The 72089-nt window shown below is 34.3% G+C and overlaps 5 protein-coding genes across 6 annotated transcripts; all 5 read right to left on the bottom strand.

Annotated features, from left to right (window-relative positions):
• Positions 1-391: 391 nt before the first annotated feature.
• Positions 392-1516, bottom strand: LOC139852551 (putative F-box protein At1g47790). Its single transcript, XM_071841881.1, has one exon. The coding sequence runs from the start codon at positions 1514-1516 to the stop codon at positions 392-394; it is 1125 nt and encodes a 374-aa protein (XP_071697982.1).
• A 39940-nt stretch (positions 1517-41456) lies between these two features.
• Positions 41457-42140, bottom strand: LOC139852459 (uncharacterized). Its single transcript, XM_071841791.1, has one exon. It carries the CDS (start codon positions 42138-42140, stop codon positions 41457-41459), a length of 684 nt encoding a protein of 227 aa, XP_071697892.1.
• A 2232-nt stretch (positions 42141-44372) lies between these two features.
• On the bottom strand, positions 44373-45545 carry LOC139852381 (putative F-box protein At1g32420). Its single transcript, XM_071841690.1, has one exon. It carries the CDS (start codon positions 45543-45545, stop codon positions 44373-44375), a length of 1173 nt encoding a protein of 390 aa, XP_071697791.1.
• A 7899-nt stretch (positions 45546-53444) lies between these two features.
• LOC139858137 (putative F-box protein At1g47730) lies at positions 53445-56996 on the bottom strand. 2 transcript variants are annotated; one of them, XM_071846999.1, is made up of 3 exons: positions 56895-56996; positions 55600-56699; positions 53445-53655 (listed from the first exon to the last, which is right to left on the bottom strand). In XM_071846999.1, exon 2 carries the CDS (start codon positions 56618-56620, stop codon positions 55688-55690), a length of 933 nt encoding a protein of 310 aa, XP_071703100.1. In that variant the 5' UTR covers positions 56621-56699; positions 56895-56996; the 3' UTR covers positions 53445-53655; positions 55600-55687. The 2 variants fall into 2 exon arrangements, with proteins under 2 accessions (XP_071703100.1, XP_071703094.1); XM_071846993.1 differs by having other exon boundaries at positions 55600-56963.
• Positions 56997-59718: 2722 nt separating this feature from the next.
• Positions 59719-66238, bottom strand: LOC139852306 (uncharacterized). The gene is made up of 4 exons (XM_071841604.1): positions 66134-66238; positions 64512-65695; positions 59899-59986; positions 59719-59817 (listed from the first exon to the last, which is right to left on the bottom strand). The coding sequence occupies exons 1-4, from the start codon at positions 66236-66238 to the stop codon at positions 59719-59721; spliced, it is 1476 nt and encodes a 491-aa protein (XP_071697705.1).
• Between the last annotated feature and the right edge of the window lie 5851 nt (positions 66239-72089).

Genomic DNA, 72089 nt, shown 5'->3' with positions numbered 1-72089 from the left:
TACCTTGACCTAATAAAACAACGACGTCTAAGACTATTCGAGACTAATCTGAATACTTCAAAATCCCGCGACTTGGACTAGTCTGAGGACTTTTACAACCATTACAAAAGTTACGCAAGTCTACTAACTATGCAAGTCAATTAACATAACATTACGATACTAGAAAAACACCATCAAGAACAAAACATATAAACTTAAAATCTGCAAGTTTCACAATTTGAATCTGAATAGATAGGAATTATGCTTATGCATCAGCACACTCAGAAACAAAGAAAAAAGCATAAAACTATACTACTAAAGAACCCAATTAATCTTTATTTATCATTCGAATAGAAAATTCACCTGACGATTATCTTCTTCCAAAGTTTACTTGAATATAGATACTGCAATCTCATCGATCAAGCAAAAGAAGCGTATCATGGTAGTTATGAACATCAAATTTTAACTCTGTTCTGTCAAGCCTAGTTATCTTAGTGCTGCGTTTTGATTTCGGTTCATAAACATAAAGTCCATCCGGCCTCCAAGCATCTTCATCTCCCTCTCCCTCTTCAGTTACAATTATAGGCATGCCACTCTTAGTGAATCCCCTAACCCCGTACGGTATCAGATTTGGTTCCTCAATGTTGTATAGCTTTTTAACGATCATTTGTGACTCAACGTTATCCATCATCCATACTTCACAGGCTGCTCTCAACGTTACCGAATCTACTTTATATATAAGAACCACAAGAGAGTCATTTAGCTTAGAGATATCATATAATTCACGAGGTGCTACAAACTTTGGAATTTCAATCACCTTAAATTCTTCACTTGTCAAATCAAACTTAACAATCAGACAATTTCCCCGTTTCGCAGCAACAGCAGCCGAGTCAACAGCAACCCAATAGATAAACTTATCCGTAACAACTACTCCAGTATCCTCATGAAATTCAAGTGTTCCACGTGGCAATTTATTGTTAGAAATCTCCCTCCAACTACCTGAACTTAATGTGTAAATTTCTACAACCCATTTTTTATTACCAGTGGTAATTCTAACAAGTTTGGGGTCAAGAGTAACAGGACAAACACCAAAATATACTTTAAAGAGACAACTTGGAGGAACTTCAATACCAACTGATTTTCTAATTAATGGATTCCATAGAGCGTAGACACCAACATGTTTACCGTTATCACTGATGTACATACATTCCAAACAGATCAAGCCATGGGAGCTACCGATTATTCTGATAATATGAACTTCAGCAGGTGCTTTTGGAAGCAGAGGAACAACAGTTTGACCAGACGATAAAGTGTCACCATCATCAACAAAGGACCTATACTTAGAGAATGCAGTTATCAGGTGCGATGTAAGAAAAACATACCTTTGAATATGATCGATGCCGTAACTAGCAACAAACTTTGGGCTGTCGATCAATGACTTCCATGATTTTGAGACGGATCTGAATCGGAGTACAGATTTGACATCAACTCTTTCTATGATTTCGCTCTGGATATCAATAGGGATTAGGTCAGACATTGATCGTTTTTAGGATTTGAAGATAGGAATGAATTGGTTACGGAATATTAGGGTTTGTATTTTGCTCCGTTTATATCAGAAGATTCTTACTAGAAACCTCGGTTGCAATAGGAGCCCTAGAATTTCATATTGTAAGCCCATTATAGGCCCAATTTTCGTATCCACATAACATAAACGTGAGGTGATCCACGATGCCCACTTTTTCTGCTAAACTAACTTTATGGAAAAATTCTCTCAATCCCCATATTTTGAAAAAATGTGGGGTTAGTTGTCATTGGTCCTTAAACTTTTTTTTTTTTTTTAAATAGTTAGACCTTAATTAGTGTAGAGCCAAAATCACCATCATCACGCCCCCATCACGTTACTATGGGGCGTGATGGAGATAAAAAACCTCAGGCGTGATGAGTCCATCACATGGGGGTGATGAGGTTTTAAGCCAATCAGATTTTTTTTCTTTTTATTTTATAAGACCATTTGTAGTGGTAGTTCGTGTTGTGAGTTCGTGTTGTGCACTTTTTGCACTTTTTTGGTGATTAGGACGTGTTGTGTTGTTGAGTGAAGTAGTGGTGGTGTTGGATATTGGTGTTGGTTAGGAGTATTGTGGTGATGTGTTAAAATATAATTGGGTAAGTATTAAAAAGAAATAAAAATAATATATTTAAAATAATAAAAATATCAAAAAATCCAAACAACGTACGTTGAGGATCTCGTTGAATCCTCCCCAACGCCGGCAACAAGCAACCCTAAAACGTAGGGATACCAAGGTTTGTTGGCTTTTTTGGGGTGACATGTAGGATCCAACCCCGTTGTTGGATGTCCGATACAAACGGCCTAAATACCTCATTTATTATACAAAAGTGGGACCAAATACTCCATCACATAACCATCACCACATCCCACTACAAACTCCATCACGCCATCACCCTATCACTTTTGTCACATCACCACTATATCCCACAAAAACTTCAAAAAAACCCTATCACCACTAAATAAGGTCTTAGTCCCTGTGGTTCACAAAATCAATAGGAACTACTCTAACTATTACTATATTGATAAATAAATTCACTAGAGTTTCAACTCATAAAAGATAAATAAAACATCATATTATTAAAGTACAAGCATATAACCAAAAAATTTGCTATTATCACTGATACTAGTGAAATGACCCGTAAAATTACGGGTTTGTTTAAACGAAATAATTTATTGACATGTTTTAGGTATTAAGTGAATGTAAATGCTAAAGTCATTTATTTTAATGACCCGTTTGACTAAGAAACTTGTCGTTGTTTTTACAAATATATAGAGACATGTATTTTCGCATACATATGTAACGTAATTAATTTCGTAAAAGAATCCAAATTTGAATTTTAATAATATAATAATTATAATTATAATTATTATATAAAAAGTAAATAATAATAATAATAAAGTTCGATCAAAGTTGAGTGTTTATATTTTTTAATAATAATAATGATTATTATTAGTAATAATAAATACCTTTTAATTTTTTTTAGAAAACTAAAATACAATTATTATATAAAAGTTGTACAATATGCTTTAAAATTTGGGTGTTCTGTAGAAGATTTTATAATTTATGAGAGATTAATATTTTCTTTTATAAAAGATTTCGTATTATTTTTTAATTAATTAATATAAAATTATGACATCATCAATGTGAAAATTAATGGGTAATTAGCTTAATGATTACATCATCATTTTAGAGCTTTATATGACTATATAGATAGATTGTTGTAGTTAACTGACGTAATTAATATTTAACTCAAGCAGTCAAGCTCGGGTATCTTGCATGAGTTGCATGCATTCACAATTCATATGATACAATTAATAGCCTGGTGGTTCGATCCTGATATTCTCGATTTAAAGTTCAAACATTAGAAACATATTTTGAGGTGGCTAAAATGCCATAAAAAATTATCCAAAAAATTCACGGGATAACCCGTTAAACGAGACTGACCAATATTGCAGGTATAGGTTGACTTTATTTCATTTTGATTAGTGAAAGTTCTTTCATTTATTACAGGATCGCACATCTCACGGTGCTTACACCTCTCGCCTGTTAAAGTTGTGTTCAAAAACATATTCCGAGAAGCCACGTAAACCTTAGTAAAAATACAAATGGATTTAGAACCTTGAGGTCTTCCTGCGGGTGACCCAGGTTCGAATCCCGTCAAGGATTTTACCTTCCCTCGCAATATTTAAGTATGAGATTTCCTACTTAGTATTTGAGTTGATGGGTTTCCTCTGGAAGGTGTTTAGTGGAGATGATCGAGTGGGTGGCGTAAAAAACATTACATTTTACAAGCACAAATATATATAATCAGAAAACTTGCCTTTATGCGTAATATACCTACATTATTAATTTTCAATACTTGAGGAAGGAAGGAATATATTAGGACATGTCATATTTAAAATATTTTTTAGCATGAATAATGAATATGAATAATAAGCTATAAAGCAAACACTAATACTGTACTTTTCAAATATCCAAACATAACATGTTTAACTTGAAATTTCGAACAGATCGACCATCCAAATTAAGAATGGAATTATTTAATATTTATTTCATGCGATGAAAAAATAACCAAATTATCAACTAGCAATTTAAATATATCAAAATACGTACCACATAAAGAAGAGAAAATGAGTGTGGTTTGCTGTATTAAGAGGAATAGCATAAATTATCAACTGCATTGATTAATTAAAATGCAGTGCCAGACCAAACAAACGACAATCTCATCATGTACAAGTTTCTCTCAGGTAAGCTTTTTATTTGTTAATTGGCTCATGACAGGTGGACATCCACGTCATATAAACCTTGATGTTGCCAGCAATTTACTCACTATATTATCTATATATTCAATTAGAGAAATTTGAACACTAACAGTCAAAATTGATCACTAACAATTTTCACTTTAAAAAACCCCATGTTTGAATTGATAAATAGTTTAGTTGTGGCTTATAACAAAAATACATTATACATTATGGCTAATTGGTTTGATGGTGCTTTTACAATCACTTACACGCGGGTTCAAGCCCTGGCTTGGGCTGCGATCTAATTCTTTCTTAACTAATACCAATTTGATTAGATGTATATTATTAGTTCCAAGTATTTAACAAAATTCAATTCTTGATAGAGTGTTCACGTGTGCTACATACTTAGAGAGGTTGTGGGTTCGAAGCTTGGTGGACAATTTCTTTTTTTCTTTTTTTTTTAAAATCTTAAACACCGATTTATTAAATCATAAACAAATAGTGTCGCATTTAAAACACAAAAACATTGAAGGAATGATGATTAGGCGCCTCGCATACAGTGGCGGAGGGACATATAAGGTTATGTGGTCAAATGACACCATCGAAAAAAAGGCTAAGGTAGTATATTATATATAATTTATAGGTATAATTTGTAGTTTCTTGTGAATTGACCCCAACACCACATTCCCATCCATCCCAGATTCCCAGTTTAATTAAAACCCCACTCAACAAAATTTAATACACTACTTTTCATTTGGTAATTGGATTGAAAAACACAGCCCAATTGTTTATTAGTGTATGTAGCCCAATTGTTATTTTAATACGGAGTAATACAAATCGTTGGTGACTTGGTTTTACGGAAGTTTGCAAAACAAAGTAACAATTTGCCTGGACTTTATTAACTTTATTCATATTATTATATTCATTAATTCATATAATAATACTAATACTTTTCTCAAGTTCGATCATCGTCAGCGAAGGAGCCGTCCATTCTCAATCAAGTTTAAAATTTCAATTTTCAATTCAGGTAATAATATATCTGTTACATATTTTTTTTTTCTTTTTTGGTATCTAAAATTTTAGGGTTTATTATTTTTTTAGGTTTTATGCTTAATTTACTTTCAATGTATTTTACGGTTTATTTTTTTTTTAGGTTTTATGCTTAATTTACTTTCAATGTTTGATAATCCTAGTTTACTTCATTACTTGATACTATCATCATATCATGAATTGTTTATGTTACTTATTTGTACGTTGCATTTAATGTTGATTATACAGAGATGCAAGACACACTAGAAAATTTTGTAAAAAGAAAATCATATAATGAAGAAGAACCTTCAAGCGCAAATGTTTTCAATAAAATTTCAAGATCTAACTCTATTCCTTCAATGCCAAAAGAAATTGATATAACTGATCTTCTTTAGGATCCCGCGGATAGAAAAAAATATTAAACTATGACCTTAATCAAAAAGATGAAATCTGAGACTTTATTTGCAAAGAGGACCTTGTCAACCACGTGGTCATTCATGTCCAACAAAAAAAGTAGGGCCCACTAATAGGCGTTTTGTCCTAGCTTGGTTTGATCAATTTTGTTGATTAGATTATAGTGTAAAGTCGGATAAGGCATATTGTTTGTGGTGTTATTTGTGTAGAGATCAAGTAGACAAACATTGTGGCAGTGATTTTTATTTTTGTCTTGATCGTAGTTTGTCAATTATTTTAGTGACTTGATATATTTCGTTGTTATTTTATGACACCATCTACTTATAATCCTGGCTCCGCCACTGCTCGTGTGATGGCCCGTCAAAATCCCTATTGACGCAGCACATCATTCATCGGTCCCATTGCGAGGCTTGCCCTCTATATGATACGTTTTACAAACATTGTATTCATTTCAAAAGACGCGCTTTCTATATAAGAAATTTTTAAAATCTGTATACATTTTTAAAGCATGTACATAAATGTTTTCGACCTGTGGTGATTTCTACATATAGACAATCCCAATAAATGATAGTTCATAATAATACATCAGTTGACTAAACAGTCAAAATATAATACATATTAATGTTTGAATGCAAAGTTTTCTTGAAAAATATGACATGTAAGACTCCATGCACATAGCAGTTAAACAGCGGAAGCTTCTCTAATACCTGAGAATAAACATGCTTAAAAGTATCAACCAAAAAGGTTGGTGAGTTCATAGTTTTATCATAGACGATGAGTTTCAATAGTTTTAATAGACCACAAGATTTCAATTTCATAAATATTCGTACACTCGCAAGTGTATAAAAGCATTCTATAAGTTGTGGACACCCGGTAACAAGCCTTAACGTTCATGTTTTACCCTCTGAAGTACACCGGATCAGGTGCGTTTAAAATAACCTCGAAGTACTAAAGCATCCCATAGTCAGGATGGGGTTTGTCAGGCCCAATAGATCTATCTTTAGGATTCGCGCCTACCAGTCATACACCAGTAGTTATAGTTACCAAGCTAAGGAGATATTTCTGGTTTAAACCCACGTAGAATTAGTTTTAGTACTTGGGCCTATTTCGTAAAACAGTTATAAAATACGCATGTATTCTCAGTCCAAAAATATATAATTGTGACGACCCCGTCATAACACTTAACGGATCCGTCAGTTGGTCCCATAGCTTGATCGGACTTAAATGAATTAAATAAACAAAGTTGCATTCTTTTATTTCAAAATGTTGCCCAAAAGGAAACAAACCCAATTAAGTAGTTTAAAATCAACCAACCATAGTAATGAACCAAAAGTTGACACAAAACATTGCCAACAAACCCACAATTTAAATTATCTAAAATAGAATGCAAACTTAAGTTTCATAAATAGTTTCATAAAATCTGCCCAAATGCATGCAGACTCTTCTAACGACAGCGGAAGCATCAAATAACTCAAGTACCTGTGAAAACATGCAAGTAAACTGTCAACACAAAGGTTGAGTGAATTATAGGTTTAAATAAATAAGTAAACTTTAGACCACAAGATTTAAAAATGTTAGAAAACATTAAACATTATTCCATTATCAATGAGCCACCTGGTAACCACTTAACCCTTTATTTACCCTTGCCAAACACAATAAAAATATACACTTGGACAGTGTATCTACAACAAATTACGAAGTACTAAACATTCCGACTATAAATTGCTAGCGCGACTAGCTCGAAATAGGGTTGTCAAACCCGATAGATCTATCCATAGGATTCGCGTTCACCGGTAGAAACCAATGATTACAGTTACCAGACTAGGGAATATTTTTGTCCAACTCACAATGAATAATTAAATTTAACTATTACTTGTGTCTAACCGTAAATAAAAATCTGCATGTAATCACATCCCAAAAATATACTTTCAAAAGTATGTAAAAACGGGACTATAACTCACCTTAAATAGCAACTGAAGAAATCTCACAAACAAGCGAACAGCAAGTAAAGTAAAGTGATCAAGAAAGATCACAACGCCGACCTATAAATAAAGCAGGTCGAAATAAATAACTAACTTAGGTCAAGTCTTAGTATGATAGCTATTGTACATGTTGCAAGTAGGCATAGAACATTACTCAGCAAGCATCGGTTTGATTGGAACAGCATAAGGACACACACTTTCCATTTTTAGAAAGTTTCTATTTTTAGCAGGTTTCCATTTTTGGAAAGTTTTCTATTTTAGGAAAGTTTCTATTTTTGGAAAGTTTCCAAATTTAGAAACTTCTATTTTTAGAAAGTTTTGAAGTTAGGAAAGTTTCCTTATTTAGAAAGTCAACAGAAGTCAACTGAAAGTCAAAGTCAACCGAAAGTCAACTCAAAAGTCAACCTTGGTCAAACATAGTCAACATTAATTTTAAAAGTGTAAGTTATAATAATAACATAGGTTATAATGTTTATTAAGGTCAAAAGTGTATAATAATGTCTTAACACAAGTTTAATTAAATAAAATGAATTATTAAAGTTAATATAAGTTGAAATGTTATAATTAGTATAACATAAGTATTTAATTGATTAATTAAATATCAATCATAATATAAATATTATTAATTTATAATAAATTTTAAATCATATCATAAGTATTATTAATTAATAATGAATTATTAATCATATCATAAGTTTCTAATTAAAATTATTAAATCATAAGTATTTAATAATTAAATCATAATTAAATAATAATTAAGTCTTATAATAATTAAATAATTATTTAATCTTTATTATAAGTCTTATAATAATTTCTCAAAAATAAAATTTAATACTTATCATAAGTATTTCCATTCATAATTAAAGTATTATTAATCATAAGTTTAATTAAAATGTTAATTAAATCATAATTAATAATTAAATGATATAATAAATATTTATATCATAAGTTTTAAATAATAATAATTACTTCTTTTATCTAAAGTAATTTATTAATAATGAAATCCATAATTTTTATCATAAGTTTAATCATTAACCATAAGTTTTAAGTTTAAAAGTTCATCGGGTCGTATCTTGAGCCCCGGGTGTCGGTTTCGGGCAAGCCACATATGCAACTTCACCTACTCAAACCACCTGACACAATTATGAACTCAAGAACACTCCAATAACAGTCCCTAGGTCGTGGATATCAGCCATGACAACATTTGGGAATTCAATTTACTCAAAACAGTAATTCGGGCACAACGGGTGAACCGTGGCTCGGATTTAGGTGACCCGAACATGAAAATTCGTCCCACCATCAGTCCTAACCAAATGACACACCCTAAAGACACCAATGATGGTCACAAAGTCGGACCCAACCTTGTTCATGCCAAGAACACCTTTCAATCTTTAACAAAAATCAAACTAAGCATATCTAGGGCTCCGGGAATCGAAACGACATGAATCCGGAGTCTAAAATTAATGTCTTGATGAGAGGAACTCATTTGTATACTTTATTTTAACATTAATATCAGTTACAAAGTCAGAAAACACGAATCAAACTGCTGTCCAAATTTTACAAACCGAAAACATATGCAAACGAGTAATTCTACGCATCCAAACAACATTACAACAACTAATATACATCATACTAATAATATAAACACAAAATACAGAAGTATGAATAAAAATTAAAAGTTCCAGGGTTAGGGTTTATACCCTAATCGAGAATCAAAGAATATAGATGTGTAGAGGAGATCGTGTAGAACGCGTTGGTGTTAATTGTTTCTTGATCCAAGCAATAATTTTGATGAAGATGGTGATGATGGTTGGTGTTGGCGACGGCAAGAGAGGGAGAGGGAGAGAGGGGAGCTCAAAATTAGAATTAGGTTTTAGGGAAATAAAATAAAATATGGAACAAAATAAATGGGAAAAAGGAAACAAAAGGGGGATACCCCCTCCCCTTGGTTTCGGCCGAATGGGAGGTGGGGAGTGGGCCTCACTAGACCGTCTTGCTAAAAGCTCAAGTCCTTGTGGCCCGAAAGCCCGAACGAATCCCGAAACGCGAAAACACACTTACGCGATTAAAAATCCGGAAAGATAACAAACGCGCGACGAAAAATAAATATAAATACACCTAATAATAATATGACCTTAAAATATCATATTTAAAATATTTAAGATTTAAAAATCCCGAAAGCTCGACCGTTGGTTTAAAAACCGAAAAGATTCGCCGGATGGAAATCCGCGAGACGTAGAAACGTATAAATTAAAATATGAATACATATATTCACATAACACATAATAATTATTATATATATATTATTACAAAAATAATAATATAGGTTATAGAAATGACGTGGCACACTAACAGTTAACGGTCGTTAAATAATTAACGGAAAAAGATAACGGAAAAAGTAGGGTCGTGACAGTACCTCCCCGTTACGGAAATTTCGTCCCGAAATTTAAGCAGGCGCAGGGGTTGACTCGGAATCTGAGAACAAATGCGGGTACTTCTGCTTCATTTGGTCTTCACGCTCCCAAGTGAACTCGGGACTGCGTCTAGCGTTCCATCGGACCCGAACAATAGGAATTCTGCTCTGTTTAAGAGTCTTAACCTCTCGGTCCATGATCTCAACTGGCTCCTCAATAAAATGCAATTGCTTGTCAACTTGAAGTTCCTCCAAAGGAATAGTCTGATCAAATTCAGCCAAACACTTCTTTAAGTTTGAAATATGGAAAACATCGTGAACAGCACTGAGTTCTTGTGGCAACTTCAAACGATAAGCCACCGGTCCAACTCTTTCAATGATCACAAACGGTCCCACGAAACGAGGACTTAACTTCCCTCTTTTACCAAAACGAATAACACCCTTCCAAGGCGAAACCTTTAACATAACACGATCACCAACTTGAAATTCAACATCTTTCCTTCCTTTGTCGGCATAACTCTTTTGCCGACTTCTAGCAGTTCTCAACCTTTCTTTAATTCGCACAATCTTCTCAGTAGTCTCGTGAATAATCTCTGGACCTGTAAGTTGAGCATCCCCAACATCATTCCAACAAATAAGAGATCTACATTTCCTACCGTACAAAGCTTCAAACGGTGCGGCTTTAATACTTGCATGGTAGCTGTTGTTATAAGAAAACTCAGCTAACGGCAAATACTTATCCCACCCATTTCCAAAATCAATCACACAAGCTCGCAACATATCTTCTAATGTCTGAATGGTCCTCTCACTTTGACCATCCGTTTGAGGATGATAAGCGGTGCTCATATCCAATCTAGTGCCCAAGGCTTCTTGCAACGATTGCCAAAATCTCGATACAAATCGACTATCTCTGTCGGAAATTATAGAAACGGGAACACCATGCCTCGAAACAATCTCTTTCAAATACAAACGGGTGAGTTTCTCCATGGAATCGGTTTCCCTAATCGGCAAAAAGTGAGCCGACTTAGTGAGTCGATCTACAATCACCCAAATCGCATCATAACCACCCGAAACTCTTGGTAACTTAGTGATAAAATCCATAGTGATACCTTCCCACTTCCACTCGGGAATTTCTGGTTGTACCAACAATCCGGACGGTTTTTGATGTTCAGCTTTGACCTTAGAACAGGTCAAACACTTAGACACATACTTAGCTATGTCACCCTTCAAATTATGCCACCAATACAACTCCTTAAGATCCTGATACATCTTTCCTGAACCAGGATGAATCGAGTATCTAGACTTATGAGCTTCATCTAGAATTAACTGTCGAAGACCTCCAAATTTCGGAACCCAAAGACGTCCCGCAAAGTACCTAGTACCATCAGCTCGAACTTCAAACTTCTTAGCTACCTTGGCTACATTCTCTTTCACGAAATTCTCCTCCTTTAAGGCTTCTTGTTGTGCCTCAAGAATCTGCCTAACGAGGTTTGATCTAACTGTCATATTCAAAGCTCTAACCCTTCGAGGTTCAGCCCTTTCTTTATGACTCAAAGCATCAGCCACAACATTGGCTTTACCCGGATGATACAAAAGGTCACAATCATAATCATTCAACGTCTCAATCCATCTTCGTTGTCTCATGTTCAAATGTTTTTGATCGAGAATATGTTGAAGACTCTTATGATCGGTGTACACAGTACTCTTAACACCTAAAAGATAGTGTCTCCAAATCTTCAGTGCAAAAATAACAGCTCCCAACTCTAAATCATGAGTTGTATAGTTCTGTTCGTGAACCTTCAACTGACGTGACGCATACGCAATAACCTTCTTTCGTTGCATCAAAACGCAACCATAGCCTTGTCGTGATGCATCGCAATAAACAACAAAATCATCATTACCCTCCGGTAGGGACAATATCGGAGCGGTAGTCAACTTCTTCTTCAAAATCTGAAAAGCATTCTCCTGTTCATCCTTCCACTCATACTTTTTCCCCTTATGTGTTAAAGCAGTCAGAGGTTTCGCTATACGAGAGAAATCCTGGATGAACCTTCGATAGTAACCTGCCAATCCTAAGAACTGACGAATTTGAGTAGGAGTTTTCGGAGTTTCCCACTTTTCAATCGCCTCAATTTTAGCAGGATCAACTTGTATTCCTTGTTTGCTAACAATGTGACCAAGGAACTGAACTTCTCTTAACCAAAAAGCATACTTAGAGAACTTAGCGTACAACTCTTCTTCCTTTAACAAATCAAGCACTAACCTCAAGTGTTCTTCGTGCTCTTCATCACTCTTAGAATAGATAAGGATGTCGTCGATGAAAACAATAACGAACTTGTCCAGATAGGGTCTACACACACGGTTCATGAGGTCCATGAACACAGCAGGTGCATTTGTCAATCCGAACGGCATAACAAGAAATTCAAAGTGACCGTAACGGGTGCGAAAAGCAGTTTTTGAAACATCAGATTCTTTAACACGCAACTGATGATAGCCAGAACGAAGATCAATTTTTGAATAAACAGAAGAACCCTGAAGCTGATCGAACAGATCATCAATTCTCGGAAGAGGATAACGATTTTTAACAGTGAGCTTATTCAGTTCACGATAATCAATGCATAAACGAAAAGAACCATCCTTCTTCTTAACAAACTGAACAGGAGCTCCCCAAGGGGACGAACTAGGACGAATAAAACCTTTGTCTAACAACTCACGGAGTTGACTTGACAATTCTTGAAGTTCAGAAGGCGCAAGACGATAAGGAGCACGTGCTACAGGAGCAGCGCCGGGAACAAGATCAATCTGAAATTCTACCGCGCGTTGCGGCGGAAGGCCAGGTAAGTCATCGGGAAACACCTCGGGAAAATCCCTAACAATATGAACGTCATCAACGTTCTTTACTTCCTTACTAGGATCAACAACATGAGCAAGGATAGCATGACAGCCTTTGCGGAGATGTTTTCGAACTTTCATACAGCTAATAAGGTTTAACTGTGTGCATTTCTTATCTCCAAAGACCATCAGTGGCTCTCCAATCACATCAGTAATTCGAATAGCCTTATCATAACACACGATCTCAGCACGGTTTGCAGACAACCAATCCATACCAATAACAATATCAAAACTACCAAGTTCAATCGGTATCAAATCTATCTCGAAATCCCTACCACCCAGATTAATGTTACACTTACGATGTACAGTCTTAGCAGTAAGTTCCTTACCATTAGCTACTTCAACAACATAAGTATTGTCTAAGAGAGTTAACGGCATTTTGATTCTCGGACTTAATTTACTCGACACGAAACTTAAATCAGCCCCTGAATCAAATAACACATAAACTGATAAATCGTTGACTGAGAACGTACCAGTAACAAGCTTAGGATCTTCCTCCGCATCCTTAGCATTAATGTTGAATGCTCGGCCGCGTGCAGTCTCTGCAGTCTTCTTGTTGGGACAAGCATCTCGGAAATGCCCCGGCTTTCCACACTCATAACAAACCCTTGGATTACCTCCATTATTCGATTTCCCATTACCGTTACCGTTACCACCTCTATTACCAACATTATTATTATTACCACCAGTCGCGGGAGTAGCAGACCCCGGCAAAAGCACTGTACAATCCTTAGCAATGTGCCCTTGCTTAGAGCACCTCTTACAAGTAATTGTGCAATAACCATCATGAACTTTATAGCAACGAGGACACACACGCTGATTTCAGTTGTTAGCACCTGAGGTATCCTGTTTCTTCTGCTGATTTTGGTTTTGATTGCGGTTGTTATCCCACTTTCGTTTCCCATTATCAGCCTTCTTAACAACCTCCTCACTACTTTCAACAACTGTAGTCTTGCTTCTTCTCAACACCTTGTCATTAAGTTTGTGGGCCATAGACATAGCTGCCTCAATAGTCTGGGGTTCACTGGACTCAACCCCGTGTTCAATCTTCTCGGACAAACCATCAATGTAAGCCTCAATTTTGCGGTCCTCATCCGCATAAACCCTAGGACACAGCAAAGTTAACTCGAAAAACCTTCGTTCATAGGCATCTAACTCGGTGCCATGCATTTTCAAATTCTTGAGCTCAACCTCTAGCTTCTTAAGCTCACCCCGAGGTCTATAGCGGGTGATCAATCTTTCCTTAAAATCATTCCAGGCCAAACCATAAGCTACATCGCTTCCCAACCTACTAACCAGATTGTTCCACCATGTCAAGGCACTATCCTTGAGAGTGCAACTAGCGAAACTAACTTTGTCCTCTTCACGGACCCGACTGACCCTGAAAATAGATTCGATTTTCTCGAACCAACGAGTAAGCCCTATTGGACCTTCCGTACCACTGAATTCTTGGGGTCGACCAGCCATAAAAGTTTTGTGGGAGCATCCCACGTTGTTGTTCACATTGGCGTTAACATTAGCATTTGCTGCCATAGCAGCAGCAATTCCTTCATTGATCAGGCGTTGCATACGCGCTTCAGTGGACTCTCTTGGAGGCATGATCTTCAAAATAGAATAACACATCTGTTAGTACCAAGAATAATACTAGTGTCATAAAGGAATAGATCAAAACACGAAAAGACTAACCATTAAGATATTAGTCAACTAACACTATGAGTAATAACATGACAGTTATGATTGTTATAGAAATAACCATCACATGCATACATATTTTATGATAACATCATACAACATACATAGCACCTAACATACATGAACATATTACGCATAATATAACATGCCAAGAGCCACAACATCAGAAATAAAACATGATAATGATAATAGATGTCATAAAAATAACCATCCATACATAATGAAAAATATCCCATAACAAAATCTTAATAAAATCCTCGGCAAAACGCCGTACATAACCCAAAATGTATGTATAAAAAGGACATTAAGTCTAATGAAATAGATAATCAATATGAATAATCACATCACATTCTCTTAGAGCGGGTGTGATAAGCTGGTCCAGCATGAGTCTCAGCAGGATCCTCATACTTACGCAACTTCCCTTTCACAACATCCAACTCTTCCTTCAACACACGAACAGTGCTCTCGAGAGCCTCGAACTTAGCATTAACTTCTCGATCACGCTTGCGGTTCGCATCCTCAACCCTATGCTTGAAAGTGATAAAGTTACCCATGTCGGCACGGATCTCGTCCATAACTTCATTATGTGGCAAAGTGCGCAAACAATCACTAAGGGCGTTAATACGTGTCACCTCATTATAAGCCCGGTTCATATGAGTAATGGTAGAAAAATAGTAATGAACAGGATCATCGATCTCTGGTTGATTAGCACGACGTCTAGCAGGAGACGGTGGAGCAGGAGCAGCAACAGAGTTATCACTCGAAGTCAACATCTGCAAACAGCAAAACCGCAAACCACATACTAAAAAGATATGAAAGCTAATAACATAACTTATACGAAATGAAATGCATAATAATGCTATAGCAAAAAGGTCGGGCTGTAGACTAGACTCTAATGCACCCTAATAAAAACGGGTTGACCACATTAAGACCGCCTAGTTCCCTACAACCAGAGCTCTGATACCACATGTGACGACCCCGTCATAACACTTAACGGATCCGTCAGTTGGTCCCATAGCTTGATCGGACTTAAATGAATTAAATAAACAAAGTTGCATTCTTTTATTTCAAAATGTTGCCCAAAAGGAAACAAACCCAATTAAGTAGTTTAAAATCAACCAACCATAGTAATGAACCAAAAGTTGACACAAAACATTGCCAACAAACCCACAATTTAAATTATCTAAAATAGAATGCAAACTTAAGTTTCATAAATAGTTTCATAAAATCTGCCCAAATGCATGCAGACTCTTCTAACGACAGCGGAAGCATCAAATAACTCAAGTACCTGTGAAAACATGCAAGTAAACTGTCAACACAAAGGTTGAGTGAATTATAGGTTTAAATAAATAAGTAAACTTTAGACCACAAGATTTAAAAATGTTAGAAAACATTAAACATTATTCCATTATCAATGAGCCACCTGGTAACCACTTAACCCTTTATTTACCCTTGCCAAACACAATAAAAATATACACTTGGACAGTGTATCTACAACAAATTACGAAGTACTAAACATTCCGACTATAAATTGCTAGCGCGACTAGCTCGAAATGGGGTTGTCAAACCCGATAGATCTATCCATAGGATTCGCGTTCACCGGTAGAAACCAATGATTACAGTTACCAGACTAGGGAATATTTTTGTCCAACTCACAATGAATAATTAAATTTAACTATTACTTGTGTCTAACCGTAAATAAAAATCTGCATGTAATCACATCCCAAAAATATACTTTCAAAAGTATGTAAAAACGGGACTATAACTCACCTTAAATAGCAACTGAAGAAATCTCACAAACAAGCGAACAGCAAGTAAAGTAAAGTGATCAAGAAAGATCACAACGCCGACCTATAAATAAAGCAGGTCGAAATAAATAACTAACTTAGGCCAAGTCTTAGTATGATAGCTATTGTACATGTTGCAAGTAGGCATAGAACATTACTCAGCAAGCATCGGTTTGATTGGAACAGCATAAGGACACACACTTTCCATTTTTAGAAAGTTTCTATTTTTAGCAGGTTTCCATTTTTGGAAAGTTTTCTATTTTAGGAAAGTTTCTATTTTTGGAAAGTTTCCAAATTTAGAAACTTCTATTTTTAGAAAGTTTTGAAGTTAGGAAACTTTCCTTATTTAGAAAGTCAACAGAAGTCAACTGAAAGTCAAAGTCAACCGAAAGTCAACTCAAAAGTCAACCTTGGTCAAACATAGTCAACATTAATTTTAAAAGTGTAAGTTATAATAATAACATAGGTTATAATGTTTATTAAGGTCAAAAGTGTATAATAATGTCTTAACACAAGTTTAATTAAATAAAATGAATTATTAAAGTTAATATAAGTTGAAATGTTATAATTAGTATAACATAAGTATTTAATTGATTAATTAAATATCAATCATAATATAAATATTATTAATTTATAATAAATTTTAAATCATATCATAAGTATTATTAATTAATAATGAATTATTAATCATATCATAAGTTTCTAATTAAAATTATTAAATCATAAGTATTTAATAATTAAATCATAATTAAATAATAATTAAGTCTTATAATAATTAAATAATTATTTAATCTTTATTATAAGTCTTATAATAATTTCTCAAAAATAAAATTTAATACTTATCATAAGTATTTCCATTCATAATTAAAGTATTATTAATCATAAGTTTAATTAAAATGTTAATTAAATCATAATTAATAATTAAATGATATAATAAATATTTATATCATAAGTTTTAAATAATAATAATTACTTCTTTTATCTAAAGTAATTTAATAATAATGAAATCCATAATTTTTATCATAAGTTTAATCATTAACCATAAGTTTTAAGTTTAAAAGTTCATCGGGTCGTATCTTGAGCCCCGGGTGTCGGTTTCGGGCAAGCCACATATGCAACTTCACCTACTCAAACCACCTGACACAATTATGAACTCAAGAACACTCCAATAACAGTCCCTAGGTCGTGGATATCAGCCATGACAACATTTGGGAATTCAATTTACTCAAAACAGTAATTCGGGCACAACGGGTGAACCGTGGCTCGGATTTAGGTGACCCGAACATGAAAATTCGTCCCACCATCAGTCCTAACCAAATGACACACCCTAAAGACACCAAGGATGGTCACAAAGTCGGACCCAACCTTGTTCATGCCAAGAACACCTTTCAATCTTTAACAAAAATCAAACTAAGCATATCTAGGGCTCCGGGAATCGAAACGACATGAATCCGGAGTCTAAAATTAATGTCTTGATGAGAGGAACTCATTTGTATACTTTATTTTAACATTAATATCAGTTACAAAGTCAGAAAACACGAATCAAACTGCTGTCCAAATTTTACAAACCGAAAACATATGCAAACGAGTAATTCTACGCATCCAAACAACATTACAACAACTAATATACATCATACTAATAATATAAACACAAAATACAGAAGTATGAATAAAAATTAAAAGTTCTAGGGTTAGGGTTTATACCCTAATCGAGAATCAAAGAATATAGATGTGTAGAGGAGATCGTGTAGAACGCGTTGGTGTTAATTGTTTCTTGATCCAAGCAATAATTTTGATGAAGATGGTGATGATGGTTGGTGTTGGTGACGGCAAGAGAGGGAGAGGGAGAGAGGAGAGCTCAAAATTAGAATTAGGTTTTAGGGAAATAAAATAAAATATGGAACAAAATAAATGGGAAAAAGGAAACAAAAGGGGGATACCCCCTCCCCTTGGTTTCGGCCGAATGGGAGGTGGGGAGTGGGCCCCACTAGCCCGTCTTTCTAAAAGCTCAAGTCCTTGTGGCCCGAAAGCCCGAACGAATCCCGAAACGCGAAAACACACTTACGCGATTAAAAATCCGGAAAGATAACAAACGCGCGACGAAAAATAAATATAAATACACCTAATAATAATATGACCTTAAAATATCATATTTAAAATATTTAGGATTTAAAAATCCCGAAAGCTCGACCGTTGGTTTAAAAACCGAAAAGATTCGCCGGATGGAAATCCGCGAGACGTAGAAACGTATAAATTAAAATATGAATACATATATTCACATAACACATAATAATTATTATATATATATTATTACAAAAATAATAATATAGGTTATAGAAATGACGTGGCACACTAACAGTTAACGGTCGTTAAATAATTAACGGAAAAAGATAACGGAAAAAGTAGGGTCGTGACAATAATGCAAAAGCATTTAAAAAGGGAGCTATGAAAACCCACGTATCAATATTGTGGTTCAATATTGTAGAAAAAGTGTGCAGACGCAACGGAAATGATAAATGCAAGGTTGGCCTTTGATTCACGAACAAAACCCCCCGAACAATACCCATAACTTCCTTAGATATAACCCATAAATTCCTTAGCTTTAACCAATTTGAAAACTCGTTTTGAAATCACCCTAACATAACCCCGTCGTAGTATTTTATGTATACATAACTAATATAAATAATTATATATGATTAATAATAATAATAATAATCTTAATAATAATAATAATAAAATAATAATAATAATGATGATGAATATGATACGGAGTAATATGTGAAGTTTATGAATGTCTTCGCAGATGATCGAACATATACATATAGATAATAAATATAATATTATAATAATATAATAAAGTAATAATATAATAATAATATAATAATATAATAATATAATAATAAAAGAAATCAAACGTGTGTAATCTTATCCGCCCCATTTTTGTTAGTTTATGCCGACAGTTTTCACGGACCGGTATTTCGTACTCTGTTGCTAATAATTGACGGGTAAAAATATGGATAAAAATTTTCACTTTTTATATTTGAATACATATATATATATATATATATATATATATATATATATATATATATATATATATATATATATATATATATATATATATATATATATATATATATATGTGATAGCAGAGGTGTACGAAATACTATTATTGTTTATTATGAAATACGGCAAAATTACACGTTTTATTTATTTATTTATGGAGCGGATATACCTAAACCTTTCTACAACACTTATAGGCAGTGTACCTAATCGTAAAGTAGTGTAGTTTTTAGTAAGTCCGGTTCGTTCCACAGGGAGCTAGCTGAGTTTAACGCTATATTTTTAAAAACTATATTTGTATAAAATATATATAATTATATATAGTAATATTATTATAAAAGGAGGGTTTTTACCGTTTAATGACCGGTTTGTCGATTTTAAATAAAGCGTAAAGATAAATAACGATAATATAAATGACATAATTTAAATTGCGATAAAGTAAATTGCAATAATTAAAATGACAGTAAATAAAGGTACGATGAAATATGAAATAAAAATATTATGCTTATTTAAACTTCCGTAATCATGATGTTTGATGTTTTGATTTTAATTAATTGTTACCCGGGTTAATTGTCCTTTGTCCTGGATTATTTGATACCTATTTGGCTTTTGTCCATAATAGTCCATTGGTCATAATTATAAAATGCTCGTCAAATTAACCTTATTCCCGAAGTCAAATATTCCAACTAATTAGGGATTCGAACTGTAACAAGGTTTTAATACTTTGTTTAATGATTACACCAGGTTATCGACTGCGTGTAATCCAATGTTTTATTACTTTGTTAACAATTACACCAATTATCCTTGTATGTAATCCACCCCTATTTTAATGAGATATGAATATTAATTTACCCACTTGATCAGAATGAATAATCAATTACCCAACCCGAATAATTAAATAAATGATCGTAAAAGATGTCGTATAAACGTCACTAAATAGAACATACATAATGATTTTAATAATTATTAGATTAACTAATTTGAAGATAGGTTCGACAGGTTCCAATGAGTGGTCGCTCAATTAGACAATATCCCCAATCTATTAATAGTCATAGTCCAATGTCCACAAGTGTCGGTCTTTTGTCCAAACCTTAATTATGGTACAAAATCTAATAACCCAATCTTAATTTTTAGTCCAACATCATGATTACTTTGGATTAAATAAGCATAATAATAACTTAGTTACGAGACATTAATTTAAAAAGGAAGAACATAGCTTACAGTGATTATTTATCGCGTAGCGTTACCCGGACAGAGTTCCGACTTAAAAACTTACAACATTAGCTACCATAACCATATTATTATTAATTTAAATTAAAATTATAATTAAAATATAAATATAAATTGAGAGATAAGAGAAAGAAAATAGAAAAAGATATATTAAAACTCGCAGAAACTGGTGAATTTATAGGATGTGGCCTGCTACAGTAACTCATGCGGTCGCATGAGTTTTGTGCCTTCTGGCCATGCGATCGCATGGCCGTCATTTCCTGGTCACATACTTTTTGGCTCCTAGCTTGTCGACATATTTATTTTATATATATAATATATATATAATTTTATATAATTATATATATATTATATTATATTCATGTGCATAGTTGATTTGTAATTTTAGCTCCGGAGTCACGCGTTGATAGTTGGTTCATGTCCCGGTTTCGGATTTTCGAACGTCCTTGCGTACTATTTAATATCTTGTACTTTGCGTTTTGCGGCTTGTACTCTTATCATTTTTGGACGTTTCTCATCAAAAAATTGAACCACTTGAATTATATCTTGTACATTTGAGCTTTTTGGTCATTTGCGTCTTCAAATCGTCGTTTTCTTCTTTTGTCTTCGCACTTATTTATTTAAACGAATATTACATAAAAATAGAACAATAGTAACTAAAAGCTTTACATATTGGAAGGATATTGTGCCTAAATATATGTTCATTTGGAGCACTATCAAATATCCCCACACTAGAACGTTGCTTGTCCTCAAGCAATACAAAACTTGAAATTAAATCACACTTCACTTGAATCACCTTTTTTTATTTTCACACTTTATACATTAGTGATTTTGATACGGCGGTATAAACAATGATAGTAACGGTGTGGTTTACAGTCCCACATGACTATAAAAATTTAGATGCTTTAAGGAAATTGGATCTTTATAAAAACATTTGATTTTTTTAAAAATTCAATTTAGTTTTTACCCTAGATAAGTTTTCCGGAATAACCCTTCATCGGTGTTTGCGAAATTGTTTTTGTGAGTTTAGTGGGTTTTAGATTTGAAAAATTTTAGCTCAAAACTTATGGTTTTGTGTCACCCACTTGCTAACCTTGTATTGGGAAAGCAACACGTCCAGTAAACTTGCTCCGAATATTACCTTTAGGTAAACTACTGTCCAGTTGTAAAGGAAAGCGTTGAACAAGCAACTGTTAAGGCAATGTCCCGTGACATGCTTTTGATTATGGTCTATAACGTGCCAGATGCAATTACTATCCTTTGTAGGAGCAATAGTAAAGATCACCCTATAATTTTTCGGTCTGGCACAAGGTCCTGTCTTTGACCATGCTATGCAACCACCGTTCTTACGGTTGACACCCGATTTGGTTCAGGTGACCTAATGAATTCTAGGTGAATTTCTAGGATTTTACGTTCAATGGTAATGAACGCATTGAAAATGGGTTTTCAGAAAACAAATCGGTTTTAATTTGATCAAAATATTTTCTCGTTCAAGCTCGAGTTTAGATATCATCGAATTCCATGAGTTTGTAATTCTCAATCTTTAAAGTCAATCTCAAGGATTGAGTAATATCAGGCTTAAAAGCTGATTTTTAATCTTCAAGGAGATTATCCTTTCTGGGGGTCTGATTCATTAGTCTTGTCAAGCTAATTCGCACGGCGCCCTCCCCATTTTACGAGATAGATCCTCTCATGGTTAGGATAAGTCTGACCACTTGGCGACCCTGTTTGATGCTGAGGTCCGTGGATTTCCAGCTGATTTTCGAGAAAACTTTTCAAAGTTTTTCGTAGACTCTACAACTGGTCTGGACGACAACTTCCTGACCTAAATCAAGAAGCGCGTGTCTTTTTCGGAAGACTTTACTTCCTTTTAATGATGGAATTGATTCATTGTGCAGATCCATCTTTCTTTCAAATATGTTACAGTAAATTAGGTAAAACTGATTAAAATCGTCCAAAACAAAAGTACCTGTAATAATCTTGTACAAACATATGTGATATGTGTTTTAAATAACTTGGTAAATTCTTCTCACACTTAGCTTTTATTTATTTTTTTCTTTGCCTTTTTATTCTCCTCTATTCCATTTTAAATGAATTCTAACGTTTTGGGTTGTTTCTCCATTTATGTTCTCTCAGAGATAACAATAATTTTGGCATTAATACCTAGTTTTATCGTTCATAAATATGTATAAACATGATTTTGAATTCATTTTATTGAAAATTTTTCAAATTTTCACAAAATTTGGCAAATAAACTAAGTGTAAACCCGAGAGAATTTATAACCCTTCCCCACACTTGAGATCATGCAATGCCCTCATTTGCATGAAATCAGACTATAATTATAAATTCATGAGGGTGAATAGTGTAGAAAAGTGATTAAAAATACCGAGTTTGCAACATATTATTTTATATCACATTTGATATTTTGCGTCTTGTCATCAAAATTAGTAGCTTTTGCTGAACTTAATGTCAGTCTTTGAAAGTGCGTTGTTTTACCCTGTTTTGTATATAAGATAAACTACAAACAAATATATATATATATATATATATATATATATATATATATATATATATATATATAGCCTTTATTTATTAAAACAATTTAAATGAATAATTTTTTTAAAATTTTATTTCCTTTTACTTTAGGTAGTTTCGGTATGTTTACCTAGTCCGTCCCTCGACAAAATTTAAAATTTGTCGTTTTTTAAAGCGATTGTTTTAAAAGCAAAGATTTTTGAGGTTTTTTTTTTTTTGTATACTTTAGATCAATAAAATTAAAAATAATGATAACAAAATTTTTCGCCCCGCCCTCGGGTAAAGCAATTTCGGTTTCATGACCTAGTCTTCAACTTACGACGAATTTTAGAAATCATTTTTTTAAACGTAATGAAATAAAGTAAATTTTGTTTTTAAATTCACACAAAACTTAAATTTAAAAAATGCATATTAATTTCAAACAAAACCTACAAAACAAAAATTCAGAATGGGGGGAGAAAACTAGTTCTTTAGTGTCTGCTAGTGGATAAGACCAATCGGATTCCATTATCGGAACTACACGAGAACAGAACAACTAACTCTAAACAGCGTTTTCCTTTTAGAACATTTGAATCTCCCCACACTTAGGTAGCTGTGGTGTCGAAATTGTGATTAACTTCATCGTCAATTTCTTTTGGACCATAATCAACTTGCATAACTGTGACTTTTGCTTTAAGCCATTGGTCGAATTCTTGTATAATATCCACAAATTTAACTAGTTTCTTCTTTTCTTTAGGCGATAGATTGGATACTAACCGGTTACATAACTTAAACTTCCCCTTGGTTCTAGCATCGCGAATCCGTTTAATAAGTTTCTTTATTGAACTATTAATAACGGAGTCATTTAATTTTGTATCAACAAAGGGGTTCTTTGTTATCAAGTCATCATTAGGTGTTACTTCATTTTCCCCACACTTAGGCATTTTATTATTGCTAAGCACTACCGTTGGTGTTGGTAAAACAACATGGTTCTTACCAATCGTTTTTGTTGGTTCAACGGTTTTGGTTGGTGGAGATTTAGACTTTCGACTCACAAAGGTGATCGATTTTTCACCATCATTAAGTGTCATTCTACCCTCTCTTACATCAAATAACGCCCCGGTGGACGCTAAGAATGGTCGACCTAAAATTAGAGGAATGTTTGAGTCCTCTTCTATGTCAATGACAATAAATTCAACTAGAATGGTTAAATTACCTACTTGAACGGGTAGGTTGTCAGCAATTCCAACTGGGTGCCTAATGATTTGATCAAAGAGTCGAACACTCATCTCTGTTGGACTTAACTCACCTACTCCTAATCTCTTATATAATGAAAGAGGCATAACACTCACACTCGCACCTAAATCTGCTAGTGCATCATACATGACACAATCACTAAGTAGACAAGGAACAATAAATTCACCCGGATCACCCACCCTGGGTGGAGGTTTTGGTGGAATTGTCTTCACCTGGTTTATCTTTACGGTTTTTGTTTCTTGTACTTTCTTATTCTTCTTCTTCTTTCCAGAGGTATCACAAACTTTATTACCTATTACTTGCTCATACTCAACTCCTTTTCTTAGAAACGGGATGGGTGGTCTGTATAGTGCCACCACTGGCTTTACATACTCGGGTGGTGGTAGTGTTGTAACTTCTTCATCGTTACTCACATCTAAAACCTTCCCATCTTCTGGTACTGATTTTTCAGAATTCGTTGAAACCATATTAACATTCTCATTCCGAGGATTTACTTCAGTATTACTCGGTAGCTTTCCTTGTTCCCTCTCACTCATCATGCTAGCAAGAGTACCTACGTGTTTTTCTAGATTCAAAATGGAAGCTTGTTGAGTTCTTAATGACTGATCAAACCTCTCATTTGTTTGGGTTTGAGATGTAATAAATTGTGTTTGAGATTCCATTAGCTTTGCCATCATTTTTTCCAGATTTAGCTTTTTCTCTTCGGTTTGTTGTGGTGGTATATACAAGCTAGGTCTTTGTTGATTGAAAGTGTTGTTTTGAGTTGGTTGGTTATTCGGACCTTGTTGATTGTACGAGTTATTGTTGGGTCCATTTGGATTGTAAAGAATGTTTTGATTTCGATTGAAGTTTGGCCTTGGCGGTTGATAATTATTTTGATAATTATTTCCTGGCCTTTAGTTCATGTAGGAAACATTCTCTCGTTGTTCCATCGTTTGTTCAATGTGACAATCTTTCGTTAAGTGTGGTCCACCGCATTGCTCAAAACTGATTCGTATTGCGTGAATATCTTTATTCATCTTTTCCATTCGTCTCTCGAAAGCATCTATTTTTGCGAAAATGGAATCAAAGTCATGGCTAGAATCGGCTCTAGCCGCTTTAGTTGAACGAAAGATATCTTTTTCCTGGTGCCACTCATGCGAGTGGGAGGCTGTGTTATCAATAATTTTGTGAGCTTCGGTTGCGGTTTTCTTCATAATGGAACCACCAGCTGCTATGTCGATGTCTTTTCGTGTAGCAATGTCGATACCTTGTTAGAATATTTGTACTATTTGATAAGTGTCTAAACCATGTTGCGGACATCCTCTTAACAACTTTCCAAATCTTGTCCACGCCTCATATAGAGTTTCATTTGGCTTCTGCGTGAACGTAACAATTTCTCCTTGAAGTCTCACAGCTTTAGATGCCGGAAAGAATTGTTTAAGAAAATTTTCAACTAAAACATCCCATGTATCAATCGTCCCTTCAGGTAACGATTCTAACCAATCTTTGGCTTCTCCCTTTAAAGTCCGGGGAAACAACATGAGATAGATCTGTTCATCCTCAACTTCTCTGATTTTGAATAGAGTATAGATCCTATTAAAGGTTCGAAAATGTTCGTTTGGATCTTCCTTCGGCGTACCACTATATTGGCATTGATTAGTTACCATGTGTAGGATTTGTCCTTTGATTTCATAATCTGTCGCATTAATATCTGGCTTAATAATGGCGTGACCTTGGCCCATACGTGTGGCTCTCATTCAGTTTTCCATACTTAGAGGTTCCAGATTTTCCATGATTGAAATTGTTGAATCTGAATCACTAGAGGATTCTGATTTAATGGTTTCTTCCTCAACAATCTCTGGATGAGTGATTTGGGGTTCAGGAGGAATGATTATTGATTCAGGATCTCTGAATTGTCCTTGAATATCCTCCGGGTTCTCGGTAGTGAAGTCGGGTTCAAAAAATAGATTATCGGAAATTTGTATTGGAGTACTTGTTCGACTAGATGATAATTCCAAAGAAAAATCAACGGCGACAATATTGGATAGATGTCTTGATCGGGTTACAGGTGGTGAACGTATGAAAGGTGGTGAACGTTTTGCTCGGTGCATTTACTGAATATCCTATTAGTTATAAATATAAAAATTATATAAGTTATCAAATTAATAGACTTTTCTGATTTTACCCACGTTTCGAATAGCCAATAGATGCAGCAGGTAGCCAGGACCCTTTAAATCGGAAGCCCACAACTCGCCACTAACAAATCCAACTATTACTACGAACCAGAAAATTTTAGATGTCTATCAATTTAACCGCTTAAAATAATTTTTCGTCGAAATTTTGAAGATAAAATCTATGTCCTAAAAACCAGAGCGTCGAGAAATAAGAAAGAAAAAGAGTGCGTTGTAAAACGTCGAAAAATAAAAGGTCGAAAAATAAAAATAAGAAAGAAAAATGTCGAAACTTAAAAGTCTAAAAACTAAATATTAAAAGTTGCGTCTAAAGGTATTAAAACTTAAAAGGAATTCTATATCCAAAACGGCAATAACTTAATAAGGCACTAAAACTTATTAAATATAAAAGCGATAAGCGACGTCGTAAAATTCTAAAGCGTCTAAATCTTAGTCTAAAGAAAAAGCACTTAAGGGATTTTACGGCAAAGCCTAAAAATCTAGAGCTATTATGACAAAATACTAAGTTTAAAACTAGTTACGAACGGAAAAAAAACATATAAATTATGAATTAACGATAAAAATATACAAAATGTAAAAATAAGCTTAAAGTTATAAAAATACAATTTTTATAAAAATATTATTTTTATATTATTTATATAAAAGTATTAGTTTTATATATTTAATTAAACTTAATAAAACTAATTAAAACTAAAAATAGAACTAAATTAAACTAATTATTATTTTAATTAACTCTAATTCTAATTAATTAATAATAATAATTAATTAAACACAAACCCTATCCGTACCAGCTCAGGTTCAGGCCTGTCAGACACGACCATGCGGTCGCATGGCATTATAACAGAACCTTCATGCGATCACATGAGGGTCAATTTCAGTTCACATGCAGGTTCAAAATCGACAGGTTCAGTGTTGTTTTTTTTCTGTTTTTAATTTAAATAAAATACTTATATAAAATAAATAAAACTTATATTTAAAAACTAAAATAGAAATAAAAATACTTTATAATTTTATATATTTTAAACAAACTCTTAAAAATATATATTTATATATATATATATATATATATATATATTTTCTATTTTTTCTAATTTTGTATTTTTAACAAAATATTTTTACAAAATGAGAAATATTATATTTTTACAAAAATATCTTAAAAACTAATTTTTATTTATTTATATATATAGCGTTTCGCTTCGGCGTTGTTTGTCCCCGGCAGCGGCGCCAAAAACTTGATGTGATAGTGGAGGTGTACGAAATACTATTATTGTTTATTATGAAATACGGCGAAATTACACAAGTTTTATTTATTTATTTATGGAGTGGATATACCTAAACCTTTCTACAACACTTATAGACAGTGTACCTAATCGTAAAGTAGTGTAGTTTTTAGTAACTCCGGTTCATTCCACAGGGAGCTAGCTGAGTTTAACGCTATATTTTTAAAAACTATATTTGTATAAAATATATATAATTATATATAGTAATATTATTATAAAATGGGTGTTTTTACCGTTTAATGACCGGTTTGTCGATTTTAAATAAAGCGTAAAGATAAATAACGATAATAAAAATGACAGAATTTAAATTGCGATAAAGTAAATTGCAATAATTAAAATGACAGTAAATAAAGGTACGATGAAATATGAAATAAAAATATTATGCTTGTTTAAACTTCCGTAATCATGATGTTTGACGTTTTGATTTTAATTAATTGTTACCCGGGTTAATTGTCCTTTGTCCTGGATTATTTGATACCTATTTGGTTTTTTTCCATAATAGTCCATTGGTCATAATTATAAAATGCTCGTCAAATTAACCTTATTCCCGAAGTCAAATATTCCAACTAATTAGGGATTCGAACTGTAATAAGGTTTTAATACTTTGTTTAATGATTACACCAGGTTATCGACTGCGTGTAATCTAAGGTTTTATTACTTTGTTAACAATTACACCAATTATCCTTGTATGTAATCCACCCCTGTTTTAATGAGATATGAATATTAATTTACCCACTTGATCAGAATGAATAATCAATTACCCAACCCTAATAATTAAATAAATGATCGTAAAAGATGTCGTATAAACGTCACTAAATAGAACATACATAATCATTTTAATAATTATTAGATTAACTAATTTGAAGATAGGTACGACAGGTTCTAATGAGTGGTCGCTCAATTAGACAATACCCCCTATCTATTAATAGTCATAGTCCAATGTCCACAAGTGTCGGTCTTTTGTCCAAACCTTAATTATAGTACAAAATCTAATAACCCAATCTTAATTTTTAGTCCAACATCACGATTACTTTGGCTTAAATAAGTATAATAATAACTTAGTTACGAGACATTAATTTAAAAAGGAAGAACATAGCTTACAGTGATTATTTATCGCGTAGCGTTACCCGGACAGAGTTCCGACTTAAAAACTTACAACATTAGCTACCATAACCATATTATTATTAATTTAAATTAAAATTATAATTAAAATATAAATATAAATATAAATATAAATTGAGAGATAAGAGAAAGAAAATAGAAAAAGATATATTAAAACTCGCAGAAAACTGGTGAATTTATAGGATGTGGCCTGCTACAGTAACTCATGCGGTCGCATAAGTTTTGTGCCTTCTGGACATGCGATCGCATGGCCGTCATTTCCTGGTCACATACTTTTTTGGCTCCTAGCTTGTCGACATATTTATTTTATATATATAATATATATATAATTTTATAAAATTATATATATATTATATTATATTCATGTGCATAGTTGATTTGTAATTTTAGCTCTGTTGCGTCGCGCGTTGATAGTTGGTTCATGTCCCAGTTTCAGATTTTCGAACATCCTTGCGTACTATTTAATATCTTGTACTTTGCGTTTTGCGGCTTGTACTCTTATCATTTTTGGACGTTTCTCATCAATAAATTGAACCACTTGAATTATATCTTGTACATTTGAGCTTTTTGGTCATTTGCGTCTTCAAATCGTCGTTTTCTTCTTTTGTCTTCACACTTATTTATTTAAACGAATATTACATAAAAATAGAACAATAGTAACTAAAAGCTTTACATATTGAAAGGATATTATGCCTAAATATATGTTCATTTGGAGCACTATCAAATATCCCCACACTTGAACGTTGCTTGTCCTCAAGCAATACAAAACTTGAAATTAAATCACACTTCACTCGAATCACCTTTTTTTATTCTCACACTTTATACATTAGTGATTTTGATACGGCAGTATAAACAATGATAGTAACGATGTGGTTTACAGTCCGACATGACTATAAAAATTTAGATGCTTTAAGGAAATTGAATCTTTATGAAAACATTTGATTTTTTTTTAAATTCAATCTAGTTTTTACCCTAGACAAGTTTTCCGGAATAACCCTTCACCGGTGTTTGCGAAATTGTTTTTGTGGGTTTAGTGGGTTTTAGATTTAAAAATTTTAGCTCAAAACTTATGGTTTTGTGTCACCCACTTGCTAACCTTGTATTGGGAAACCAACACGTCCAGTAAACTTGCTCCGAATATTACCTTTCGGTAAACTACCGTCCGGTTGTAAAGGAAAGCGTTGAACAAGCAACTGTTAAGGCAATGTCCCGTGACATGCTTTTGATTATGGTCTATAACGTGTCAGATGCAATTACTATTCTTTGTAGGAGGAATAGTAAAGATCACCCTATAATTTTTCGGTCTGGCACAAGGTCCTGTCTTTGACCATGCTATGCAACCACCGTTCTTACGGTTGACACCCGATTTGGTTCAGGTGACCTAATGAATTCTAGGTGAATTTCTAGGATTTTACGTTCAATGGTAATGAACGCATTGAAAATGGGTTTTCAGAAAACAAATCGGTTTTAATTTGATCAAAATATTTTCTCGTTCAAGCTCGAGTTTAGATATCATCGAATTCCATGAGTTTGTAATTCTCAATCTTTAAAGTCAATCTCAAGGATTGAGTAATATCAGGCTTAAAAGCTGATTTTTAATCTTCAAGGAGATTATCCTTTCTGGGGGTCTGATTCATTAGTCTTGTCAAGCTAATTCGCACGGCGCCCTCCCCATTTTACGAGATAGATCCTCTCATGGTTAGGATAAGTCTGACCACTTGGCGACCCTGTTTGATGCTGAGGTCCGTGGATTTCCAGCTGATTTTCGAGAAAACTTTTCAAAGTTTTTCGTAGACTCTACAACTGGTCTGGACGACAACTTCCTGACCTAAATCAAGAAGCGCGTGTCTTTTTCGGAAGACTTTACTTCCTTTTAATGATGGAATTGATTCATTGTGCAGATCCATCTTTCTTTCAAATATGTTACAGTAAATTAGGTAAAACTGATTAAAATCGTCCAAAACAAAAGTACCTGTAATAATCTTGTACAAACATATGTGATATGTGTTTTAAATAACTTGGTAAATTCTTCTCACACTTAGCTTTTATTTATTTTTTTCTTTGCCTTTTTATTCTCCTCTATTCCATTTTAAATGAATTCTAACGTTTTGGGTTGTTTCTCCATTTATGTTCTCTCAGAGATAACAATAATTTTGGCATTAATACCTAGTTTTATCGTTCATAAATATGTATAAACATGATTTTGAATTCATTTTATTGAAAATTTTTCAAATTTTCACAAAATTTGGCAAATAAACTAAGTGTAAACCCGGGAGAATTTATAACCCTTCCCCACACTTGAGATCATGCAATGTCCTCATTTGCATGAAATCAGACTATAATTATAAATTCATGATTGTGAATAGTGTAGAAAAGTGATTAAAAATACCGAGTTTGCAACATATTATTTTATATCACATTTGATATTTTGCGTCTTGTCGTCAAAATTAGTAGCTTTTGCTGAACTTAATGTCAGTCTTTGAAAGTGCGCTGTTTTACCCTGTTTTGTATATAAGATAAACTACAAACAAATATATATATATATATATATATATATATATATATATATATATATATATATATATATATATATATATATATATATATATATATATATATATATATAACCTTTATTTATTAAAATAATTTAAATGAATAATTTTTTTAAAATTTTGTTTCCTTTTACTTTAGGTAGTTTCGGTATGTTTACCTAGTCCGTCCCTCAACAAAATTTAAAATTTGTCATTTTTTAAAGATATTGTTTTAAAAGCAAATATTTTTTAGTTTTTTTTTTTTGGTATACTTTAGGTCAATAAAATTAAAAATAATGATAACAAAATTTTTCGCCCCGCCCTCGGGTAAAGCAATTTCGGTTTAATGACCTAGTCTTCAACTTACGACGAATTTTAGAAATCAATTTTTTAAACGTAATGAAATAAAGTAAATTTTGTTTTTAAATTCACACAAAACTTAAATTTATAAAATGCATATTAATTTCAAACAAAACCTACAAAACAAAAATTCAGAATGGGGGGAGAAAACTAGTTCTTTAGTGTCTGCTAGTGGAAAAGACCAATCGGATTCCATTCTCGGAACTACACGAGAACAGAACAACTAACTCTAAACAACGTTTTCCTTTTAGAACATTTGAATCTCCCCACACTTAGGTGCTATGGTGTCGAAATTGTGATTAACTTCATCGTCAATTTCTTTTGGACCATAATCAACTTGCATAACTGTGACTTTTGCTTTAAGCCATTGGTCGGATTCTTGTGTAATATCCACAAATTCAACTAGTTTCTCCTTTTCTTTAGGCGATAGATTGGATACTAACCGGTTACATAACTTAAACTTCCCCTTGGTTCTAGCATCGCGAATCCGTTTAATAAGTTTCTTCATTGAGCTATTAATAACGGAGTCATTTAATTTTGTATCAACAACGGGGTTCTTTGTTATCAAGTCATCATTAGGTGTTACTTCATTTTTCCCACACTTAGGCGTTTTATTATTGCTAAGTACTACCGTTGGAGTTGGTAAAACAACATGGTTCTTACCAATCGTTTTTGTTGGTTCAATGGTTATGGTTGGTGGAGATTTAGACTTTCGACTCACAAAGGTGATCGATTTTTCACCATTATTAAGTGTCATTCTACCCTCTCTTACATCAAATAACGCCCCGGTGGACGCTAAGAATGGTCGACCTAAAATTAGAGGAATGTTTGAGTCCTCTTCTATGTCAATGACAATAAATTTGACTAGAAAGGTTAAATTACCTACTTGAACGGGTAGGTTGTCAGCAATTCCAACTGGGTGCCTAATGGTTTGATCAAAGAGTCGAACACTCATCTCTGTTGGACTTAACTCACCTACTCCTAATCTCTTATATAATGAAAGAGGCATAACACTCACACTCGCACCTAAATCTGCTAGTGCATCATACATGACACAATCACTAAGTAGATAAGGAACAATAAATTCACCCGGATCACCCACCCTGGGTGGAGGTTTTGGTGGAACTGTCTTCACCGGGTTTATCTTTACGGTTTTTGTTTCTTGTACTTTCTTATTCTTCTTCTTCTTTCCAGAGGTATCACAAACTTTATTACCTATTACTTGCTCATACTCAACTCCTTTTCTTGGAAACGGGATGGGTGGTCTGTATAGTTCCACCACTGGCTTTACATACTCTGGTGGTGGTAGTGTTGTAACTTCTTCATCGTTACTCACATCTAAAACCTTCCCATCTTCTGGTACTGATTTTTCAGAATTCGTTGAAACCATATTAACATTCTCATTCCGAGGATTTACTTCAGTATTACTCGGTAGCTTTCCTTGTTCCCTCTCACTCATCATGCTAGCAAGAGTACCTACGTGTTTTTCTAGATTCAAAATGGAAGCTTGTTGAGTTCTTAATGACTGATCAAACCTCTCATTTGTTTGGGTTTGAGATGTAATAAATTGTGTTTGAGATTCCATTAGCTTTGCCATCATTTCTTCCAGATTTGGCTTTTTCTCTTCGGTTTGTTGTGGTGGTATATACAAGCTAGGTCTTTGTTGATTGAAAGTGTTGTTTGAGTTGGTTGGTTATTCGGACCTTGTTGATTGTACGTGTTATTGTTGGGTCCATTTGGATTGTAAAGAATGTTTTGATTTCGATTGAAGTTTGGCCTTGGCGGTTGATAATTATTTTGATAATTATTTCCTGGCCTTTGGTTCATGTAGGAAACATTCTCTCGTTGTTCCATCGTTTGTTCAATGTGACAATCTTTCGTTAAGTGTGGTCCACCGCATTGCTCACAACTGATTCGTATTGCGTGAATATCTTTATTCATCTTTTCCATTCGTCTCTCGAAAGCATCTATTTTTGCGGAAACGGAATCAAAGTCATGGCTAGAATCGGCTCTAGCCGCTTTAGATGAACGAAAGATATCTTTTTCCTGGTGCCAATCATACGAGTGGGAGGCTGTGTTATCAATAATTTTGTGAGCTTCGGTTGCGGTTTTCTTCATAATGGAACCACCAGCTACTATGTCGATGTCTTTTCGTGTAGCAATGTCGATACCTTGGTAGAATATTTGTACTATTTGATAAGTGTCTAAACCATGTTGCGGACATCCTCTTAACAACTTTCCAAATCTTGTCCACGCCTCATATAGAGTTTCATTTGGCTTCTGCGTGAACGTAACAATTTCTCCTTGAAGTCTCACAGCTTTAGATGCCGGAAAGAATTGTTTAAGAAAATTTTCAACTAAAACATCCCATGTATCAATCGCCCCTTCAGGTAACGATTCTAACCAATCTTTGGCTTCTCCCTTTAAAGTCCAGGGAAACAACATGAGATAGATCTGTTCATCCTCAACTTCTCTAATTTTGAATATAGTACAGATCCTATTAAAGGTTCGAAGATGTTCGTTTGGATCTTCCTTCGGCGTACCACTATATTGGCATTGATTAGTTACCATGTGTAGGATTTGTCCTTTGATTTCATAATCCGTCGCATTAATATCTGGCTTAATAATGGCGTGACCTTGGCCCGTACGTGTGGCTCTCATTCGGTTTTCCATACTTAGAGGTTCCAGATTTTCCATGATTGAAATTGTTGAATCTGAATCACTAGAGGATTCTGATTTAATGGTTTCTTCCTCGACAATCTCTGGATGAGTGATTTGGGGTTTAGGAGGAATGATTATTGGTTCAGGATCTCTGAATTGTCCCTGAATATCCTCCGGGTTCTCGGTAGTGAAGTCGGGTTCAAAAAATGGATTATCGGAAATTTGAATTGGAGTACTTGTTCGACTAGATGATAATTCCAAAGAAAAATCAACGGCGACAATATTGGCTAGATGTCTTGATCAGGTTACAGGTGGTGAACGTATGAAAGGTGGTGAACGTTTTGCTCGGTGCATTCACTGAATATCCTATTAGTTATAAAGATAAAAATTATATAAGTTATCAAATTAATAGATTTTTCTGCTTTTATCCACGTTTCGAATATCCAATAGATGCATCAGGTAGCCAGGACCCTTGAAATCGGAAGCCCACAACTCGCCACTAACAAATCCAACTATTACTACGAACCAGAAAATTTTGGATGTCTATCAATTTAACCGCTTAAAATAATTTTTCGTCGTAATTTTGAAAATAAAATCTATGTCCTAAAAACTAGAGCGTCGAGAAATAAGAAAAAAAAACAGTGCGTCGTAAAACGTCGAAAAATAATAGGTCGAAAAATAAAAATAAGAAAGAAAAACGTCGAAACTTAAAAGTCTAAAAACTAAATATTAAAAGTTGCGTCTAAAGATATTAAAACTTAAAAGGAATTCTATATCCAAAACGGCAATAACTTAATAAGGCACTAAAACTTATTAATTATAAAAGCGATAAGCGATGTCGTAAAATTCTAAAGCGTCTAAATCTTAGTCTAAAGAAAAAGCACTTAAGAGATTTTACGGCAAAGCCTAAAAATCTAGAGAGCTATTATGACAAAATACTAAGTTTAAAACTAGTTACGAACGAAAAAAACATATAAATTATGAATTAGCAATAAAAATATACAAATTGTAAAAATAAGCTTAAAGTTATAAAAATACAATTTTTATAAAAATATTATTTTTATATTATTTATATAAAAGTATTTGTTTTATATATTTAATTAAACTTAATAAAACTAATTAAAACTAAAAATAGAACTAAATTAAACTAATTATTATTTTAATTAACCCTAATTCTAATTAATTAATAATAATAATTAATTAAACACAAACCCCATCCGTACCAGCTCAGGTTCAGGCCTGTCAGACACGACCATGCGGTCGCATGGCATTATAACTGAACCTTCATGCGATCGCATGAGGGTCAGGTTCAGTTCACATGCAGGTTCAAAATCGACAGGTTCAGTGTTGTTTTTTTTTCTGTTTTTAATTTAAATAAAATACTTATATAAATTAAATAAAACTTATATTTAAAAACTAAAATAGAAATAAAAATACTTTATAATTTTATATATTTTAAACAAACTCTTAAAAATATATATTTATATATATATATTTTTTATTTTTTTATATTTTTGTATTTTTAACAAAATATTTTTATAAAATGAGAAATATTATATTTTTACAAAAATATCTTAAAAACTAATATATTTTTTTACATATATATATATATATATATATATATATATATATATATATATATATATATATATATATATATATAGCGTTTCGCTTCGGCGTTGTTTGTCCCCGGCAGCGGCGCCAAAAACTTGATGTGATAGCTAAGGTGTACGAAATACTATTATTGTTTATTATGAAATACGGCGAAATTACACAAGTTTTATTTATTTATTTATGGAGTGGATATACCTAAACCTTTCTACAACACTTATAGGCAGTGTACCTAATCGTAAAGTAGTGTAGTTTTTAGTAAGTCCGGTTCGTTCCACAGGGAGCTAGCTGAGTTTAACGCTATATTTTTAAAAACTATATTTGTATAAAATATATATAATTATATATAGTAATATTATTATAAAAGGGGAGTTTTTACCGTTTAATGACTGGTTTGTCGATTTTAAATAAAGCGTAAAGATAAATAACGATAATATAAATGACAGAATTTAAATTGCAATAAAGTAAATTGCAATAATTAAAATGACAGTAAATAAAGGTACGATGAAATATGAAATAAAAATATTATGCTTATTTAAACTTCCGTAATCATGATGTTTGACGTTTTGATTTTAATTAATTGTTACCCGGGTTAATTGTCCTTTGTCCTGGATTATTTGATACCTATTTGGTTTTTGTCCATAATAGTCCATTGGTCATAATTATAAAATGCTCGTCAAATTAACCTTATTCCCGAAGTCAAATATTCCAACTAATTAGGGATTCGAACTGTAACAAGGTTTTAATACTTTGTTTAATGATTACAGCAGGTTATCGACTGCGTGTAATCCAAGGTTTTATTACTTTGTTAACAATTACACCAATTATCCTTGTATGTAATCCACCCCTGTTTTAATAAGATATGAATATTAATTTACCCACTTGATCAGAATGAATAATCAATTACCCAACCCGAATAATTAAATAAATGATCGTAAAAGATGTCGTATAAACGTCACTAAATAGAACATACATAATCATTTTAATAATTATTAGATTAACTAATTTGAAGATAGGTTCGACAGGTTCCAATGAGTGGTCGCTCAATTAGACAATACCCCATATCTATTAATAGTCATAGTCCAATGTCCACAAGTGTCGGTCTTTTGTCCAAACCTTAATTATGGTACAAAATCTAATAACCCAATCTTAATTTTTAGTCCAACATCACGATTACTTTGGCTTAAATAAGCATAATAATAACTTAGTTACGAGACATTAATTTAAAAAGGAAGAACATAGCTTACAGTGATTTAGGGGTGTTCATCGGTTCGGTTTTCGGTTTGTTCAGTTTATTCGGTTCGGTGTATTCGGTTTTGAAATTTTTTTGAGCAAAACCGAAAACCGAACCGAAAACCGAATTCAAAGTTAAAATCGAACCAAACCGAAAACCGAATTCAAATTCGGATTCGGTCCGATTTTCGATTAAAACCGAATATTATGTAAAAAATGAGAACGAAGTTAAATTATGGCGTTACTGATGTCTTAGTTATTTATATCCCAAAACAATGACGTACTATTAAATTATCAAGAATTCGATAATTTATTAATATTTACAGCGTAATTATGACGTTTACCGCTTATGTTATTAAGAAAAAAAACATAATAATTTGAGTAACATAATTATAATTGAGTTACCAAATCGTCATATGGGTGAGAACATATTTTATTGATTAGATCCCAAATTATAATGACATTAAAACATAAATATACAAATTAAATATATAAAAATTTTGAATTCGGTTTTCGGTTAAACCGAATTCAGAATTTTCAAAACCGAAAACCGAACCGAAAACCGAATTCAAATTCGGTTTCGGTTTGACTCGATCCGAAAACCATTTTTCAAATTCGGTTTGGTTATTTTCCGGTTTGGTTTCGGTTTGGTTTCGGTTCGGTTTTCGGGTTCCACGGTTTCAAACCAAATACTGACCACCCCTACAGTGATTATTTATCGCGTAGTGTTACCCGGACAGAGTTCCGACTTAAAAACTTACAACATTAGCTACCATAACCTTATTATTATTAATTTAAATTAAAATTATAATTAAAATATAAATATAAATATAAATTGAGAGATAAGAGAAAGAAAATAGAAAAAGATATATTAAAACTCGCAGAAAACTGGTGAATTTATAGGATGTGGCCTGCTACAGTAACTCATGCGGTCGCATGAGTTTTGTGCCTTCTGGCCATGCGATCGCATGGCCGTCATTTCCTGGTCACATACTTTTTGGCTCCTAGCTTGTCGACATATTTATTATATATATATATATAATATATATATATAATTTTATATAATTATATATATATATATATATATATATATATATATATATATTATATTATATTCATGTGCATAGTTGATTTGTAATTTTAGCTCCGTTGCGTCGCGCGTTGATAGTTGGTTCATGTCCTGGTTTCAGATTTTCGAACGTCCTTGCGTACTATTTAATATCTTGTACTTTACGTTTTGCGACTTGTACTCTTATCATTTTTGGACGTTTCTCATCAATAAATTGAACCACTTGAATTATATCTTGTACATTTGAGCTTTTTGGTCATTTGCGTCTTCAAATCGTCGTTTTCTTCTTTTGTCTTCGCACTTATTTATTTAAACGAATATTACATAAAAATAGAACAATAGTAACTAAAAGCTTTACATATTGGAAGGATATTGTGCCTAAATATATGTTCATTTGGAGCACTATCAATATCTGTTTTGGTCTTAAGCTTTATAAAATTAGTTGTAAAAAGGTTCATTTATAACGTTTATAAGCGTAATATGTGTTTTCCTAGTTTTTTACTGGACAAAGATATATAATATAATATTAATTTAAATAAAATAATGTAATAAATATAATAATATTGAAATAAAATATAATAATATTGAAATAAAATATAATAATATAATAATAAATTTAGAATCAAATTGAATCGTAAATTGTTAAAAAAAGTCATATTTATTAAATACTTCATGGGTATTTTATGTAACTTATAATTAATAATTTCTATCATTTCATGTGAATAGTAAATTAATTAATTTCATTTCATTTACTATTTAATGAATAGTAAATGAATTAATTTAAATTCAACTATTTAAGCTACACGTTGTTGTACGTTGTGCTTTACAAATTGTACATTTTTAATTTAACTTCGTTTCTTAAAAAAATTACAAAAATTATATCATAAAAATACAACGACTTAATACGTAAAATTTTTAATTTGAAATAGCATCGTTTAATAGTAAATTTTATCATTTCATATATAAATATTATAAAATTTAGTTTTCTAAAATTAATTATATTCAAAATCATTTTATTAAGAGGTTATAATAATAGAAATTATTATATCATAAAACATTTTCATTTAAGAAAGTAAAATCATATATAAATCATGACGGGTTCTAGTTTTAAATTATTGGTTGTTCGTGAATCGTAGGGTAAAGTCCAATGGTTAATTAAATGTATGAAAAAAATATTTTAATGCAACACATCAATTTGCTTATCTTGTCGGAGTAATCAGAATTTAAATTTGACCGAAATTTTTGGGTCATGACAGCTCGCATATCTACCGGATGGTTTTGGATTCGAGTCATGAGAGTTTTTTTTTTCAAATTATTATTTTTTTCTTAAAAAATCGTCAAGCTCTTACATGGTCAACCACACTTCGACTGCAGTGAAGCGCGGTTGACCCCCAAATCTTGTTCCTTTCAAGTGCAAGAAATTTGAACAGAGCGTACCTACCACTACAGATCGATAACTGTTTAGCTATGACTCCAAGATTTTTTTTTTCAAAATAGTAATATATTTATAGGTTTTATAAAAGTAGTTTTTTTAAAAAAATTATAAAAATAGGTAAACCGAGCATTGATTTGTCGGTTTGTCTGTTTCGACACCAAACCGGCTATTCAAATGCCGGTTTGGGTGTTTTTAATACTAAACTGGTATACGGTATTTAGGTTTTCGATGTGGACCCGTAGAAACAATCAAACCGGCATTTGAAAGGCCGATTTGCATGCTATTTTTTTTTTAGTTTTATTTAAAATTGCATGCTAATTCATCCATTTTTTTAGTTGCATCTCAAACTATAAGTTGTAATAGGGTTGAGTTATTTCATTATTATCATTGTCATTATTACGAACAACACTTTTATTGAAAACATAAGTACGGTTACAACAACATAACTACGCTTACAACAATTGATCACAGATAACTACGGTTACAACTACTTCATATCTTAACCGAACCTAGTAGGACACGAATTCCTGTTATGACCTGGTTGTGAGCAAAAACCACACCTAGGTGGACCTGTATCTCTGTTGTGCATTTCATCCATTTCATTATAGTGTCGTCGTGATTATCTCCTACCCCTATGTGTGATCAATCGTGTTGGATCGGCCTTCATTGTCCAGTTTGATGTGGTCCAGTATGTGGCATCTCTTAGTGGATGTAAGTGATAACTATATTGTTCCTTCCACGTGGTAGTAGTGTAGTATATACCGATCAAGGTTTTTGGATCTTTATTTCTCATGCGACATACTGCAATGCCATGAGAGCAAGACATTCTTTGATGTTGCCATCTTCCACAAGTCCACTTTTTGGCCAAATATTTAACAGTGTACTCTGTCCCACCATCACCGCTTCTTTGATATGTTGATTGAACCTTGTACACACCTGTTTGCTGGTTATAGCATGTTACCGTGTAAGCGGAAGCAAGTTTTTCACGTTTTGGAAATTGTGTCCACATAGACTTCGATAGTGGTGCTTTTCATTCATGAGCGGTTGTTTCTTGCGTGTTGAAGTGCTCTCTTGTGTAGTGAAATGTATAATCCATACACGCTTTGACTGGCATCATACGTGCATGACGCAAAACATTGTTCAACGACTCGGCTGTGTTTGTTGTTAGGCTGTGTTTGTTGTTAAGTTACCCCAACGCAAACGAAAACTGTCTCTATACAAAGTCCACTTATGAATATCAGCGTCTTCTAAATATTTCCAAGCCGCCTCACTCAATGTTTTAATTCCACGCACTGCAAGTTTGTATCTATTACTTTGCATCGTGGAACCGGCCCTCCAACACAACTTCTTCAACTCGGTGTTTCTGTTAAACTTTTTCATCAAGTTACTACGAATGTGGCGCAAGCAATAACGATGATGTCAACCATATTGCTGGTTAGCCATTGCATTAAGTATACCTATATGACGTTCAGATATAATACACAAATCTCTTTTACTGACATTAACATGTGTTTGGACCAGTTTCAAAAACCAAGCCCAACTTTCGTTCGATTCATTATCAACTACTGCAAATGCAACAGGCAGAATTTGCCCGTTGGCATTTTTGGCTACCGCTGTAAGCATCTTGCCAATGTAGTTACCCTTCAAATGAGTCCCATCAATACAATGTATAGGAATACATTGTTGGTACGCCATATTAGCGGGGCCAAATGCCCAGAATACATATTTGAATGTGTGGACACCATATTCTACTTGAGGGTCAAACGCCCATCGAACAATAGTATCCGGATTGGTGTGAAGCAATTCATCGACATATGTGGGCAATTCTGCCAAGTTGCTTTGCCAAGTTCCAAACAAACGTTCAATTGCAATACGCCTTGAATTCCAAGCCTTTGTGTAAGAGATATCCACTTTCCAAACTTTTTTTACGTGAGTTTGGATGTGTTTAACCTCATACGCAATATCTTGACTAATATAAGATATAATATCAGTAGCAATTATGCTGGAAGTTAAGCAAAGATTGTTGTTACTTTGCACGCTTCCATAACAAATGTGTCCCTCAAACCATTTTGTAATTTTCCACACATTATCCTTATTTTTCATTGTCGCAGCTACCATCCAAGGACATCATATATTTTGGTTTGGACCATTGTAATGAGGACTGTTTGTGTAACAAATTTCTTTATAATATTTTGGCCTGCTATCTTCAACAAATATTTCTCTCTGTCGATCGATATTCCAATTCCTAACAGCGGATACAAGTTCTTCTTTATTTATGAAAACCATTCGTTTTCTAATTACACCGTCGTCGTTATAACAATCAAATCCTAGCCCGTCATCCTCATCGAACGCAGGTCGACCAGAATCTTCTTTAACATTAAGAAACCCGAAATGATGGTTCACGATAGGTTGGATCGGTCACTCGATCACGTTTTGATCATCTTCAGATATATCACCTTCAACAATATAATTCTCTACGGAACTATCACTCGTTGTTGACGCACCATCATCGGAATTTACTTCTTTATTTTGTTCTTCACCCACCTCTTCATCTTCATCTTTATCGTCATCTACAAACACACCTCCTGATTGAGATGTGGATGCGCCACCGGCCCCAGTTTGTGTAACTTAAGAAGACTGAATTAAACTTTGTAACTGATCAACAAAACCGGATCCTTGTGTCGGAAAGACTTGCTCAAACTGAATTTCAATTTGACCAACGTAACGTGCATTTTGACCAGCCAAAAAATACATTGATTCCAAAGACCTATCGTCGTGAATTTCAGTCGGACACGCATTACCGAAGTAATCATTCCACATAATCATCTTCAATGTATGTGTTCTTGGATCAGCACCCACACATTTATAAGCCATTTCGTTTAACTGCATGCAATTAATCTTTTGGTATAGTGGAAAACTGGTTCTAAGTGATGTTTCATCACCAGTTAACCACCCATTTTGAAATGTAATTCTACCACCCCAAATAAAATGAACCATAAAACCAGTAAATTCGACCATTATATGTGATGAATATAATGGTGTTTTAGTGTTTTCAGTAATATGATGATGTGTTTTAGTGATTAAAGAACAAGATGTAATCACAATGGAATTGAGATTAATTGATTCCAATCATAGCTCTATAAATAAAATTTTTGGCTGGAAAATTCAAATGCACACTCAAACAATGACATGATAGATTGCATTTTTGTAGTAATAATACACTGAAAAATACAGTAATAATACACTAAAAAACTGAAAAAGCAGTAAATATCAACGTCCAAACCAGCATTTGAAAGGCCTGTTTGCAGTGAATATCAGTATCTGTCAGAAACGTACTACGTATATATACGTTTAGGGTTTATGAGGACCCAAACCGGCAAATGTAATGCCGGTTTGGAAGTTGACTGACAAAACGACGTTTGAAACATCGGTTTACCTATTTCTATAATTCTTTTTTTTGAAAAACCATTTCTGTAATTACTCTAAAAAAAACCCATTTTAAAAAAAAAATTCTGACTCCAACGTGTGGTATGACGTCATTCTCATAATGATATCAAAACGCCTCTGAAAGGCGTAGCTCTAATCAAATCACATACTGTATAATTTTACAAGTGTGATGTCCAAAGGTATTTTATGTTCAGGTATAGAAGATCGATGTGAAACGCAATGCATGATGTCATGCACGTCCTTATATTTATTTGTCCCTAAACAAAACATTCTAATACTTGAAAAACATCAAGTACAAAATATATCAACTTAAAAACTTTTAGTTTGGCATTTTGAATATGAAAATCTGCGATTAATTTTTGCTTCTTCAGCAGCTCAATCATAGAAAAAAATTAAAAGGTTAAAACTATATATTAAAGCACGCAAAGCATTTGGTGATTTGGAAAATACATCCACCAAATGGTCATTGACCTAGCGGTATCGAGTGAACCCCTTCAATCAAGAGGTTGTGAGTTCAAGTATAGGGGTGAACATATTTGTATATATTCAACTAGTCTGCCTAATCGGGTACATTTACAACCATGAAAAGAGTTATGTAAGTTAGTAAGTGTTCTAACTATGTAAGTATATATAACATTATTAACGTAACATTTCAATACTTGAAAAACATCATCAAGAACAAAACATCTCAAATTAAAATCTTCAAGTTTCACAATTTGAATCCGAAAATCTAGGAACTTTTCTTATGCAGCAGCACAATCATAGAAAGGAAATGATAGGTTAAAATTAACTATATTAGAGGACACAAGTAATCCTTAGCATTCGGATAACACATTCAATTGGCCATTATCTTCGTCCTAAGTTTACTTCAACATAGATACGCAAATCTCATCGATCAAACAAAAGTAGTGTTTCCTGGTATGTATATACATTCAATCCACACAGATAGTGTCCATATCCTTCTTCCTCAAACCAAATCTTAGTGACACGTTCCGAGTTGGGTTCGATAACATAAAGTCCATCCGGAGCGAAGTGGTTTCCCGTTTCAATTATAGGTGTGCCACTATTTGTGAATCCCCTAACCCTGTTTGGTATTGTGAATCCCCTAACCCTGTTTGGTAACGGATTTAATGTCATAATGTTGTATAGCTTTGTAAACGTTTTTGACACACCATTATTCATCATCATCCATACTTCACAGTCTACTTTTGCGGTTTTTAAATATTTAAGAAACACAAGAGTGTCTCTTAGCTTTAAGATCTTATATTTATGATTTGTTATATAATTTGGGATGTCAATTAACGCAAATTCTTCACTTGTCAAATCAAATGAGACGATAAACCTACCATTCGTAGTCGAGTCAGTAGCATCCCAGTACATAATCCTATCAGTAACTACATAATCCGGATGCAATTTTATTGTTCCACGTGGCAGTTTGTTGGAAATCTTCCTCCACTTACCCGAACTTAATGTATAAATTTGTACAATCCAGTTTCGGGTAATTGTAACAAGTTTTGGGTCACGAGTGACAGGACAAACACCAAAATACACTTTATTTAAAGAATACCTCAACGGTTTAAGAGCATCAATACCAATCGATTTTCTAATTGACGGATTCCAGATAACGTACATCTTCTTGACACCATCATATAAATATGTATGATCATAAACCAAACCGAACAAGCCATGGGAGCTACCGAGTATTCTGCAACGATAACTATTATGTTCTCTTGGAAGGACATGAACAATAGTTTGATCAAACAAGAAAGTGTCATCATCATAATCAACAAAGGACGTATACATAAAAGTATAATCTTTATAGTACGGTACAAGTATATGACGCATTTGAATATGGTCGATGCCGTAAGTAGCAACAAACTTTGGGCTGTTGATCAATGACTTCCATGTTTTTGATACTGATCTGAATCGAATTAAAGGCTTGACAGCAAGCCTCTTTATGATTTCTGTTTGGATATCAAAAGGGATGTGGTTTAACATTGATCTTGTTTTGGTTTTGGAGATATGAATTGAAGTTGTTACAGGGTTTTGAATTTGCTCCATTGACGCTATGAAAAACAATTGCGTTGGCTGCGTCTTTTTTTTCTTCGTTTAACATAATATATTGTTACTAAAATCTCGGTTGCAATAGCAGCCCTAGGATTCCATGAATTGAAAGCCCGTTTTAGGCCCAAACTTTCATATCCCATTCCCACTACACACAAATACACAATTAGAGCAGGTTTAATTTTATCCACGTCCTATAAATAATACGAGTAGGTATATACTCTTTTCGTCCATGTCTATTTTATAAATTCACAAAGTTGCACAAACTTCACTTTTAAAATGCATTTTGATTCTTTGAAACACAAGTAAACACTTGTAGCGGTGGAGGGCTGGCTTGCCGTTTACCCGGGGTTTACCTGCGGTGGGGGGGCCAATGTGCTCTGGCCCATAGTGGGGTTCCTCGTTAAAAAAAAAAAAAAAAAAAAAAAAAAAAAAAAAAAACACTTGTTTTGACGGCCCAATATAACATTATGGACAGTTAGAGTGCATTTGATAATGACTAAGAGGCAAATGGTTGATTCAAAAGTTCCGATTTAACCTCGTTCTGAATGACAATAACACGTTGGATAATTATATTACGTGAATATTCTAAATGATGTAAAATTATCGTACCTTATAATTAATAACTATAAATAAAAATTATTATTATTATTATTATTATTATTATTATTATTATTATTATAATATAATAATAAACTTAAAAGATTTAAAACTTACAAAAAATTAGTGGGAAGCCTAGAGACAATCTGGGCCCCCACACCTCTAGCAATAGCAAAACCTATCCTAGTAAAAATATGAGCAGCAGCACTGGCACCAATATATTGCGCCATCGAACTCTTCTGAACCCGCTTTAGCAAAGAAACAGCCTCCTTCTCTAATTCCCCAAGGGAAGAAAATGAGAAAGGAATGAAACCATAACCAATCGCCTGACAGCTAGATTCATACTTGACCCGCTTCCTACGAGCCGCATCAACCACAGCACGTCCAGGGACAAAGTCAGAAAGCCCAGACTGCGTCAAAGGAGAAGACCCTGTCAAGTCAACACAAACATCGCGACCACACTCTCAGGAATAAATTAACACATCTGCAGGTCTGAGGGCCCTGTCGTTCCCTCCAGACAACCCAATGTCAACCTCCTTTCTCGCTGAAATTCCAGATCGATAACAAACATCAACAAGGGAATCCCGAACAACATTATGTCGATGCTTAATACCCACCATACCAGCACAAGACACCGCGTGATCCCCGAAAATATCCCCAGAAAAACCCTTGAACAGGCAGAGCATGCCGTCGAGATAGAGAACAATGGAACACCCAACCGGTAGCACAACACACATCGGTAAGTCTTTGCGTTCATCGTCTGACCCAACCCCAAAATAGGGACTGCCCTTAGCCAAGCAGAGGTGTGATCACCCTGCTGTGATTTCCATAAGGCCGATTGTCGGGGAGATAACGAAAAAGTGGATTCTGCAGAAGCGGTAACCTTTGTGAAATAAACATCTGCCAATTTCTTCATGAGTATTGGGGCAGCGACCTCACTCGGATTACCTAAAATATCAAACCCAACCGTTTTATTAAACAGACCCAATGCATCTTCAAAAGCACGACCAAGACCAACAATACCCGCTTGACGTAGGAGCTTGGTCTGCAACCCAGCAAACTGTAATCGAGAAGCCACAAAAGCATAATGACGAACATCTCCCGCAGAATAAACACCAAGCCCTCCAAATGCAAATGGCAAGGTGGCAAGCCGCCACTGCCAATCACCAAACCCAGGCCCTGAAGCAGTAACAATACGCTCCAAGGAAGATCGAAGGGCTCCATCGAAAGCTCGCTGAGCCGCCTCAAATATACTAGGAGGACAAGTACGCAAGGTAAAGTAGAGTTTAGAAACTCCCGTACATGCCCTAAGCAACAACAACTCACACTGAGGATCATCAAGCTTAGCAACCTTATCCATAAGCGCAATGGACTTGGTCACCCTTTGCATCACCAGTTCACTACTAAAACCAGGATCGGAACTTGCGGGGACCCCAAGCAACTTAACACCATTTAAAGGTCGAGCAATATTAGGAGGAAAGACACCTACTTGCCTGCTGCGAGGGTCCTCCATAGGCCAGAAAATTTCTGTTTTTTCCACGTTGAGATGTAGCCCAAATCGAGGCCCATCCTCAATAATCAAATGCAAAACCTTCCCCACCACCAAAGTGTCCCCAATAATAGTGCCATCATCCAAATACCACGCCTGAAGAAAAACCTCAAAATTATCTCTGATTTTAGAAACCAAGGGTTGTAAGACCAAAGCAAAAAGCAGCGGACCAAGGGGATCACCCTGTTGCACCCCCTGAGAAGACCATAAGGTGTGGTTCCCATAATACAATCTGGCTGGATTAGAGTAGCAAAATTCAACCCACCGAGAAATGCTCGGACAAAGGTGGCGAACTTCACGCAACATGACCGTATGATCAACTAGATTGAATGCATTTTGAAAATCAACTAATAACATAGAGAGGCCAACATCAGAGCCACGATCCTCAATCAACCGATTCACAGCATGAAGAATAGCCTCACCACCTGAAGAAACACCAACACCAAATTGAAGACCACCGAAGTAACTTCCCAAAGACTGGCCAACCATAGCAGCGCCAACCTTCGAAACAAGACGTTGCCAAACAGTACCCACAGCTATAGGACGAAGACCACCGCCGGGCTTGACAAGCGGTGTGAGAGGAGCACTAGCTATATACTCTCCTAATTCCATAGGGCACCTCCCAGCTAGAAAGAGATTAACAACCCCGGTAATAGAGCCAACCAACTCATCCGAGACTGCCACATCAGCACCACTCAAGCAATCCATAAGGTGTTGTGCACGTAAACCATCCCTACCACATGATGTGCCCCGAGGAAAAATTTTAATCTGGCCCAAAACAATAGCAGAAGTCGTAACGAGGTGAAGTTGATCAACCATCATATCAGGCAAGGATGGAGCTAAAGAAGAAGGGTGCTTAGACAGCAAGTCCGCCAGTGTGGCGTCATTATAAGGAGCAACGCCTGATGAAGAAAGAACACGAGCTGCAGCGGTGTAATGGCCATCACAAATCTTCCTACGACACTGCTTATTATTATTATTATTATTATTATTATTATTATTATTATTATTATTATTATTATTATTATTATTATTATTATGTATATGTATATAATATAGCAATTATATTCAAAGAAATGAAGGTGCTTAATGGTTAAGATATAATTTCAATTCTTAATGGTTCAACACATATTTTTGTTTCATTGAGCATCACTTTTCATACAAAGGTTACAAACAAAATGTGACGAACGTTGAATAATTCAACATTCAATGTTAAATCATTCAATTCAATTAAGAATCCTTGTGTTGTTGGTCCAGTGGTAATGGCTCATACCTCTTTGTTAGAGGTTGAGAGTTCGATTCCCTGGGGCGGCAACATTGCACACAAGGATATCCTTGATCTTAAAAATTCCACGGTGTGGTCGCTTCTCACATTGCGTTGCGGGGGCAATGGGAAGGGAGTTTTACCGGCCATGCCCTCGGATTGGTCCGGGTTTTCTCCAATGCAGTAGTTGGGGCGGGTTCTGCAACTGCAGAAGATGATCGCGCGGGTGGTTTAGTCCCCCTTGGGTGATCCCAAACTGTTGTTCAAAAAAAATCAATCCATCCATTAAGAGATAAACAAACACATCTTTAATGTGACACGAATCTGATGATTATATCAACTAAAGATCAAACGATAATCAACAAAACCATAACTTGATTAATAGAACCAAAAGTTGTACAGAAAGTATTAACTAAACACTTGTTACAAAGAAGAAGGAAAAAGATTCATCAACTAGATGAATTCAATCTATAAATCATAACTAAGGATTTAGAACGAAAGTGTGTGAATTGAGAGAGATGGTAGCAGAAAAAGATGAATTGAACTTGAATGCAGGTATTAAGCCCTAGATATACTCTGCACTCCTTAACCGACTAGTAACTAACAAATAACTCTCTCAACCCATAATTGGCAGAAATAACCTCAAGTTAAGCTTTATGTCATAAGGGCCCTTCTAAGACTACTTGAACAGCAACTCTCATATGCTCTGCAACTATCCATCAGCTACTCACTAGCTTAAGCTTGAAATCTTTACTTTAACATCAACGATTCCAAAACATAAATCTACTATCCTGCACAATCAACACTTCAAGTTAGATCCAAATTACAAGTCAAGATTGATCTTTACTTATATCTTTTAATACACGAAGGTAGTAACTAAGGTGCATGCCAGTTTGGATTAAATTGCATGATATTCCGTTAATTGGTTTCACCGAAATTGGCTTAAGCTTAATAGTGTCAAAGCCTGGGAGGCCTATGATGCTTGATTCGTATACAAGTACTATGTATCTAGATTCATGAGGTCGTCCAACCTTTGCTCGGGCTATGGTCGAGGTGTCGTCTGATAAGGAGCTGAAAGATACTATTCGGGTTGGTACACCAAATTAAGATGGTAGTAATATTGTGGATGTTATTAGGGTTGAATATGAGTGGAAACTACCAAGGTGTTCATGCTGTGAAGATTTTGGTCATTCAGACACCCAATGCTCAAAAAAGATTATTGTCGATCTTGTGAAACATTTTTTTCGAACGGCGATATCGGCATCACCAAGAGGGGACTTAACCACCTTCGGGATCATATGCCACCCCACACACGTTTGGAGGAAATCCAGTTCGCAACAATGTTGGTAGTACCATCGAAGGTTGGGAACACCCCCTAGACCTTCCTAAATCGCGTTAATGTTGGCAGTACCATCAAAGGTTGTAAACTCCCGCTTGGAGTGAGAATCAAACCTGGATTGACAGTACCCTAATTTGGATCCCACCTTATACCACTCAAGTCAAGGCTTCGGTGGTTCCGATCTTGTGAAGAATACTCAAGTATATGAGGATGGTTTTAAAAACAAGAAACATAGTAACAAAGGAAGTGAAAAAGGAAAGGTATTGCAATTGTGGATCGGAAAAGGGGGATAGCAAAGGGGGGGTTTTGGGGTTGATAAACCAAATTCAAAATTGGTCTATCGTCGGAAGGTGATTCATGATGTGAATAAAAGAAGTTCGGAAGTTGGGACGGGTAAGGATACTGAAGTGAAGATTCAAAATTTGTTCGGAGCTCTAAATAAGGATTTATATAATCTAGTTGATGAACCGAGCGATGTTGAATCTCATAAAGAGGAAACGGCCGCATTTATGGCGGGGAAAAATGCTACTTAGACAACGGCTCCATTTGCTATGAAATCGGGCTGGTTGTAGTTGGTAATCCTTGTTTAGGTGGGTCGTTAGGTGGACATGGTTTTGCTTGTCCTGGTCTCAGTTTGTAGTGTCTAGCTAGGTTAGTGGTTGTTTGTGAGGCCATAGGGTACGTTTATGGTCGTTCTTCCTTGGTTGTATTTTTTATTTTTATTAATTTTTATAAGTAATATTCATCAAGTTGACAAGAGGTTGCTCCGTGTGCCTTGCCGCCTTGTGCACAAGTCACCTAGTACAAAGTCTCGCGCTCAGGGGGGTTTGATTACCCGAGGTTTACCCTCTATGGGGAGTCAATGTACTCGTTAATAGGGAGTTTCTTCGCTATATATATATATATATATATATATATATATATATATATATATATATATATATATATATATATATATATATAGGGGCATGATCAATGGGTAAGTAACCAATCGGGGGGAAGCAAATTTTTTTTTTTTCGTTTTTTTGGAAAAAAAAATTTTCCGGCATCAAGATCACACGAAAATATGAACATTTAGAAGAGACACTTCGTGATGAATGTTATTATTTAGGCGGGAAAACGATCGACAAAAATAACATTCAAGATAATATTGTTCGTTAAGAATATGAACGTTTTTTTTTCATGTTTTGTGAAGTAAAATTTAGCCCGATTTAGAGTTTAGGGTTTAGGGTTTAGGGTTTGGTGTTTTGGGTTTATTCCATAAACCCAAAACACCAAACCCTAAACCCTAAACTCTAAACCGTTCGTGTTAAAAACTCAATCTAAATCCTAAATCTAAATCCTAAATCTAAACCCTAAACCCTAAATTTCTAAACCCTAATATCTAAACCCTATAAACCCTAATATCTAAACCCTAATATCTAAACCCCAATAGCAAAAACCTCAAAATACGCTCGAAAAACACGATAATTGTTATATATTACTTCTTCGAGCGTTTTCCCGCCAAAATAAAAATATTTATCACAAAGTGTCTCTACTAAATGTTCATATTTTCATCTCATCTATAATGTTCGTGAACAAAGTTTTTTCAAAAAACGAAAAAAAAAAAAAAAATTTTGCTTCCCCCGCTTCCCCCCGAATGGTTACTTCCCTCTTAATCCTACCACTATATATATATATATATATATATATATATATATATATATATATATATATATATATATATATATATATATATATATATATGTATATATATATATTAGTTAATCAAGTAAAACCCTTTACCCAAAAAAACATAAGAAGGTAGTCTGGCAATTTTACTTTGTGTTGAGGATAAATTTTAAGCGGGACTGTTTATGAGTTTATGCAAATATCCAAATATTGATTATTTTGACATAATAATGTTCAGAAAGTTACAATGATAGTAAGGTTATCATATTTATTATGACATAAATATGAGCTTGTTTGTTTTCTTAAGCAGATAAACTTTGATTTGTTATTAATGAATTTAGATTAGTTATTGCAGTAAAATTGACATCAGTAAAATTTAGGGGCTCTTGCACCATAAAAGTTTCGATCTTTTCAGATTTATAAGTTCACTTGCCGATTCTCTTAAGATAACGGGTTTGATTGGATTCGTTTAAGATGTAATTCACGATTTATATATGTTTTGGAGGGAGTTTAGAATTTTGTTAAATTATAACAGATTCTCGTTTGAGCTAGCTATCTACTTAATAATGTTGAACAGGTGACGAAAGATGAAGAAGACGCAATCGCCGGTACACTTGTCTTGGGCTCTTGGCCAGAGTATAATCTTGGAGAATATAACAGCACTCAGATTAATCTAAAAACAGAAATTTCAGTTCAAGATCCCAAGAATTGGTTCATAAGCTAACAACTAAATTTAAATAAAAGATAAACACAAAGTTTTTGATAAGCTTAAAGATAAAATAAAAACAGATGTCGAGTTGGTCTTCTGCAGCCCTCAAACTTAGAAACGTTGCATTGCAGCCCCTCACGTTATCCCTACATCAGAAATGGTCTGAATAAATGAAGACAGGATAGTAAAAGGTTGTAACAAGTTAATTTGGCAAGTTCATCAATAAATAGGCGCAATTTTTGTAATTAACGAGTTATTTATACAAGGATTGTATAGAGCAGTTGGTGAAACAACTTGTTAACCTATGGTCCATGGTTAAAGTGTACGAATATATAAAAGGATTTTGATTCAAAACTAGTTAATTGACCCGTGAATTCACGGGTTTGGTTAAAAATCATTTTGATAGATTTCTATCTTGGTACATAAATGGAAAGGTGATTATAAAGTTGTGTGCTTTAAAAAAAATATCCTAAATCTCACTTATACAATCAACATTACATACAGCAGCTACACACGAAGTCAAAAGGAAATGGAGTGACAGTTGGCAAGCCAACTTATGACTAAAGTTGAGAAATAAACAGACCAGTTGCAAAAGGTGGTAACTTGGACCCAATATAACCCAACTACAGAACATAAGAGGTTGGGTTAGAGATCCAAATATGCCAATCCATTTTCTCTTTTTTAGCCTTCAAAGGCAGAAACAAATCACCCCACAGAAAGATTAGTGTTACTCAACAATATTAACCAACAAAAGTTTATCTTCATAACCAAAAACTCCAGTACAAATAACTTGTAAAGAAAGCCATAAGTTTGAGACAAATAATGTTTGGACACAAATAAATCGAAATGCTCCAACTACTTACATACATAGCATTAGTGTAAAGCTACATATCAATCCATCATGTTTGAGATACTACACACTAACAACTTCCGTTCATCCAAAAATATTTCAGCTTCCTTAACATATTTAGCCATCTGCACATGTAAAAAATATGAAGTAAAGTTAATCGTCAATTACATGGAAGTAACTTAAATCCAATACTTGCATAACCATACTCCACAAATTAACACCTATGTCCACATCAATTAACCGTTTTGGATTCACAGTCGCAGTTTCTTTCACAAATTAGTAGAAACTATGATTAATACATGAACCATGAACTCATTTGTAGTTCTATATGTCAAATAACCATAATCTGCAAGTACAAAATCTGACAAACAACATGGCAATGTTACAAAAATGAATAGCCAAAGTTACAAATATGCATAACCAAAAAACATCCATTTTTAGAATCATTTGGCCTAAAATCAACTGAGTGTAATTTCTCATATCAATCGGTAATTGAAAACTTGAACATGATCAAGTAATCGATCAAATAAAAAAATGAATCAACACTAACTATAAATTCCCAAGAAAAAAAAAAATACATAAACAAAACATGAAACTAACCTTAGATTATGTTGAAGTGAAAGGACCCTATCACAATAACATAGCCAAACCCAGAGAAAAAGACCAATACAGAAAATAGTAAGAGAGACAAAAAGCCATAGCACAAACCTTCTATTCTTCGATTTAATTAGAAAACCCTAGATTACAAAAGAACACAATTATTAATACCTCTAATCGATTGCTGAAACCTAAAAAACAGTTCCATTAGGAGTCATATTTCCTTCTAGGTCATCGTCATCAAACACCAACTATTAGAAATTAGAAATTTGAAAAAAAACAAACCTAGAAAAGAAAATAATATAGAAATATCATATGCAGAGAGAGAGATAGAAAAAGATACATATAGATGTCGATATTATTAGATATTAGATATGGAGAAGAAAAGAACAATTATAATCTATTTATTTAGAGTCGCTAAGAAGATTAACAATCAAATCCCTTTAATTGATTCTTTTGGTTATTCAGAGTTTTAGTTCTTTAATCTTTGAATCATCAATAACTCTAAATGGTAAAGGGAACTGTATCTGAGGATGTAAAATTTGAGTTCTTGATCGTAGATGATTGTAGAAGAAGATTTAGCTTTAAATTTCCAAGTAGGTGTATTAGAAGAGAATGGTTATGTAGAAAGCGTGTTGCAGAAGCTCTAATTTCATTTACCTTGTAATTTTTACAGTTAACAGTAACCCCCTTTTATAATATTTAATGGTATTTTATTACTCCGTAATTATTAATACAATACAATTAATATTACATCATCCAAGTTATTAATGTTTTGACACGTGGCATGTTACAACTCTTATATCACATGTTACAACACATAGAAGCAGGTGATGACACAAGCATAAACCCCCTTTATAAGATAGAATAGAATAGAATGGTTCCAGAGAAAGTGAAGTAAGTTGGGTTCCAAATGCATTTTGAGTCGGTTATTAATGTATTTGGGTGACTAATTATGAGTAAAAAGGGGTTAGTTTACATTTTCTTTTGTTTGACCAAAGCTATGAAACCAACAATGCTAACAAGAACAATGTTAGAAAGGATTAGTCGCTCAGGAATTTGAAGGTACTAATCGTTTTGACTTCAACTGTAGTTGACAGAATGAATCCGACTTTAACTAGCTAATTTGGACTTTTGTCTACTTTGACCTAATATAACAACCAAGTCTAAGAATATTTTACTTCAAAATCCCAACTTAGTTGGCTTAGTCAGAGGACATTTACAACCATTAGAAGAGTTATGCAAGTCTACTAACTATGCAAGTCTATTAACATAACATTTCAATACCTCAAAAACATTATCAAGAACAAAACATATCAACTTAAAATCTTCAAGTTTCGCAATTTGAATCTGAAAATATAGGAATTTTGCTTATGCATCAGCACACTAAGATAGAAAGATAAAAGCATAAAAGTATAGTACTAAAGAACACATGCAAGTAATCTTAGTTAGCATTTGGATAATAAATTCACCTTAGCATTATCTTCTTCCAAAGTTTACTTCAACATAGATACACTGCAATCTCATCATCGATCAAGCAAAAGAAGCGTATGATGATAGTTATAAACATCGAACTCTTAACTCCTCTTTGAAAAGCTTAGTTATCTTAGTACTGCGTCCTGATTTTGTTTCATAAACATAAAGTTCATCCGGCCTCCAAGCATCATCTTCACGTCCTGTTACATAAATAGGCGTTCCACACTTTGTGAATCCCCTAACCCCAAACGGTGTCAGATATGATGGCTTAATGTTGTATAGCTTTTTCATCATCGTTTTTGAGTCAACAATATCCATCATCCATACTTCACAGCCTACTTTCTCGGTTACTGAATCTCGATCTAATGAATATTTAAGAACCACAAGAGAGTCTCTTAGCTTAGAGATATCACATTTTTCACGAGGCACTGTAAAATTTGGGATTTCAATTAACTTAAACTCTTCACTTGTCAAATCAAACGCAACAATCATCCAATTTCCCCGAGACTTGGTCGAATCAGTAACAACCAAATAAATAGTCCTATCTGTAACTACTACTGCATTATCCTCACTAATTTCTAATGGTCCACTTAGCAAATCGTTAGAAATATCTCTCCAACTGCCTGAACTTAAAGTGTAAACTTCTACAAGCCACTTTTTATTACGAGTGATAATTCTAACAAGTTTGGGGTCAAGGGTGAGAGGACAAACGCCAAAATATACTTTAAAAAGACTCGTTGGAGGAACTTCAACACCAAAAATACCAACTGATTTTTTAATAAATGGATTCCATATAGAGTACATACCACCATGTGTACCGTTATTATTGAAATACCTACCTTCCGAACAGATCAAGCCATGGGAGATGCCAATTATTCTGTCAATTTCAACATTATCACATCCTTTTGGAGGCAGGGGAACAACAGTTTGACCAAAAGATAAAGTGACACCATCATCAACAAACGACTTATGCTCAGACCATATCATTGTTGTGTGCGGTGTAAGGAAAACACGCATTTGAATATCGTCGTCGATGCCGTAAGTAGCAACAAACTTTGGGCTGTCGATCAATGATTTCCATGATTTTGACACGGATCTGAAGTGAAGTAAAGACTTGACATCAAGCTTTTTTATAATTTCTGTTTGAATTTCAAAAGGGATGCGGTCTGACATTTTGATTTTTTTGTAAATTAGGTTTTGAAGATATAAAAATGAATTTGTTATTATGCTCCTCCGTTTATGAATGACAAATTGTTATAGAAAAGGTACAAACTGAAAACGAGAGGATTACCAGTTTGAAGAACATCAACGACGAATTCAAACAAAAAACAAGTTAGCGGCGGCGATAAAATTAGGGCTCTTGTTTTGCAACTCTACTGAACTCTGGTATATTATTCAATCAATGGGACGGTGAATTATTTTATGGACTAAAAAAAATTGCAGTAGAATAGAATGGTAGGATTATTAGTGGATCATTTCACGTTATGTTATGTGGATACGATAATTGGGCCTAAAACGGGCTTTCAGTTTCTGAAATCCTAGGGCTCTGCTATTGCAACCGTACAGGGCGATCCTCCCGGTGAACTGACCGTACCCCAAACCGACACAGTTGAACAAGTAGAGTATACTAGGGCGCTTGAAAGAACCATGTCGAAGGAACTTAGCAAAATGACCCCGTATCTTCGGGAGAAGGGGTGCTCTCCTATCTTTTGATTAGGAAAGCGGCACATACCAAGGGGTAGCGATTGTTTATTAAAAATACAGGACTATGCTAAGTGGTAACACGATGTATAGAGTCTGACACATGCCCGGTGCTGGAATGTCGGAAGGAGAAGTGTTATAAGCTTTGAATGGAAACCCCTTTTTTTTTTATTAATGGCGGCAGTATTTGAAGATCAAAAAAAAAAAAAAAAAAAAAAAAAAAATTAATGGTTAATGAGTGTCTCTATATTTGAAGATATGGGTGACCAATATATGGCTCTAGTCCACGTGTATGCGTCTATGTTTTTCATTCAGTTTTATTTAGTTCATTAGTAGTACAAGAATTAATTAGAAGTGAATGTGTGTTACTGGGCACGTTCCCATTACCAATTATTTAGAGGTGGATGTGTTTATTTTATTGGCGGAAAAACGAAAAAGTTGGATTAACAAATGAGTACTTCAAAAAAAATTGAAAACTCATAAACCGTACAGCAAAAGAAAACTGGAGCCAAAACCAAACTAGAAGTAACCGAGCTCGCACAAACTAACAAACAACAAAAAACAGGGTGATCAATCGAACGTATACGAACGATTGACAACCATCTTTATCACAAACACATAAACAAGCAAATAAAAGCTCAAGCATCCCAAGTTTTAACTTATATACTTTCAGGTACAATGACATCTTCATTAACAAATAAGAATGTTCACAAATTAACATGAGAGTCATTCATAAACATGATAACATATACTAGCTCAATACAACTTTTCGCAAACTTTAATCCATCTACACCATAATAACAAGTTGTGGTTGAGTTTGGGTAGTTGTACCCTGTACCCAGCAATAAACCTATTGCCTATGGATCAAGAAATTCCTTAAGTTTAAAACTAGTCTGAATTGACCACAAGGCAACTATCTTGTTTTTTCGCCTTTCCTGTCACTTGCGAGAAAATTAAATATGAAGGATTAACAACACACTTCGTAACTATTATAGATGAAGAATTAGCTATATACAGTACTTAATTATATTACTTCAAGCAACACCGTTTATTATTCCATAATAACACAATGTGGTTGAGTTTGGGATCTTTGCGCTCAACTATCTGCGTCAATTAACCTAGAACAAAAATGGATATATCCACTAATAGTAAAAAGGTAAATTTACACACAAAAATGTCTTCACTAATATCCCTATTTACTTAATGTTGAGCAGATGACGAAAGATGAAGATGAAATCGCCAGTGCGCTTGCCTTGGCCATAATATATCTTGGAGATAACAACACTCAGATTACAAATCAATGTGTGCAGATTGATGGTCTGCGTATGTCGCTTTTATAGGAAGACAATCCTTCCTCTATCCTAGAATAAAGAGAAGTCATTTCTCCACCCCGAGTGAAACACCCCAAAGAGTAGAGAAAGTCTTCCCTCTCCCTATTCGACGGATGAAGAAATTGCTTCCAAGAGGACCTCCAGCCAAAAAATATTAAAAAAAAAAAAACATATATAAATAAAAAATAAAATAAAATAAAATAAAATATAAAATTAACGCCATAAAAATGGTAAAATTAACGTATAGAAATAAAGAGCTACAATAATTTTATTAGTGGTATGGCCAAATATGGTTGAACCCAAACTCCTCCATCGAAATCTTGAGATGAGGATGGACTCTTTGAAAACTGGAGGCCTTGGGTGTAAAGAAAGAGGACTTATGGTGGTTCGATTGGTTGCATGGTTTCAAATTTAATGGGTCGGGTTAATTTCATTAAGAAGAGAAGTTTATTTCAATTTATGGAAGTTGCCTTATTATCAATATGGTGGATCGATGGGTCGGTTAATTTACTGTCTTCGGCAAGGTAGAGATAAAGGAGCTTCAGTTTTCAACAAGGACTGGAGTAATCAAATAGTGTTTGATTTAGATGGTTATACAGCCTTAATATCCCTCAAGATTGATTTTTACATATTGATTTTGATTTAGATGGTTATAAAGCTTTAGTTCCCAAACACATTTTAGAAGATCATACCTTTGATCATCGGTGATGCCTCGACCCGTCCAAACACCATAAATGGTTGCAATGATTCTCTTTTCTTATGATCGCATCATCAATATTTGATTGAATTGAATACTACCAAGATGTGGGAGGATTTTTTTCAATTTAATAATTAAAAAAGAGCAAGCTTTACAAGAATAGATATTGAAGGAATGTCACTCGGTAAACATATGTTCCTCATTAGACGTATCGACATTTTAATCTATATTTGGCAGAGAATGTAACTACATTTGGCACTGCCGTCAATAAGTTAATATTCCATGTTGGCGATCATTAACACATTGACAATATAAACCTAAACACTTGATGATGAACTGATAAAATTTTTAAAAATATTGTAAGAGGTTAATTACATACCATGAGATTAGTTACAGCATCGTACAGCAACAAGTTCCTCCTGAGTAACCTTTTTATTGGTTGGCTCACGACAGGTGGACATCAGTGAAATATAACGAACCTTGATCTTGCAAGCAAATTACACACCCACTTAACTGTTGGGATATATTTCTCTGAAGTTCAAGAAATTAGAGCAGAGCGTACGTACCACTCCAGATGTTCTAAGCATCAACACAGAAAGATTGCAAAGAGTTCCCTTCCTGTCCTGAACATCTTTTTTACAAAGTTTTGAACTCCTGCAGAAAGTTAAAAAGACCAATGAGCTAAATGTTTATAGCTTTAAAACTAAATAGCAAGTAAGATGTCACATTTAGAATTATTTCTCAGACATTTCATTCAGTACATATGGCTAATAGGAGGCTAACAATCATCAGGCAATGGGATTTTTAATAATTACATTGTAATTACTGTAGAATTAGGGCCTGCTCCCAATTTTTGGGTTGAAAAAAATAAATAAGAGAAAGTGAATGAAAATAAACGAAGCAGGAAGAATACTTTTGCATCCCAACACTCTTACACTCCACCTCTCTAAGCATCAGATTGTTATAAAGCATCCCAATCTTGATTCTAAGATCAAAACTTCTTCTACCCTGTAACAACAAACTAATCAAATTCTAGATTAGATAATTACATATCAATAGATGTTCAATAAATTTTTGAGCAGCAGGCCATATACAGTGTTTGAAGGTCGAGTGGACGTTAACAACAAAAATATGGCTAAAGCAATTTTTAATTCTGTAAAGTTTTAATTGAATGACTACTCCTGGTATTAATTAGTTATTATCAACCTTTAGCATAGAACAGATTACTTGCACCACTAAGACTGAGATATACAATCCCAGCATATCAACAAACTGCACCATCTGTGCATAAACATTACTTCAGAAGAAACTATTAAGTGAATAATTAAGAGCTTGTTAAGATGATGAGAAGACAAAACCAAAAGTATTCAATCCCTACTTATCAAATATAGTATGAGCAGCGGTCCATTGATACCTTTACGAGGTTGAGGCAGCATTAACAGCAAACACGTAGCTTGACATGTGCAGAAAACGTGCATATGAAAGACCATACCTTCTTTGATCACCAGTGATGCTTCGACACGTCCAAACACCAGAAAAAGATGCAATAATTGTCTTGGTTCTTGTGATTGCATCATCAAAATTTGATTGAATACTACGAAGATGTGGGGAGAATTTCACAACTCATTAAATCATAAAAGCAAGCTTTTCGTAACGGATATTTCATATTTGGAATAACAGAACTAGTTCGGTTAACTAGAAAACAAGGATCTTGTATATTCATCCCTGAAAAGTGAAAACGAACAGATAGTGAAATGACTAAAGCAATTTTTAATTCATAACATTTGATTGAACTAAGAAGTTACACCATGAATGAGAAATTTTCATCGCAGCATGTCAACAACAGCAGTAATCAGTTTAAAGAGTTGTAACAAAAAAATTCAAAACAAATTAAACAAGTTAACAAAATAAAAACAAAATAAATCAAAATAAATGTTCCAAAAACAACACAACAACAACAACAACAACAATACCCAATCCCGCGCCTGCGAGGTATGGGGGAGGTAAGGTGTAGACAATCCTTCCTCTACCCTAAACTAGAAGAGAAGTCGTTTCTGTTACCACGAGTCGAGAGAATTCTCCACCCACGGTAAAGGAAATTCATCCCCCTCTCTACTCCAGGGTAGAGAGATTGCTTCCGTGAGGACCTCCGGCTAAAAAAGACTTTTTTTTTTTTTTTTAAATTTAAAACTAGAAAATAGAAATTAAAAAATAAATTAAAACATACAAAGATAAATAAAAAATAATAATAAAAATAATAATAAAATATAGGGGGGACGCCATGAAAATGGTAGAATCAGATTTTCATGGGGTTTAAAGCATGCCTAAGAATCAATTTAGGCTCTGAGCGGCAGTCAAGACGCCACTAGAACGACGCTTGTCGTTGCCTCAATAAATAGAGCCAAAAGACCTTGTGGACAGCAACTCGAGGGCATGCCGGGTGGAAGTTGTTGCGCAAGCAAAGAGCCAACCACCCTTAGCAAACCAAAAACCACTCATGCACCTTTACGGTAGACACCCCCGAAACCACCCAACTAAAAGGAACCAACCAAGCTCTAGAGCAAGGGAAGTCGTCCTCAGCCATAATGGTCCCAAGATGCACCGAGCGATGCGAATCACTTGATCATACATACATGCATACATACGTACATACATACACACATACCTAAACCTACATACACACCAGACATACCTACGTATATACATGAGACATACCTACGTACAAGCATGAAACATACCTACGTACATACATACATGCATAAAGCCACACATACAACCATACATACATAGCATAAACACCAAGTCCTACATAAACCTATTAGCAAAACATACATACATGAGTGAATATACCACACCTGCAGACAAGTAAAAAACAAGCATACATACATACCTACCTACAAATATACATACATAAAAAACAAACTCACATACAAAAACGTGTGTAACTGCATCACACCTTCATTACAAAACCTACATGCATGCATACATACATACAAACATACAAGAACCTACGTGCATACGTACAAACAACGTACAAACCGGCATGCATACATCCAAAACCAAAGATACCAAAAACATACTCATTTAATAATATTAGTAACAGTACATAAAACTAATAAAAACGATAGTAATAGTAATACAAATAATAGTAATAATAATAGTTCATATAAATATTAATAGTAATAAATATTTGTAATACAAATACTAATGCACTAATAATTAATAATAGTGATACAAAAAATAATAATAATAACAATAACAATACTAATAATTGTAATAGTAAGAATAATAACAGTAATAGCAGTAATAGCAGTAATAACAGTAATAACAATAACAATAACAATAACAATAACAATAACAATAATAATAATAAAAGTAGCCCTACTCAACTATTCTTATTCTAGCCCTCCACGCATCCCTATCAGAAGTCATGTCCTCGGTCAACGAAAGCTCCCTCATGTCGAGTCTTAGTCTATCCATCCACCTACGAGTAGGTCTACCCCTTCTCCTTACACCATCTACCGTGAGTGCCTCAACTCTCCTAACCGGGGCAATACGTGGTCGTCTCATCACATGCCCAAACCAACGAAGTCGTTCTTCTCTTAGCTTGTCGATGATGCTACTGACTCCAAGTTTTTCCCTAAACACACCATTTGGGATCATATCTAGCATGGTTTTACCACACGTCCACCTAAGCATCCTCATTTCTGCCACCTCCATCCTTCTCTCTTGGGCCTTCGTCATTGGCCAACATTCTGATCCGTACAACATGGCAGGTCTGATTGCCACCTTGAGGAATTTTCCTTTCAATTTGAGTGGTATCTTCTTGTCGCACAAGACCCCTTTCGCTGCTCTCCACTTCAACCAACCTACCTTAATACGATGAGTCACGTCCTCATCTATCCTCCCTGATTTGTGGAGGACCGAGCCTAGATATCTAAACGACTCTTGTGGGTGCAAGATCTGGTCCCCAATGCTGATGTTCCCTCCAACATTAAGTTCATCATCAGTCCTACCGAATTCGCAACTAAGATATTCCGTCTTTTGTCTACTGATCCGTAGCCCATTTTGTTCTAAGGCTTCCCTCCATTGTTCCAGCCTTCTATTAAGCTCATCCTTTGTTTCCGATACAAGCACGATATCATCGGCAAAAATCAGACACCAAGGGATGTTCTCTTGTATTCCTCGATACAGCTCGTCGAGGATCAAAGCAAAAAGGAAAGGACTAAGGGCCGATCCCTGGTGCAACCCTACTTCTATCGGGAAATACTCTGTGTTTCCCACAGGCGTCCGAACGCAGGCCTTCGCCCCATCGTACATATCCATAATAGCTCTAATATATCTACTTGGGATACCCCTAACGTTAAGGGTCTTCCAAATCAACTTTCGCGGTACGCAATCATAGGCCTTTTCCAAGTCTAAGAAGACCATCTCTAGACCCTTTTGTTTCTCCCTATACTTCTCCATAACGCTTCTTAAAATATGAATTGCCTCCATCGAAGAGCGCCCTGGCATGAAACCAAATTGGTTTTCGGAAACCGTAGTTTCGCATCGGAGTCTAGTCTCAATCACTCTCTCCCAAAGCTTCATAGTATGACTAAGTAATTTTATGCCTCTATAATTACCACAGATTTGGGCATCCCCTTTATTTTTGTAAATGGGGATAATCTCGCTGAGTCTCCATTCCGTAGGCATTTTATAACTTCTAAGCGTCTTATTGTAAAGACACGTCAACCACCTGACACCATCCTCGCCTAGGCACCGCCACGCCTCTATTGGGATCTGGTCTGGTCCAACAGCTTTGTTTCTACCCATCTTTCGTAGTGCCGATCTTACTTCTTCCTGACTGATTCTCCTACAGAAATTGTTGTTCTGGAAATGTCCTATTCCCAAGTCCTGCGGGTCCTCTTGGCGCCCGGGTCCTTCACCCACGAAAAGAGATTGGAAATACCCTTCCCATCTTTTCCTAATTTCGTCTTCCTTTACTATGGTTTGACCGGCTTCATCCTTGATGAACTTGATGTTATCTATATCCCTCCTCCTACGCTCCCTAGCTTTAGCAATCCTGTAAATATCATTTGCTCCTTCTTTGGAGTCTAGTTTCCTATACAAAACTTCATACGCTTTATCTTTTGCACGGGCAACGGCCTTCTTAGCTTCTCTTTTAGCTTCTTTATACCTTTCTTCTGCCCTAGTTCTGTCATCACGTGTCCCGTCCCGACATGTAACGAGCTCCCTAAACCTCAGTTGCTTAAGTGCGACTTTGGTTTGAACCTCATCACTAATCCACCATGATTCTCTACAAGACTTGTGTCCTCTCGATGTCCCTACTGTCACACCTAAGGTTTCCTTGGCGACATCTCTAATAGTTGATGCGAAACTATTCCACATCTGATCTGCATCCCCATGAGTAACAGTATCCATTACTGCCTCTACTCTTTCCAAAACAGATGCTTTGAAAGTTTCGGCTTTCTCTTCATTCAGATTCTTCCAAAGGATCCTAGGTTGGGCGGGTCTCCCTCTCCTAGTAACCAGTCTCTGCGGAACCAAGTCCATGACCAAAAGTCTGTGTTGAGTGGAACAGGTCCAGGTAGTCAGGGCTTTACAGTCTCTGCAGGTCCTAAGGTCCCCTTTGCGAAGCAGCAAATAATCAATCTGGGTACTATGACCTCCACTGTGGAAGGTTGCTAGCTGAGCTTCCTTCTTCCTAAAGAAAGAGTTTGCAACAACCAAATCGTGGGCAACAGCGAATTCGAGAATGGAGCGTCCTTCTTCATTTCGAACTCCGTACCCAAAACCCCCATGGACACCCGCATATCCGTCTGAAATCGTTCCTATATGTCCATTAAGGTCTCCCCCAATAAGTAATCGATGATCAGCGGGGCAACTCCTCACAACTTCATCTAACGATTCCCAAAAGCGACTTTTTTCTTCTTCGCCTAAACCAGCATGAGGTGCGTAAGCGCAAATAACCATGTAAGACTCCTCCTGGATAACTAACCTAACCGACATAATCCTATCGCTACACCTACCCACACCCACAATATTATCCTTATGACGGGGCCCTATAAAGATCCCTACCCCGTTTCTAGCTACTCTAGAACCCGAAAACCACAACTTGTAGTCACCAATGTCAACCGCCTCTTCACCCTTCCATCTGGTCTCTTGAACACACAATATGTCCACTTTACTCTTAAGTAACGTCTCTACAAGTTCACGGGATTTGCTCGTCAAACTTCCTACATTCCAACTACCTACTCTAATCCTAACACGAAAATCTCTAACCCTTCTAGACCTAGCCGCCCCTAAGCTCGAAGGACATGACCTCACGTGACCATCACTACGACTAGAGTCTATCTTACCCTATATAATAAACAAAAGGGAAAAGGCAGAAGTGGCAATATAATATAAAAATAAAAATATAATATAATAATAACAATAACAATAACAATAATAATAATAATAATAATAATAATAATAATAATAATAATAATAATAATAATAATAATAGAGTATTAATAATACTAATAATCACTAATATAATAGTATAATAATAATAGTCAAGGATATAATTAATAAACACAACTTTGAAAACCTCAAGGATATGAATACGCAAATACAGCGAAAAAGTAAAGCAGAAATATCACAGAGTATGAACTTAAGGAAAAGGGATCAGAGAGCCAAACACAGCCTTGTAAAGACAAGGAGTTTCCGGCAGGAGAGATTTCCGGCAGCAGTGATTTCCGGCAGCTCCAAGGCAGCAGACGGCGAAAATGGCGAGGTTTCTCGTTTACTACAAACCCTCGCTAGTAGATCCGTTATGTTACCTTCAGATCCGTTATGTTCCAAAAAATCATTCAAAAAATGAGGCAATGATTCCCATTCCCAAACACATGAAAATACCATACCTTTGATCAATAGTGATGCGTCCAAACACCAGAATACGATACACCGATTCTCTTGGTTTTTGTGATTACATCATCAAAAGTTGATCATATACTATGATGATAAGGAAGGATTTTTCTAGTTAATAAAATTATATATAGCAAGATTTTCAAAAACGGATATTGAAGGAATGTCATCATATAAACATATGTTCCACATTAGACGAATCAACATTCCACAACAATCTATATGAATGAAGCATATGTATCTTCATTTGGAAACAGCCTCAATACGTGAGTACTCCATGTTGGCATCTATTAAAACATTTCATAATATCAACCTAAACACTTGTCAATGAACTGATACTATACATACATATTTAAAAATACTGAATGAGGTTAATCGCCTACCATGAGATAAGTTAGGCGGTCACCAAGAACGGAAAAAAGTTCCTCTCATGATCCACGTCATATAAACCTTGATTATCCCAGCAATTTAGTCACCCACTTAACTGATGCACCAGAGGTGAATCTTCATGAAGTGGATCACAATGTAAGGAGCTTTATCCATTCAAAAAAAGTAGAATAGTAAATTTTGAAATTATTCTTGGTTATGGAGTTAAACATTTGATGTAATGGATGGCAAATTTTATACTTCACAAACTTTTAATTGAACAAAAGAGAGACTCACCTCTGGGTACTAATTCAACTTCTAGCATAGCTCCGATAGTACTTGCACCAGTTGGAGTGGAATTTAATATTCATTCTCTGCATATCAAGGAATTTATGAACAACAGCGCATAGATACAGTTTGACAGCAAACGTACAGTGAAGTGTTTCCATTAAAAGTGCATATACATATACATTACTCTAGAAAAAAAAAACATAAAAAGGATAGAAAAAATTAATAATTAGAATGCAGTGCCAGACCAAACAAGCTTACCAACAAAACACTCTTATCATGCACAAACTGCCAATCATTCTTAGACCTATCAGTAGATAACTTGAAACTTGTGGTGACGACGAAAAGATAAACCACAGAAATCATGCATAAAAATGATATAAAAATACAAGAAACCATGATCGACTAAAATGCAATGCCAGGACCAGACAACTGAAACAAGCCAACAAACAAAAAAAACATAATGATTCCCAAAAATATATTAAAGGACCAGAAACTAGTAATGCCTCAACCTGTCCAAACACTAGACACTGATGGAATAATCTAGGGGTGGGCAAAACCGGATATCCAAAATTTCGGATATCCAAATTTCGGATACCCGAAAATTTGGATAGTGAATTCGGCCATCCGAAATCCGAAATTTCGGATATCGGAAATTCGGATTTCCGAAATTTCGGATTTTGATATCGGATTACCCGAATATCCGAAGTGTATTCTAATAAATGCAAAATATACAAACGACAAAACACACATTACATAACAAGTCACGTACACTTAAGTTCAACATTTTGAATTTCGTGCTACAAGTCACGATTAACAAATCATCGTAACAAACACTCAAAACACGATTACCACATCATCGTAACATAAACATAACAATGATCTGGTTTAGCTGTTTACATAGAGATATTCATACTAATTATCTGGTTAATATATACTCGTATATTTCTTATAACTTTAGATGTGATGTGATTTCTTTCTTATATATAGTAATTTATTATGTATCATATAATAATTTCATGTTTTTGCATTAAAGTAAATATAATATCGTTTTAGAACGTGAACAAGTTATAACTAGTATGTCATACTCGCTACAATAAAAATGATACGCATCCATCTTGTGAGGATGAACCAAACAAAAAACGTATCAAACACTACCAGAAATCTGCCCTTTTGCCACGAAGCAATTTGTGGCGACACATATAACGTCGCAAAAGACCGCTAAATGCCAAAAAACTTTCACTTTTTGACTTTTTGAGTCAGTTGTTATTATTTGTGGCGACATGTCGTCATAAATGTCGCCACAAATGTAATTTTCCATTTATGTTTTCTATTTCTCAAAAAGAAACACGGTCAAAGTTTGAAAATTTTAGTTGCGGCAACATGTCGCCACTAAATGTCGCCACAATTGATATTTATTATTTCCTTTCCAATTAATGTTTCCCTAAATGTTTCCCTCCAAGCTGCAAAAAGTGCACGAAGTGGCGGGAGAGTTTCGCGCCAGACAATTTATGGCGACATGTCGCCACAAATAGTCGCCACAATTTGTTCTTTAGATTTACTTACGTTTTTGGAGACGTTATTGTGTAAGATGAGATAATGTGACGATGATGTAAGACGATGGAATATAGTGGTAAAGTAAGGTGGTGAAATGAGGCGATGATGTAAGATTGTGGAATGAGACAGTGATGTAAGACGGTGGAATGTGGTGACGATGTGTGACGGTGGAATTTGGTAGTGATGTAAGGCAGTGTAATATGGTTGTTACATACGACGATGTAATGTGGTAGTTATGTATGACGACAGTGGATTAGGGTAGTGATTAAAGACAACGAAATGTGATGATGATCTAACACGGTGGAACGTAGTGGTGATGTAAGTCGGTATAAAGAGGCAGTTATATAAGATGAGATAATGTGACGATGATGTAAGACGATGGAATGTGGTGGTAAAGTAAGTCGGTGAAATGAGGCGGTGAGGTAAGATTGTGGAATGAGAGAGTGATGTAAGACGGTGGAATGTGATGGTAAAGTAAGTTGGTGAAATGAGGCAGTGAGGTAAGATTGTGGAATGAGACAGTGATGTAAGACGGTGGAATGTGGTCACTATGTGTGACGCTGGAATTGGGTGGTGATGTAAGGCGGTGTAATGTGGTTGTTACATACGACGGTAGAATGTGGTAGTTATGTATAACGACAGTGGATTGGGTAGTGGTTAAAGACAACGAAATGTGACGATGATGTAACACGGTGGAACGTAGTGGTGATGTAAGTCGGTATAATGAGGCGGTTATGTAAGATGAGATAATGTGACGATGATGTAAGATGATGGAATGTGGTGGTTAAGTAAGTCGGTGAACTGTGGCGGTGATGTAATAGTGTGGAATGAGACAGTGATGTACAACGATGAAATGTGGTGACGATGTTTGACGGTGGAATTTGGTGGTGATGTAAGGCAGTGTAATGTGGTTGTTATAGATACCAATGGAATGTGGTAGTTATGTATGACTATAGAATGTGGTTGTGTTTGAAGGTGGAATGAGATGGTGATCTAGGACAGTGGAATGAGGTAGTTATATATGACGATCGAATGTGGTAATGATAAATTATGTGGTTATGTATGACGATGGAATGTGGTGGTTATGAATGACGGTTGTATGATGTGCATGTGGTGGTGATATAAGACGGTGGAATGTGGTGGTGATGTACGACGGTGGAATGATGTTGTGATGTACGATGGTGGAACGAGGTTGTGATGTAAGACGATGTAATTTTGTGGAGATGTAAGACGGTGAAATGTGATGGTTATGTATGACGACGAAATGTGATGCTGACGTTTTATATGGATGGGGTGGTGATGTACGAGAACGGGAATCAGGACGAAAGTGACGAAGAAAACAATAAGGAGGACGAGACGAGAACAAGGACACGACAAGGACGAGAATATTTAATATATTATATTAAATGTATTTTATGTTTTTATATTTAAAATAATATATATATATATATATATATATATATATATATATATATATATATATATATATATATATATATATATATATATATATATATATATATATATATATATATATGTTATATTTTCATTTATTTGCATTTTTGTTGATTTATGAACTTAGAAATATATGTATTTTTTCTTTATATAATAATGTATAATACATTTAAGAATTAATTATAAATTGTGGCGACAAAGGTGTTTTGTGACGTTCAATGTCGCCACAAACTATATTTCATTGGAATTTTTCATTTGGTGCCGGAGGGAAAATAACTATTTTGGCGACTTATTGCGGCGACATGTCGCCACAAAATGCTAAAAGTTGCTGCTGTAAAGTAAACAGCAGTCTTTTATCTTTCATTTTTTTAACCCCAATTTTCTTTCTCCTATCAAAACCCTTTGCGGTTTTCAACTTAAAACTTGAATTGAACCAAGATTTCACCACACAATCTTGTATAAGGTAAGCATCTAACCTCTAATTTCTCAAAACTTTCAATTTTTTTTTAAGATTATTCCTAAAAAATTCAAATTTGAGCAAAACCATATGTAATTTTTGATTTTCGTTTTTAGTTGTATGATTTAGGTTATTATTGTTGTAGTTAAATGTTACCCATGATATATATATATATATATATATATATATATATATATATATATATATATATATATATGTTATATTTTCATTTATTTGCATTTTTGTTGATTTATGAACTTAGAAATTATTATATTTGGTAAATTTTTGATTAATGAGCACTTGTGATGATGACTATTCGTTCTTAACTTGCCAGGACTGATTGTAATTGTTAGAAGTTCCCCAAATTCAAGTGTGGTTTAGAAACACTTAGAACTTTCTTTATTTAGCTTTTTTTAAGAGCATTATTAAGTGGCCTTAAGATGTATTGCTATGTAGAAAGTAATTCATATTATATCATGTTTATATATATGTAGAATTTGTATGATATTTTGCATGTTAGTTTATGTGTATAATTCTCCCAGTTTAAACCGTAGGTCACTCGTCCGAAATTAATTTAGAAATTAATTTCAGATTGTCCCCACTTTGGGACTGCGTTTTGAATGTTTTGTCTCATTTAGGGCAGGAATGAGTAAATCGATCTGGTTTACTATTTAAGAAATATTCGGTAAACATTTTCCTTTTGCTCCACGAATATGTGTCTCGTACACATATTTGGGGGCTAAAGGAAAATGTTGTCAAAAATACATTTATCTTTAATCAAAATGCTTATTTGAGTTAAATTACTATTATGTGAAAATGTGTTGCTGAACTTCCCTTTTCTCGCTTAAATGGCATTAGCTAGGACAATTATTATTATTTATTAATATTAAATATTAAATATAAAATAAAATAAAATAAATATAAAAGGAATCTCTGTAGATTTTTTCCCCCGAATTATTGTCACTCTCTTCTTTCTCACCAAACCCTAACACACATTCTAGTTGATTAATCCTAAATCTTCAATAAGTTTCTTGAATTTCGTATTAAGGTTAGTGTTAGATTGTTACATTTGTTTGTTTTATGTATATATATACTGTATTGTAGTGGGTTAAATTAGTTTGTATCACACTGACAAATGTTTGTTGTATGTATATGTTATACATATATCTAAAATATTCAATATAATTAATTTTTTAGTTTTATTTGTCTGTAAATGTCAGTTACATACTCCGTACTCCATAATTATTTTGTAAGGCTTCGATGGGTTAAATTAGTTTGCATCACACTTCCATTTGTTTGTTTGGTAATGCAAGTGTGTTTCAATTTCTTTGTAGTATATACAAAATCTATACATTCGGGAACCGTAACATACCGACACCACTAATATCAAAACTGAAATTAGGAATTCAATAACCGAATACCGTACCGATTAAACAAATCGATACCGGTTTCGGTTCGGTACTGGTAATTTTCAGTTTGGAACCGAATTCTAATTGTATTAATGTGCTGCTTATGAACTCAAACGAACTTTCAATTCGTTCATCTCCAGCTTACAATCATTAGCTTCACTTATTTATTGGTGTGCACTTGTGTACACCTGAAAACCAACTACACAAGGCAAACAATAACAGGCTTAGGCTTATGTATTTACTGTCTTAACCAACTTCCCATGCCTAATCTATATATCTATATTATATGACGTTTAATTAACCGAAACTGAAC

The sequence above is a fragment of the Rutidosis leptorrhynchoides genome, chromosome 1, assembly GCF_046630445.1.
Source record: "Rutidosis leptorrhynchoides isolate AG116_Rl617_1_P2 chromosome 1, CSIRO_AGI_Rlap_v1, whole genome shotgun sequence".
Taxonomy (NCBI): domain Eukaryota; kingdom Viridiplantae; phylum Streptophyta; class Magnoliopsida; order Asterales; family Asteraceae; genus Rutidosis; species Rutidosis leptorrhynchoides.
The sequence above is the reverse complement of the archived record's forward strand: the minus strand, read 5'-3'. Positions and strand labels throughout refer to the sequence as shown.

Coding starts and splice junctions, on each gene's coding strand:
- LOC139852551 (XM_071841881.1), bottom strand. CDS start 1,516: ATGTCTGACCTAATCCCTATTGATATCCAGAGCGAAATCATAGAAAGA.
- LOC139852459 (XM_071841791.1), bottom strand. CDS start 42,140: ATGAAAAATAAGGATAATGTGTGGAAAATTACAAAATGGTTTGAGGGA.
- LOC139852381 (XM_071841690.1), bottom strand. CDS start 45,545: ATGGAGCAAATTCAAAACCCTGTAACAACTTCAATTCATATCTCCAAA.
- LOC139858137 (XM_071846993.1), bottom strand. CDS start 56,776: ATGTCAGACCGCATCCCTTTTGAAATTCAAACAGAAATTATAAAAAAG.
- LOC139852306 (XM_071841604.1), bottom strand. CDS start 66,238: ATGGTATTTTCATGTGTTTGGGAATGGGAATCATTGCCTCATTTTTTG. Junction 59,987..64,511: donor AGAACTAGGGCAGAAGAAAG/GTATAAAGAAGC, acceptor AACTTTCTGCAG/GAGTTCAAAACTTTGTAAAA. Junction 59,818..59,898: donor TGCTTAGAACATCTGGAGTG/GTACGTACGCTC, acceptor TTTGCTTGCAAG/ATCAAGGTTCGTTATATTTC.